Raw genomic sequence first — 61,273 nt, 5'->3', positions numbered from 1 at the left:
TGCTAAACGCACTTCCCTGTAAATTTTATATCTAAAACTAAAATTTTATTTTTAAATTGTGTCGTCTTTTTTGTTTCATATCATGGAAATTAATTTTAAAATGGTAAGAAAAGAATTTTTCTTTTATAGAAAATACTATACAAAACTTTTATAAAACACAATATTACGGGAAGCACATCCTAGTATGTGAAAGAGATAAAAACGATTTTGGGAGAATTTTTTAAACTGCTTATTTTATATTTTGTAAAGTGGTTCTTAATATTTTTCATGTTCAGGAAAAACAACTTCAAAATGCTAATAAAATCGTCTTTTAGAAACTACCTTCCGAAATATATTATTGTTTTCTTAACATTCTATAATGTTCTTAAAAGTATTTTCTCAGATATTGAGAAAAAAATGTGTGTAATAGAAAATGTTTTCCGTTGTGAAGAACGCATTCTGAAAAAAATATTCTTTGTTTTCTTTTTTACATTTTAGAATATACGTTTTGAACACGTGTTCGTTTTCTTAATATTTCAAATATCACATGAACTTTAATTATCTTACGTAAAATAGTTTTCAAGTTGCAAGAAATACAAATAAATGTGTTTTTCTTCAAAATATTTTCAACCAAGGTTTTTGCTGAAAAAATAAATACGGTTTAAGGAGTGAAAGTTATTTTTATTTAATCGGAGAGACTATTGTTGTAATGTTGGAGACTGAAAACAAAAACAAAAAAAAAACTGTGTAATACATGATTTTTAAATGAAAAGGGGTGTAGATAGCATAAGAAACATGAAGACCTTTTTGTTGGCCTCAGCCCAGATATATTTTCCTTCCCAGAATCTTCTTCTTTTTTTCTGACTTTCAATCGATTTTGATTTATACAATTTTTTTTTACTTTTCTTACCTCCATCCTTATGCTTTTATTTTCTTTATCAAAATTCAGAAAGGGGGTAGGCTGAAATTAGACGAATGAAAAATAATATTCTTTTTAATGTGTTAGTAAAAAATTATTTTCTGATACTTATGTTTATTTTTTTTTCATTATATATACATATATATAAAATGTGAAACTGTAAGTATCAATCTTTCATTTGGCACATAAAATTAATAAGTTGTCTTCTTAACTTAACCACACATTACTATTTATATCATTCAATTCCTATAAGAGAATGATTCATAGTTCTTATATTTGCCTGGTGGATTTTTTTAATATAAGAAACAACTTTATAACTCAACCATCACTGAACAGAAGGAATCTAAAGAATAATCCACTTGTCATCTTCACCGTTTTGAAGTTAAATAAAGTCCGTTTTTTTGAAGATCTTCGGTGCTTCGGCTTTTCTTCTGTATAAGTTCTTATTCGCCATTCCAAAATTCGCTGATCAATGGAAGCAGTGTTGCTGACCCTTTGAGAATTCTTGATTTCACTAATTGTTGAAAATATCTTTTTGATTTGAGATATAAATTTAGGGACTATTTATAATTCGATTTGTACGGAGTTATCTAAAATTTCTTACACTAATATTTGTTAGTTGTAAAATATGTTGATGCCGTGGAATAATTTATTAATGTTTAGTTTTACATTCAAGATATATATATTTTTGATGTAGATGTTTAGAAAATTTTATTAAAAATCTAAAATAAAGATGATTTATCATATACAGATGTAAATCTTATTTTACAAATTGATTTTACAAAATTAAGTTAAACTTAAGATTCACATTTCTTAGTATGGTTTTAGAAACATGAGTTATAACTCTCACATTAATTATAAATAAGACACATTTATAGTATAAAAATAACATAAACTAAAACATTTTATAAAATTAAATTAAACTTAGATCCATTCCTGAACTGATACAAAAATCATTAATCAGTATTTATTTTAACAAAATTTGTTTTAGACAGAGTACAAATATGATTTTATAATATTTAATTAGATTTTATTTCTCAATACTAATAAAAGGATCAAACTTTTGGTGCGCCATAAGTAGATTCTACAGTTCGAAATAAAATAAGAACTCCAATCAATGATGTGGATGAATGGGTTATGAAGTATTCCACATTATAGCAATATTGGAGATAAATCTTAAACATTAGTCCCCACAGCATAAAGATAGAAATGGATGCTAAAAGTGATAATATGATCCTTAATTGGTTTTACTAGTCAAATGCGTATCCATATAAATGATTCCACTTATTAATATTATTATCAGTCTATGTTACGGTGATGAGGAACCAAAAAGGAAGACATCAGAGTGATATATTGTTTTTTTATTGTAATTATTAGCCATGATAAGTTATGTTTGGTGTTGATAAAAAACAAAAACAGTTGTATTGGTATGCATGGTGAGTCGCAATTACGGGGACACCTAAAAGTGGCATGGAATGAAGTGTTGTATTCAGCTTTAGTGTATATTTTGTGTTGTGAGAGAGATGGGTGATGGCCAAAACCTAAATTCTATTAACGTCCATTTCATTTTTTTGAAGCAAGTGGGAAAGAGGAATAGTAAAGGGAGAGGAAGATGAAGATGAATATATATATAAAGTTTTATAAATTACCTAATAAATTATAAATGCTTCGGTAATTTAAATAAGGATGAAGCGAAAATGTAAAATATTCATCCTGTCACTATGCACACCTAAAAAAAACTAAATATTATCTATATTTATACACGTATCCAATGTAGAATTTTTCATCAAAATATAAACGAACTTAATATATATCTAAAATGACAAGTTTATTTAATATCCCTCGTGGTGCTACACATCTCTCCTAAAAATTCCTTTATATTTAGGTTAGTTTTTTTATGTTTTGGTTAATTTTTAAGTTGTTAATATTATTATTTCATTGTAATTTTGAATGTTAGGATTTAAATAGTTATAACAGGAGTTGCCCAGTCATTGTTTGCACGCTATTTTAAGTAACTCTCACTTTAAAACTTGGTTTGTATATTATAGTTAATTCTGGTAGCTATTAAGGATGTTAATTGATATTTTATATACACACACTGACGAAAGGTGAATTCTCATTAGACAGATATTAGAAAAGATTTAAGTTCCCATAATTAGTTAGTGGATTTTCCAATGTTAAGTTTTTTTTTCGTGAGTATAAAGAGTTTTGAATGAAAGTTCGCCTAAAAAATATTCTTTGATGTTCAAGTGAAAACTTTTGAATAATAAGTAAGAGTGAAAAAGGTTTTGTGTGTATCTTCTTTAGTAGTAATTAGTGTTATATAATAAAAATAATAAATTATTATTATTTTATTATTATAAAATATTTTTTATAACTTTATTGTAAATAATTTTTCTTTATTTTATAGATAGTTTAATAATTAAAAAATTGTTAATTATTTAAGAATGTTTAAATTGAAAAACAAAATACGGTTAAATTTTAAAAAAACGACAAAATTAATAAATTATTTATTTTAATTTAAAAAAATTATTTCAAGATAAATTTGAAAAACAAACGTCGTGAACACGAAAAGAGATAACTCTCTTTATATATATGTATTTATAATATTTAATTTAAGATTGAAGAGAATAAAGTTGAATAATACAAAAATATATTCAATTGGATTATTTGTCATTTGGAGTAATAAATATTGGATTATCAAATTTGTATTTTAAGGTTAATCTCAATCACAATGTTATTTATACTACTAAATAAGCTAGTAAAACATCACTACAAATAATTAGTAAAAACACGTGTGTTTATATTTTTTTTATGATAATAAAAATAATAAAATTATTATTATTTTTATTATCATAATTATAAAATTAAATATAAATTTTTTTATAATTTTATTTTAAAAATTTATTTATTTATTTTTTATGTAGTTTTATAATTTAAAAAATGGTTAAATTTTAAAAAATTATCAAATTGAAAAAAAAAGATCAAATTTAGAAAAACGGTAAAATTAATAAAATAAATATTTTTTTTAACTTGTATTTAAAGAATAAATTTAAAAAATAAATGTGGACAGTTAAAAGAGAAATCTCCTTTATATATAAAAATAGATAATTATTGATAATTTTTATATTGTTTCTATGGATACTTTATGAAAAAATAGTAAGTAAAAAGTAATACATATTTAATATTTTCCCATAAAAAATTTATTTTTATTAATTTCACTTAATAACAAAGATAATTAATGAAATATAGATTTCATAGAAAGATATAACATTAGTCCTGAATGCATAGTGATATTTAATGAAAATATATATGTACGTAACATTTTTCTTTTACGTTGGTATTTTTAATAGTAAGAAAAATGAATGAACTTATTTTTAAACTAAATTTGCTTTAATGATAGAAACTCTCTTGTATAAAATGTTTAATTATAAATTTTTTAATTTAAATATAAAATAATTTAACCTATACATAATTAAAAAAAAAAGTGTTTGTGAATATACGAATAACAATTGGGACTTATTAATGATATAAGTGTATACCAACACAGTGAATTTGATTCTCATTCACAGAACATGTACCTCAAAATTACGCCTAAAGGAAAAATGCTGAAAAAAATTCAACTATTAGGGATTATACAGTTGTAGGTTTATTTATATACGTGAAAATCAAACATAATCTGACAAGACACGACATGATTAACAAACCATTGTGTCTTGTTTATCAGATTTCAAATAACTTGGAAGAAAGTGTTTTGGTCTATTTAATTTGAATGACGTGTGAATTGATTCTTTTAGATTTTTTAGATGATACATGATTTTATTTTATTTTGTGAATTAATTAAATTTGTATTTGTATTGATTTATTTTGCCTGAAATGAACACATTTTAATATTTTCCTTCCTTACTTTTTATTTTGTCAGCGGAAAATAATTATGATATAGAAAGCACAAGGGGGATCTCTTCCTAACTTAAATCATTGAAATGATTCTTTACTAAAACTTATCGAATTAAAATGTTATACTTCACTTAATTAGTTCTGTATTCTTTAATTAATTCACAGACCGTTCAAAAGTATGAAAAATGTAGTTTGCAAGTTTTGTTCTATAACAACAAAAAAAATAAAAAGTATATATATTTATATATAGAGAGACACACACACGCTATTAACTAAATCTACATTATATAATATACTTTTCACATTACTTCTGGAGCACATATTTCCGGATAATACAAGTGTTGAAGCTAATATAAGTTATAGAATGTTACAATAAGGGTTGATATATTGTTATACGATGGATTAACCAAATTTTAAAGGATAATAATGCTTTGACAATATTTGTTTGACAACATTTTAATAACATTACGTGTATTTTGTGATTGGTCCATATTGGTGTTTATGATTATTATTATTGATTGTAGAGTATTTTTGAATCAATCACAGAATGACACGTAGATGATGTTAAAATGTTGTTAAAGTATCATTATCCAATTTTAAAATGTCACCTTTATGATTAAAAAGACCCGATCCTAAGTCATAATCAAGTCAGATTATACTAAATAATTAAACCATAGTATGAAAATTTGGCTACTATACTCTAACATGGCATAAGTTTTAACTGAATAAACACTAATTAGTGTCCAAAATTTCTATGTTAAGATCCCATAATTGTGCAGTAAAAACATAACTTGGTACAGAATAAAAAAAATTTAATTTGATAATAACCATAAAAGTTTAGAAAATTCCTTGAACACAATATTGATGATTGTTTTGACCTCATTGTTCAGGTATTTAAATCTTCAAAAAAGAATTCACTCTTTTTTTATTTATGTTGAAACTTTATTTTCCTATATTCAAATCAAGCTGTAAGTCTCTATTTGTTTTTATCTATTTAGTATAAGAGAGAATAGAAATGTAGGTGACTGTTATACTTGAATAAGCTAATACGAGAAGATTTGCAAAAATGAATTTGAAAAAATTGAAGTGATAGTCATTCCATTTGTTAGAAAGAGAAGATTTGAGTGGAAAGTGAATTCATTTCCAACATAATTATAATTTTTTTAATGCTTTTTAAATTTTCCATTGTGTATGTTTTTTTAGCTTTTCCACTGTGCATGACATGCATACGCTTTTCCATAATTCATTTAAACTTTTTTCATCAATATATATATATATATATAACAAAATTACTCCCATTTAATTTATATTAATTTTAAACAACCACATATCAATTTAAAATAATTTCATAAAATCAAATTATTACTTAATTTTATTTAAATTAATCCTTAACATTTTATTTCATCTTAATTTATAAAAACTATCTTTTAATTTAATATATTTTTATTTTTTCATTTTAAATAATCACTACCATTCATTATAACATCATTTACAATTTAATTTAAATTATTTTTATATACAAAAATAAAACACTAAATTTTTATTAATTAAAATCTTTTTTTAATCTATTATATCTATCACATTACTTACTAATTTTCATAAACTTTTTCCATATTTTCCTACATTTCTCATCTTTCTTTTTCTTAATCTAAACTATCCCAACTTTAAGCTCTATTTCCCCTTAAAATCTAGTCATTCAAATCCCTCCAAAACAATCACAAGCTATACTTTAGGGCCAGAGGTGGAAAATGAATTAGATGATAAGAGGGAGGAGGTCCTACATCATGTGCCAGCATGCTCCTTACTCTATCTCCAAATCATTGCACGCCACGTGTCCTTCACATATCTACATAAACGCGTTTAAATAGATCGCATAATCGCATTTGTCCTCTTTCTCACACAACCAACCAACTTTTTGTTTCCTTTTTCTTTGTTATGTATTAATAAATTGTTTCCAGATATAATTGAATATTAAATATAAGTATTTTTAAATGGAATTCAATGTTGATTTGCTCTATTGTAAATAATTAATCTTTTTTTTTACTAATTCACTGTATGCTTATTTAGATTGAAGTTTTGATTAATTAGACTTAAATTTAAAAATCAAAACCATAATTTAAACTTTATATTAAAAATATATAAATTTATTTATTTATTTATTTGGATTAACCTCGATCAGTGGAACCGGAATTGATACTAATGTTTCAATTAAGTGCTGTTGAAAATCCTTTTTGTAAATTTAGTATATTCCTTTTCTGGTAAATTAACTCGTGTTTGTCAAGCGAGTCTATGTAAGTTGATTGAGTGGTGAAGCTAAGTTCCATACAATACAACCAACAAAGGATATATATTCATTAAGTCGATCACCCACCATTCCAAATCATCACATATTTTTATTTGAATATTATAAAAAAGGTAAACACAAATATATTTCCCCCCTTTTTTTTATCAGAAACCAAATACTTGTTTATAATTGTTTGATGAATTATAGTTATAATCTTTGATCAATAATTGGAATCAATTATCACAAAGAAAAAATAATAACAGTTATAGTTAATGATTTAAAATTTAGTACTTGTAAGTATTTTTTTCTCTTTAATTTTTTTTCATACACAAAATTTTTGTAGATATAATTCCTTATAAATATTAGATACCAACACTGATAATAATAATGGAAACCTTTATTCATAAAATAAATAGGAAGATATTCTCCTCAACTAACCCTATTGTTGTTTAAAATTTTCTTTAATTATATATATATATATATATATATATATATATATATATATATATATCGTATAATTGTTTTGTCAATTAGACCTTCATTCGTTGTTAATCACAAATCCACTATAAAATCTATAAGTTTAAGTTTGAGATAAAGATATATGTTATTGTATTTGTTATACTATTAATATATAAATTGTCAAACATTAAATTGACACTAACAATCACAAAAAAATTTAAAGTATTAAAACAACACACACTGTTTTTCAATAACAAATATTTATAGTTATATATTATTTTATAGATATAAGATATTAGCACGTGCTGACTGAAAATATTTATATACAAAAGAAACACTCCAAATGAGAGAAAAAAAAATACTAAAAGATAGATAATATTCTTTATGAAATTTAAAATAATATAACTATGCTTCCTAATTAATGCACCATAACTTGAAGCATGGATGGGATAACATAACGAAGCATAAAAAAAAAAGTAAAAAACGAGTATGTTATTTTGTTGGGTGGGTGGTGCTTGGTAGTTTCTCACAAATGACTGAGAAAGAAACCCGAGAAAGAAAAGACGAAGGAGATGGAACCTTATCCAGAATGTAACGCGCCATTTCTCTTTATTGTTACTAACTCCACACGAGACAACAAGAATAACAGGATTTATATACCGGTTTCTAATTTCTCTCTCTTTCCTTATTCTTATCCAAAAATAATAATGAAAATTGAGATTTAGTTTGCAACACCTGTTCTTAAAGAAAAGGGAAGTAGATAGCAACAAACCCTTTATAAAAGCACATCAAGCGAACCATAATAAACAACAACATTGGAGGAAGAGAAAAAAAAAAAAAAAACAAGCAACAACAAAAACAACAGAACCTTCTTCCACAGTTCCATTCACTCACGTAACAAAAACAAAACCAACAACGTTATAAAAGCACCGCGACCTCTGCATGTAAACAATGGCGAGCAGAAAGAACTACTTCACTTCACGAAGCCACCGTTTTCTCCCCGTCGCTTCCAACAGAGACTCTCTATCGCTAACCATGGATTCCGAATCCGCCTTCGAATTCGACGAGTCCGAGATTTACAACTCGGGCCGGGCTAACTCGTTCGAGTTCAGCAGATCGCTTCACGGCCGCGGCTCCGCCAAGAAAAACCCCACTTCCTCCACCACCGCCGCCGCGGCGTCAGTGCCCATCAACATCCCCGACTGGTCCAAGATCCTCGGCAACGAGTACGCGAAAAGAAACAACAACAACCACGACGACGACGAGGACAACGAGTACGACGACGATCACAACGAGGGTTATGATGAATTTGAACGGAGCGGGAGAGTGCCACCGCACGAGTTTCTGGCGAGAACTAGGGTTGCTTCTTTCTCCGTGCATGAAGGTTTAGGGAGAACCCTGAAGGGAAGGGATCTGAGTACGCTCCGAAACGCCATTTGGGCCAAAACCGGTTTCCAAGACTGAGAAAACAGAAGACAGAATCTTCATCGTCTTTTTCCTGTTCTACTTTCGTCACTGTAATTGACAGTTTTTTTTGTGTTAATTCTGGTGGTTAAGTTCACGTGTACGAGGTGATTGATTATAAGAGGTTTCTGATATTCTTAATTCGAAACCTGAGTTTTTAACTTGTGTAAAATTACACGTACCCTTAAGAAATATATAAATGTTCTTGTTCATTTGATCATGATTCATGGTGGTGTGATAATTAGGTTGAGTTTTTGTTTCTGGGTGATCGTTAATGGGTGCGATTGATGGACGGTGTTGTGTTGATGAAAAATCTAAATGGGTGAGTGGGAGTTGGAGGTGGTGGAGCCATGATAGGAGCTGAAAAGGAAAGTAGGGTAAGCTTGTTGGGTGATTGGTGTTGGGATTAGGGTTTTGAAATGGCTTGTTTTAGCCGTTTAGGGTTGGGACCATTGGACCAACGCTCTATTATTCTACACCACAAACTTAGTGGGGACTAATCATCAAATATCCCTTCATAGCTACCGCTTTCAACTTTACTTCAAGAAATAAAAAAGTGACTGATTGTGAAAAATTGAAGTTTCAAACAAAAAACCCTAAACATTGGTGTTAATTAAAATATCTATTCATTAAAATATTTTTCATTCACATAATACATGGATGGTAGAATGACTTTTTTTTTTCCGACTATAATTATTAGAATAATTGAAATAACGCTGATAAATTCACTTGACAAATATCAATACATAAGGCGAGGGTGATAGCTACCCTACAATTGTGATTAGAAAGAGAAATGCGAAAAGTAGCCCCAAAAATAATTCCGAAAGATGGAGGTCCTTTTATGGTTTTAATTCACTAAAATGTCCAAACGTGGAACGATCTCTCCTTCACGATTCTCTTTACCAAATAATATTGAAGAAAAGTAGGTGTGATTTGAATGCAACAAAACAAATGAATTTAATCAATCCAACTCCATCAAGACAAAACAATACAAATTGATTTAACATTATTAAACAATATAATTAATGCAAAAATGTAATTCCATCATTATTGAACTAGACATCCAAATGTGCTCTTGTCAAGCTTATACTATAATAGCCCCGATTATTAACTTCATTTTCTTTTTGCTATTCTTTGTTTCTTTTCACTTTCGTTAAGCTTTTTTATAATTGTATTTCGATTCCAAAATTGAAAACCTTTCTTGTTAGAATTTTATATTCTCAATTTAATGATAACTTTTACTAGTAAAACTTTTTTTTTTAATCTTGAATTTTAGTCATGATATTATTATATATAGGATTCAAATGTTTCATTATTATGTCGAATTAAATTTAATGAAATAAACAAACTTTATTGTATGATATACACTATGGACCAGTTCAGTCCATCAGGATCGTTTGGTCTATCCGTCACACCAACAATGTTAGGTCCAAATTGGGTCAACTTTCAAGTTATTATTGGACCAATGGTCCAACAGACGATAAAATAATCAAAGATATCTCATTAGAGATATTGATAAGTCGTTTACGAGTAACTAACCGAATCTCAATTTGTTTTTATTTGGTCTATGAAAAAATTATAAATACAATGACAGTACCAAAATTCAGGTACGTTCAACTCACACTCTATAAGACTCAAATACTCAACTGTAATCTCCGCTCGGTTGTATTCTTGACCGGGGAGGTACCTACAAAAGACACTCTGCTCAAGTTAGAAACAGTTTAATGAACTCTATCACAATTGAATATTTGAGTCTTGTAGAGTGTGTATACACTGCCTTTGACATTGTCATTGTATTTATAAGTATTTCATAGACCAAACAAAACAAATTTACCTGGCGATTCAGTTAGTTACTCATAAACGGTTTTATTAATATCTCTAATCAAATATATTTGATTATTTTATGGTCTACTAGACTATTGGCTCAATAATAATTTGAACGTTGGTTCATTTAGAATTCAACATTGTTGAAGTAGCGGATAACCATCCTGAATGGATGGACCGTTCATATGGACTCTAAGATGACAAATATTTTTATTTTACTATTTTTTTTTCTTTTCTGTGTATTTTTAGTATATTTTTAAAATAAATTCTAAACATAAATAGACTTGATGCTCCGATCGAAATAAACGTGCTTCATCGGTTTCAGGCTTTAACCACCCGATGGTAAGTATGGAAAGTTACCGAGGGAAATAATTGGGCCTCCGAGGCAATACTTTTTACTTCTTCAACGCCAATTATTGCTAACTTTACCCTCATACAAATACTCAACTGTATCTACTGTACCCGTACATGTATTCTATTTTATAAATTTAAATAATAATATTTTTACTGTTAAACCATATTTAATCTATTTATATATTCTCTTAATAAAATATACTTTATTATATAATTGTTTCAAATATTATATATGATAATTTAGTCAATTAAAATAAAGAATTATAATTCAAATAAAATAATTGCTAATAATTTTACATGTTATAAAAACAAATAATTAAAAACTCTATTCCAACGAATAAAAATAAATAACTTTTACAAATTTAAAATAAATTAAAACGTTTTATAATTACAATTATTGAATGACTTTAATTATAACATTTTTATTTGTTATTGATGAAAAAATACACTTAAATTGTAATTGAATATTTAATATTTTATTTAATAGTAAAAACCTATTCAACACTACATTTCATAATAGATATTCAATATTGGATTATATATAATATCATTATAGTTATCCAAAAGGAATAATAATATATTAATATATTACATATATAAGGAAATATTATATTATATATAATATCAGTATAGTTATCCAAAAGGAATAATACTATATTAACTTATTAATATTATATTTTCATTAAAAATTTACCTAACAAAACAATCACAAAACAAAGAGGATGTTTAGTGTTTAAGGTGCAGAGTCAAGATCAATTATTTAACATTTTAGGTTACAAAGGGGTCTAAGTATTAAGTTTAATTGTTTGTCTCTATGTTTATGTTTGTTTGGGTCGTGTCTGTTATGTTTGGAGATTACCTGTAGAATGTACTCATGTCAAAAGTTACTAGAGATTCAAGAGCTTAAGCATCAGTGATGCAGTAAATACAAAATCACATACCTCTTATCTTTACTTGTATTATAGATTTTAGTGCGAATCCTTGATTAGTAACGACTTAATATAGTCCAATTGAAAGTAATCACGCTTTTATTTTAAGTTGTTATGTCATACTTGTTCCATTTTCATGATCACTCAACCACAAGTAGCTCACTTGATTTCATGTGACTTAATGGTTAAATGTCCAAACAGTTTCACAGTTACTCTAATACAAACAAATTACATTCATAAAAAAATATATATAAAAGACCATTCAAAAAACAAATTAATAATCATATAACAATATAAAAATAACATTTATGGATGTAACAACTTCAAACGGTTTAAAATTTATTTTTAATTTTTAGATTATACATTTAGAAAGCCATTTCTAACTTTTGAATTAACATAAATAAAAAAAAACTTTTGTACAATCTAAAAAGGATAAAATGGATTAAAACAATGTAAAGGTCATACAAAACAATTAACATGATAACAACAAAACACATTTATGGAAAACATTATATAAAAAATAATTCATAAAACAAATTAATTGATCACGTAACATAATGACATTTATGGACGTAGCAACTTCAAAAAGTTTAAAATTTATTTTTAATTTCTAGATTATACAATTAAAAAGCGATTTTTAACTTCTGGATTAACATAAAAAAAAAAAAAAAACTTTTGTACAATCTGAAAATGATAAAATGGAGAAAAACACTATACCTTGGCAGAGGTAGAATGTTATGGAGTTTCTTGAAGAAACTGCCGAAATCGTTTTGTAAGCATATGGTGCCCAAAAAGCATTGGGCCTGAGTGAGAAAGTGTGTTATCCCAGCCCGGCCCGCCAATCTGAGCTGGTGAGTCGTGGTGGTCGCGAACGTCCGCTGACTGCACCCAGCTACCTGTCAGACCCAGCCGAGACAAGCAGCGACTGGCAGCGCAACAACATTTTGCTTCAAAACCCCAACCCTCTCTCTCTATGTCTTCGCCAACAGACACACACTCTCTCTCTAAAATCATAACTATGAACGACAACGAAACAGAGTCCGATGGAGAGATTAGGGCTTCCGTCGAACCCGCTTCGGAGGATGCTCCATCCAGCCCCGGTAGCAGCGGGTACGTCGGCGAAGGAGGCAGCACCAGCGCAACCACCGGTTCGCAATTCGAAATTGAGCACGAAGAAATAGAAGAGGACACGACGATTCATATGGACAGAATCTCGATTTCCGATTCCCACGCCTCGTGGATTCCCGGCAAACGGCACTTCGATGAGGTATGTGCGTTGGTTTTGGTTCGCGCACTAACTCTCTGATGATCGATACCTATAAGTGCCGTGTTCTGTCTGCTTATTGATTATAGTGCAGGATGATGGCTCTATATCATGGAGGAAGAGGAAGAAACATTTTTTCGTTCTCAGTCATTCCGGCAAACCTATATATTCCAGGTTAGTGTTTGTTCTACTTTTTCCGGGCCTCAATTTGCATTGGTATTTTCAAGGCAAGGTAGAACATTCATTTTGTACGCTGGTCAGGTTGATCCTTTGAATTTAAGTTACAAAAAGTGAGTTTAGTGTATGATTTTGGGTCTGCCTGGAGAGAACTTTTTCATGAACAGAGAAAAGTTTCCCCATGAGCTAAAGTTAAGTTAAACAATGTATTTTAGAGAACTTGTTTGGAAACAACTCCTATAAATCTGTTCATGTATAGGTTAGAACAGAGAAATTGTCTTCAAGTTTTCCTTCTTATTTTTTTCTCCCATAGGTGCATATGGAATTTTTTTTTCTAAGTGGACCCTATCTATCAATTTAGCCGTTTGACATTGTGAAAACTGATCGAGTTCTTCGTTCACTTTATTAATTGTCTATTGATTTAATTTTGACAACTATTTGTCAATTTAGTCTTCCATTGGCGGAGAAACTACGAGGTTGTATCATACTATTACGTGTCCATTATCCTAAAAAATTTCTGCGTACATGTATTTGTGTCATATTGATATTAGTAGAGACCTTAATGGTCTGGAACCACTAATAGTTTCTCTCGTTTGTGTGCATAAGTTAATTTGATCTTTAACGTTAGGGACCACAATAACTTCTGGTTATGAAATTTGGGATTTTGCAGACCAGTTTTGGTAATTTCTGAAACCAAACTATTAATGATCGCAGATAAAATTGATTGATGTTGTCGAAGTCATTGAATGAATTTGCTGTTTTGATAGATGTTACAAACCAAATTGACTTTCTAGTCTTACTCTTGTGCTGTTCTTGTTTTTACACTTATTACTACTTTACTTCTAGGTATGGAGATGAACACAGACTTGCAGGGTTTTCAGCAACTTTGCAGGCAATCATTTCCTTTGTTGAGAACGGGTATTGTGAATGATTCTGTTTTCAGTTAATTAGAAGTATTCCTTTGATGTGTTTTCCTTTGTTGAGTACGGGTATTGCGACTGTTTCTGGTTTTAGTTAACTACATGTATTCCTTTAATGTGTTTGACAAACTGGATATTTGAATATAATTTCCAATGAACCCTTCGATTTCTGTTTTTAGGGGCGACTCTGTCAAATTGGTGAGGGCTGGAAGGCATCAGGTGCGATCATGCTTTTTTATCTTTTCATATTTTTGTGCTTGAATGGTATGTTTCATCTGAGGATTAACCAATGGGAAACCAGCTCCTTGTCCTTGACCCCTAACAAAGAACATGTTAAGCAAAATCATATTGTAAGTGTTTGGTTCTTGCCCTCAATCCAACAAACTTATTAATTGGTATCAAAGCTAGTTGTCGGTGTCTCGAAAAGAGCTATTCGTATGGTTGTCAGTAGCACAGGAGCAATGCTATGATAGGAACTTGGGTAGTATGGTTGTCATATCGTTGTCCTTGTGTAGCTTTAAAATGTCTCCTTTTGTGAGTGAGCTGCCCATCTTTTATATAAATAGTGTTTATATAAGAATCTTGTTTTTCTGTTATGTCTCTTGCAGGAATTTTGCCATTATTCCGTGATGTAAATCTCTACTTTGAAATCATGGTGTAGGTGATTTTTCTAGTGAAAGGACCAATTTACTTAGTCTGCATCAGCTCCACAGAAGAACCTTACGCTTCATTAAGGGGGCAGTTAGAGCTAATTTATGGCCAGGTATATAATCAAGTTGGACTGTAAAAGTTTCCGGATCCATTTGCTTGCTCATTATGCATGTTTCTATGTTTCTCAAATTTCTATTACATTTTTTGAACATTCAAGTGAACACCTTGTGTTGTGACGTTATATGATACTTCCCTGTTTTTCATATATGTGCAGATGCTTGTTATACTAACAAAATCAATAAATAGATGTTTTGAGAAGAACCCAAAGTTTGATATGACACCCTTGCTTGGTGGAACAGAAATTGTCTTCTCTTCTCTAATACACTCTTTCAGCTGGTTTGTTTTTCTGTTGTTGGCATGCTCAGTTTTCCAATTTTTTATTCTGTATTTTTGTAGTAAATGTTTTTATTTGTCTGGTCATTTAGGAACCCAGCTACATTTCTTCATGCCTATACTTGTCTCCCTCTTGCATATGCAACAAGGCAAGCTGCAGGAGCTATTTTGCAAGATGTTGCTGATTCGGGTGTTCTGTTTGCAATACTGATGTGCAGGCACAAGGTTTGACTGTATGCTTGATTTTGTCTATTTCACACTGACTTAAAAATAATAATTTTAAGGTTGAATGCAGGTAATCAGTCTCGTTGGTGCTCAGAAAGCTTCCCTTCATCCGGATGATATACTGCTTTTGGCCAACTTTGTCATGTCATCTGAATCCTTCAGGCAAGTGGAATTGTCCTGGAAACAGATTTATTTATCAAATGCTTTAATTCTCAGAGATGGTTTGATTGTATAATTTACTCTTATTAATTAGAGCTTTAACTAATTGTTCATTTTGGTGATAGAAGTTGTAAACATTCTGATGTTTCCCTTTAGAGATAATTATAGGTGAATTATGTTTTATGAAAGCCACTCTAATGGTGATAAATAAGGATGTTCAAAGAGTATCAAATGTGGTATTTATTAACCACATACTGATGTAATTAACCAATTAAGTTAGATATGTTTTAGCATGGAGTTCCTGGACCTTCGAGAAATTTACTTAAATTTACATGTAGAGTTCGTCCTATAGAATCTGAAACTAAGGAATTTTGAATATTGTTGTGTTATACAATGAACTCGCATTTTAGATGAAGTGAAAATGTCATGGCACTTCAAGCTTCATTCTAAGTTATTTTATTTATAGCATTGTCAAAACATCCATTCCTTGTAATTCTATTTCTGGGGATTAAATTTTGCAGGACATCAGAATCATTTTCTCCAATTTGCTTGCCAAGATATAACCCTTCAGCATTTTTGTATTCATATATCCATTACTTCGATGTGAGTCCGATTGTAATACATTATTGGAACATTTAATGGCCCCGTTTGATTTGAGAAAATATGTTTTTTTTTTGTTTTCACTTTTAACTACATAAAATAGTGCCATTGTTTTATTTTATTATATGTTTTCAAAGATTTGTTTAAGAAACATGAAAGACAATTGCTTTCTCCATTTCCTATACAAACTTTTGGAAACAAGAAACAAAGTGAAAACAAGGTGGTACTTTGTAATTAAAAGTGAAAATTAAAATCATTTTCTCAAACCATAGACCCCTTATATTTTGGAAATGGAACATTTGTCACCGAGCTTTATATTTATGTGACAGGCTGACACGTACTTGGTGTTACTATCCACTAATTCTGATGCATTTTATCATCTTAAGGATTGCAGGTAAATAATGGTTTAGACTTTAAAAGCAATCATGTTTCATGGTAGTTATCTTTTGCATGGTTCAGAAATTTACCTTCCATCTCTGTAGGATTCGTGTTGAAAATGTTCTTTTGAAGTCATGCGTCCTTAGTGAAGTTCAGAGATCCTTGTTAAACGGGGGAATGCATGTTGAAGATCTTCCACCTATATCTCATTCTGGATCATCTCATTTGGGCCAGCACATGCTTCCATCAGATTCTCCTGACAGATTTAGGGAAGCTAATTCTGGCATTGGGGGTCCTGCTGGGTTGTGGCATTTCATATACCGCAGTATATATCTTGACCAGTATGTCTCCTCGGAGTTCCCACCATCAATCAATACGCCTCAGCTGCAAAAAAGGTATGAAATGTTAAAGCCACCTATTCACTTCCCATGCCTTTCATTTCTATGGATTTTTTGCTTTATTTTTTTTTTCATTTTCTTTATGAATATCTATTCTTGTTAGAAGGATAACTTGTCTTCTTCATTGATGCAGACTGTATAGAGCTTACGAGAAACTTTTTGCATCCATGCATGATAAAGGAATTGGGCCGCACAAAACTCAATTCAGAAGAGATGAAAACTACGGTAATAAATCACACCCTATAGTGTGTTTGGTTTTTTGCCTGAAATGTTTAGTATTTCTATTATGCAGTCATGAGTTGATGTAACTTTTTTTAAATGAAATTTGTGATTGGTCGTGCATGAAACCATGGAGAAATTGGGGGGGGGGGGGGGGGGGGGGGGGGTGTGGACGGTACAAATTCATGTTTTGTGGCTTTTCTCAACGATAAGCTTTGAAGGTCTGGTACTTTTAGAAAGAATTTTATCATATATGGAAATGTTCACTATGAGGTGGTACTTTAGATTTGTGTAAATTATTTAATGAATCTGTGTTGGAAAAAAAAATGTTTAAGATTGTTAGTTTTCTTCTTTATGACTCATGCTAATTAAAGACAGAATGAAACTCATTTTTGTTTTTGTGGCAGTTCTTCTCTGTTGGGTGACACAGGATTTTGAGCTCTATGCTGCCTTTGATCCCCTTGCAGACAAGGTACATTTTTTGTTTGTTTCTGATATCTTGATTGGCTTTTAATCATTGTGAATGTCCCATCTCCTATGTTATCTTTAAGTGCCTAGGTATAGATTCGTAATTGACTTCCAATGAAGACTTGACGCAAAATATTTCATGTTTGGAATCTAGCACTACGTATATGGGTCTTGTTAATGAAGGAATCAATAAATGAAGTTTTTTATTGAAATTTTCTTTCGGGGATGCATTGGAAATCATAGTGAAAATGCTTTAATAAAACTTTTTAATAAATTTTTTTTTAATTCCTTAATTAGTTTTCTTATGGCACTAGATAGCTTTTTACCAGTTACTGTCATGTCTACTTGGTCTTTGCTTTAATAGTTGGGATTTTTATATTTTTTCTTCAAGTTATTTGGTTCATTGTTTGGGGAAAGAGTAAAAAGAGCAGGCGAAGGGGGAAGAAATATTTTTTTGTGAAAGCTGGACCTATGACTTGGAAAAAGCATTTTCTGTACTTTATGTTCAACAGAAAGAGAAACAAGCAGTCAACAATTATCAAATGTTACAAATTGCATTTATTTTTGTGCCGCTCTGGATGGCTTGATTTTCATTTTTTTTTGTTCTCTATATGATTATTTATGTAGGCCTTGGCAATCAAGACGTGCAACCATGTTTGTCAGTGGATAAAAGATGTGGAAAATGAAATATTTTTGCTAGGAGCTAGCCCCTTTTCATGGTGATTTCCTTGCAAATGCTGTAAACATGTACGGTAAATTTTATTCAATAAAATTCCTGCAGTTTATTCTTTTTAATATTCCTTTTGCTTAATTATTTCTTATAGAACAATAGAAAAAGAGATGGTCTGTGCACAATCATTATATTAAGAATTTGCGGAGTGTAGCCCTAAAGTCTTCGTTCTTTTCTCAGTCTTTTCTTAGAGTTGATACCTTACATCTATAAAAAACGTTTAACTGATTTTTGCGCTTCTAGTAATGTGAATGAAGTATTTGGTGGAGGCAGCCGATAGAACAGATACCATAAAAGGTTCTGCAATTGCAAGCTTTCCTTTTGGACGTTTCTATATTTAATTTGGATTTGTTTTAATCTTGTATCGAAACAATCTTGCTTGTGATTTAGTTTGAAACAACAAAAAGAATGGAAGTCGGACTCAGCTTGAACGTTCGGAGTATTCATTTTAATGTGCATGTATGGACTCCGAACTCAAGAAAGAGGTTTCTGTCTTGTTAATTTTTTGGTTTAAACCCTCATTTGGTCTTCGTATTTGTGTGTCAATCTCAAGTGGGTCATCGTTTTTTTTTTCCGGTTTCAATCGGGTTCATAAACTTGTAAAAATGAGTTAATTAAGTCCTATTCGTTAAGTTATCACTGACACTGTCTATTTGTGCTGAGCTGTATTTTTTTATATGGCATGACATTGTATATTAAATTGAATGAGTGATGTGTTGTACGATCAACAATTCCACGTGTGTTAAATTTTTATACTTTTTCTACTACCACTGGAAACCCTCCCAGAATCGTCCCACAGGCCGCGACGACCTCTTCTCCACCTGCCACCCACCACCGTCGCTGCACAATCTTCAATAATAACCCATTTTTCATAATGTTTCTTTCACTAAGGAAAACCCTTTGTCCTTATTTCTTCAAAGCAAATTCACTCTCTTTTGGTCCTCAAATAATATTTTCGTATCTCTTTCTGTCTCTCTCATTGTTGCTGGGAAGAACACACATCCCTTTCTTCCATTGTGAAGAAATCTCTCGCAACCACTTTCCCTTGTGACTTCTTCTTTTGCCTTATAATTTCAGCTCCCTTTCTTTGCAGTTGCAGATACCACCATGTTAATCAGATCAAGGAGTATTTGGGTGACAAAAAAAGAAAAAAGAATGGATTTTTGGAAAGTGGGGTTCCTTTGCTTTCTTTGGGCTTCTTCTGTTCTTGCCATTGGGGCTGTGGAGCTCGGTCGACATCAACCTACTAAGAATTTCAGGTGGGGTTCTTCAAGTGTGTGTGTTCTTGCCATTTGTCCTGAGATACATCGATCATTTTGCACGTTTCGTGTCCTTGCTTGGTTCTGGGCGAATTGATATGCGAATTGAAGATCGCAACTTAGGGTTTTTGATTTGGGACTTTTCCTGGATCTTTTGTGTTGTCTTGGTTGTAGGTTTGAATGGAGGCAGCACGTAGAGATTGGAGAGGTTGGGGTTTTAGGGTTCTTCGTGATTTTGGGTTGGTGATGAAGGCGCAACGTGATGGTGAAGAAGATGATTTCGCCGCTTTGATTTAGGTTGCAGGTGAACTGTACGAGGAGGTAATGTTTGTGCGAGGTGATGGCGGCACTATGCTAGGGTTTGGTGGCGACGAGGCTATGGTGATGGCAGCGCTCGTGGTTCATGGTGGAGTGATGAGGTTGCTTGCGATTTTGGGTGTTTATGGTGGATATTGTGTCGCTCGCGGCATTGACGACAAGAGAAGGATACGCACTGGCGTGATTAATTGTGTGGGTGGTGGTGCGTGATGGAAGATGGTTGTCCAATGAGATTAGCATGGTGGTTGGTCGTGGCGGCGAGGATGGTGGGGAATGACACTGTTGCGGCGGCTAGCTTCACCTAAAAAATTCCACGTAATATAATACCGACACATCATCATTTTAAGTGTGCATCACGTCATCACAATTAGATGGCGTCAGTGATAACTTAACGGAGAGAGCTTAATTGACTCATTTTTACAAGTTTATGGATCTGATTGAGACCGAAAAAAATACAAGGATCCATTTGAGATTGACACACAAATACGAGGACAAAAATGAGGGTTTAAACCTAATTCTTTTAATCTTATTTTAGTATTCTATTATGATTTTTAAGTTTAATTGGTCAACTTTCTAAAGTCAAGGTCCAGAAGTGATTATAATAATGAAAGTGTTTTTCCAACTTAAGAAAAAAAAATGTCACTGGGTTAAAGGTTGAGCCATCGTTAGATTCTTCCTGCACTTTTCTAGCTTTCTTCCTGCATTCCATATTTTTTTTCCCATTATCCCTTTTTGGATAGTACAACCTATACAAGTTTTTTTTTCCCACTTTGGCAGTGTGTAATCGGAAAACTAAAAGAACTAATAGTGATTTGTAGATTGTGTAATTAGAAAACCAATTTTTCATTTTGAAGAATTTTTTTTAGATTGTATAATTTGAAAATTAAAAATAATTATTGGATTCCATACTTCGGAAGTCAAATAATTACTTCTAGACTGTAATTTGGAAGTTAGTTTTTTAAGAAAAATAATTTAATTTGGGGGACATTTTTTTAATTTAGAATGGTATAATTTCAAAGTTATTTTTTCACTGAGATTTGCATCTCAGAAGTATTTCTTTTAGAAAAAAAGTTACTTTTGAATTGTAAATTCTGAAAGTCTAAAATTATTTTTAAATTTACTATTTGAAAAAAACGAAATGGAAAAGAGTACGAAGACCCAGGAAGAAACTGCCTAGGTGGCGTGAGTTTGGTTGGTTTGTCCATTCTGTTTATGGGTATGGAAAGTATTAACTATTTTTTTTTCACATTCTTTATTATTGATTATAAGTGACAAACTTTGATCTAGTTTTTAATTGAATAAACCTTTTTATAATTTAACCTTTTTAATAAATTTTAAATAATTATATATTGATGAATATATATATATATATATAAGAAGAAAAAACAAAATCAAATAACCAAAGGTCCAATTTATAAAGGGTATCCTTAAAGCCCAGGACGAAGATTGTTGGATATAGAGGCATACCTTCTTATATCTGGAATGTATTTTTGTATACCTCTCCCCATCATAGGAGTTTATTTCACGAAATCTCTTTGCATTTTAATGGGATTTTTTTTATACTGTTTTTACGAAATTTGTGAGTAGTATCTGAACTGGAACCAGAGATCAACAATGTCTGGATTTTTGGTTCAGAGTAGTGTTAGAGAGATCACCTGTAAAAACTAATGTGATAATAGTAAATAATGTTGAGTAAAAAGTGAAGGTGAAAGTATTTATAGAATTTTTTGGTTCTAAGAAGAATATATCAATAGATTATGGTGATATCTTGTTAAATAATAATTGAAATATACATATTTCTTAAGTAACAACATTATCTCTCATTTTAAAAATACTTATAACAGTGAGTGTAATGAATTAATAATAAATAGTATTAAGTAAAAAGTGAAGATGAAATTAAGTATTTATACACTTTTTTTTTGACAGATTCTGTTGATGTACGATTAATTAAAATATACATATTTCTTAAATAACAACATCGTCAAGATACTTATGATTAATTTATTTTAAAACTTTTGTTATAAGTTCCATTTTTATTTTGATTTGGTTAAAAAGTTATAGGTATTTTTGAGGGTATGTATTATTGGTGAGTGTGGGTTTAAGTTGTAATAGAGAGTGAGTGTATAAATAAGGGTGGATGCAAAGGCATGTGTACCAAAATATGATGCCCCATTAAATGCATGGATGTGAATGATGATAAGGTGCGTTCAATATAGTTGGGTGGGGAAAATATAATAAATAAGAAGAAACTTTTTGCTCCCAACCCTCTTTCATCATTTACGTTCCCCATCTCCATTTTGTCAAACCCACTATTCACCAATTTTCGATATCAGAAAAAAGCTATGTTCCCCACTTAACTCCACCACCCTTTACCATTATCACCCTAACACAAATCACTCATCTCTATTAACCAAAGTGCATCTTCCATTATTCACACCATTACCATAAAGTAACTCAATTTTCCCAATAACCCCATCAACTTTATTAATTCATACTGCCCACTATTTTCGTGCCTGGATCCCACTACAAAACAAACCTTAAAAACGCTTTTCAATTCAATTACGCGTTTCATTAATTGTCTCTCGCCCTCAAACCATGCGTTTCCTTCAACACAGGTCCAAATTACAAATAACAACACAACTTCTGGGAGTTACTTCATTAAGCTAATTAAACACCGGATTAATAATAATAATAATAATAATAGCATTAAAAAAATCATCTCGGGAAAGATGAAATCCATGCAACGTTTCCAGTTGACTCCCAGCACCACGGCAATAAATAACACCTTGCAAATTTTTCAATATAATAACTATATTTTTTGTTATTATTAATATTAATATCAGTGCGATTTAATTTACTAATATAATAATCACGAACATAAATGTACTTGTGTTGTGAGAGCTATCTTTCTTTTCTTTCTTTTCTTTTCTTCTAGCTAACTCTTCATCTTCTTCTCGTTCTTCTTCGTTTTCTCTCTCTTCTCTGGTTTTTGTGCCTGTGCTGTTACGGCACTGTCTTCTTCTCATTTGCCGAGGTCCGAGGCCTCACCGGAGAGAGGGGTTGGATTTGGCCGGAGTGGAATCTCCGGCGAGAATTAGCGGCCGAGGGGATCGGATCAGTTCTTGAGAGAGAAACTGTGGTGAGGTTAGCGAGGGAGAGAGTGTGAGGGGGGGAAAATGTACAAAAACCAGCTTCAGGAGCTGGCACAGCGAAGCTGCTTCAACCTGCCTTCCTACACGTGCATTCGGGAAGGTCCTGATCACGCGCCGCGTTTCAAGGCCACGGTTAACTTCAACGGCGAGATCTTCGAGAGTCCTCAATACTGCTCCACGCTCCGTCAGGCGGAGCACTCCGCCGCCGAGGTCGCGCTCAATTCGCTCTCCAACCGTGCTCCCTCTCACTCCCTCGCCGCCAGGATCCTCGTGAGTTTCTCTCTCCATAGCTTCTTTTTTCTTGTGTGTGAAATTACCGAACTATCCTTGCTCTGTGAACTTTGCCGTTGCGTCTTCGTTTGTTATGCAATGCCGTTTCGCCTTCGTTTGGTTTTTGAATTTAAGGTTATTGGTGAATTTTGAAGCTAATTTGAGTAATTGTTATTATTGGAAATCGATTCTGTGAATGAGATCGTGAGATTCGTTTCTTAAAAAGTGCTTCAGCTTTTTACTCCTCTGTTGTGAATTTTCTTAATTTTATGCTGATGCTCTTCCTTTTTCTTGTGTTAACTTGAGAATAATTGTAAGCATTGTTTGTTTGCTTCACCGAGAACTCTCGCTCTCTTCTTTCCGCTGCGCGAATATTTTATGCACGTTTAAGAGTGTTTTATTCGAAATTTATGTTTAAAAGCTTCGTTTTCACTGTATTTGTGAAGATATTATTGATGGTTTTTTGGTTTGTGTTCTTATTATACTTTTCGGGTTGATGTGCTTACTGGATGTAAATTGTTAGGATGAAACGGGAGTGTACAAGAACCTTCTGCAGGAAATTGCTCAGAGGGTAGCGGCGCCATTGCCGCAGTACTTTACGTTCAGGTCAGGATTAGGACATCTTCCTGTGTTTACTGGGACAGTGGAGTTAGCTGGAATTATGTTTACTGGTGAACCTGCTAAGAACAAGAAACAAGCGGAGAAAAATGCAGCTATGGCGGCTTGGTCTTCTCTAAAGCAATGTAAGTGACTGGCTAGCTTTTGTCTGAATGTTTTTCTTTCATGTGAAAAGATATGGAACTTTTACATCAGTTTGTCGTATGAATATTGCTTCAAGATGCCATAAAAGGGAACAGTGGCGATTCCCGGCCCACCACTGTATTCCTAATTCGTGTAACTAATTTTGCAATTAACCATGAGGAAATTTTCATATTATGGGATTGCTGAGGCAGTGTACTCGCTGTTCCTACCCAATATGCTCTCTTGTAGTTTCCTCTTATCCGTGGTAGAGGCCAAAAGCATCTTTGAAGATTCATCCTTGCCCCTTTCGACTTTCCTTTGAGAAACATTATATTATGTGCCAGATGGTTTTACCTGCTTACGTGCCTTTCTAAACTACCTTCAATCCACTCCTTTTTGTATTCTAGTGAGTTTTAAGTGGGCTTCCTAATAGCAGCAAATCACACTGCTAAAGTGGCAATGCAGGGTGGGGTGGTTCATGGCTGCTGTAAATTATTCTCTATCTTAATGCCCTTGAGCAAGTTGTAGTTGATATTAATTGGGGCAAAACTACACCTTTAGCACTGTAAACTCTAGGGGTGTAATGCCTGTTTTATGGTAAGATCCGCATGTCTGTCCCAGCTTAAATCCAGTGAAGAAATCTTTTATTTATCAACTCTGGAAGTTTACAAAATATGTAATCGTGTTTCCTAATTAAGGTGAACTGATTAGAAAAAGGCCACACCTGTTTAGCCTTAAGTTTTCTTCCAATTTGCTTTACAACTAAATTCTGGAAATTCAAGCATTCTCCCGTCAGAACTACCTTCTTTGGGGCAGACCAGTCTATGCATGTTATCCGGTCTTTGCTCTGTCACTACTGTTTCCTACAACTTTATAGATACAGTATGACCTTTCTATCTGATTACACCTGTTACTTAACTGACTAATTATTTTTTTCGTTTGGTGCACAGACCAGCGTTCAAAATTGTTTGGCAATAGTAGTCCCCAGCTACTGTTCTAGTTCCAGCCATTCAAACTTTTCTGCTTCCAAATTCCTGTGCTTGATATACTGACTTGTTTATTGCCTAAGTTGAGTATAGTTCAAACTAGTTTGACAATAGTAGTCCCCAGCCACTGTTCTAGTTTCAGCCATTCCAACTTTGCTGCTTCCATTTTTCTGTGTTTGATATGCTAACTTGTTTATTTCCTTAGGTTGAGTATGATTGTGCCGCCTAGACTAATAATGTAGTCTTCAATTTTGATAGCTTTTAGTTTTTTGAGTGTTTGTTCATGTGTAGTATAAATTTCCTGTCTCCATAACGTTTAAATACACTGGCAATTTTTGGGTTTGCGGGTCAGACTGCTATCTGCTATTATCTGTCACTAACAACTGTGGCCCTTAAGATATGTATAGCTGATGAAGTATGAATTAACAATAATTTTCTTTCTTGACAGTGGCAAAAGAAACTGCAAGGTCTTCAACTGAACCTGAGAACAACGACGAACTGGAACAGATCACTATAGCACGGGCTTTGCGAAACTACCGTCTGAAGGAAAAGATTTCAATGTCAAATCCAAATGCGCCTATTCCATTTCCAAAGAAGTTTCAAATTCAAAATCCCAGACCAACCAGTCCTCAGCCTCCTCCTGCTGCTACATCAAAGATTCTTCCCTTAATATGCCAAAAGGCAGCTTCTCGAAGCAGGCATCCTGTCGCAGCATCGCCAGCACCAGCAGTCAGTGACAATTCTGCTATGCCACAACTCTCTGCCACATCAGATAGCCGAAGAATTCGTCGCCCTAAGTTCCCTGCTGCTGGAGCAGCACCTTATGTTCCCATTAGACAGATGAGACCACCTTGCCAGGGAATGGCACCTCCGGTGACGATAAGGACTTCTATACCTGTATTCTCTCCACCACCGCCAACAGCCGCCACAATGTCTCTTCCAGTACTACGAGCTCCTCCTGTACGAGTTGCTCCTCCTGTTACTATTAGGCAAGCTGTTCCAGTATTTGCGGCTCCACCTGTAAGAATAGACGAACCTGTTCCCAGCCTTACCAGCCTAGAACCCGTTCCTGCCCCAAAAGACGATGCTCCAACTATTAGTTCCCCCAGCCTGGAAGACAAACTACCAGTTAAAACTCCAGAGACAGAGATGAAGACTGAGAAAATTTCAGCTGAATCTGAGACAGTGCAGAGCTTGGCACAGCTGAAAATTTGATGCTTCATTGGAGTTGAGGTCTGAATCCATGAGACTGTGGTCATGGTTCTATGACGATGTGGAGTTTGCTTCTCATGTTATAATGAGTGATGTAATATCATCCCTTCCTTTTGTCCTGTTAAAATCCGACAGTTGGTGCCGGATAGCATCAGCGGTCCAAATATCTGTGAAATTCAAGAGCGGTTTACCATATAATTTGCCCTTTTTATGTTTATTTTTTTATGTAGTTAGTCATTTACTATTTATTATGCAGATTCATGCGCCATCACTCTTATTTGAGCAGGCAATTGGGGCTGATTTGAGTTTTGTCTTTTGTTTTGAAATGTTAGCTCGTTCACAAAGAAGCCTCAGACACAGGAATTGCATTGGACGCAGTTCTATATACATCCTAGCTCACTGTTCTTGACATATCAATGCACCTATCTGACCACTATCAGATTCTCCAACTTCATAAACTTTTTCATCCAAAGTTGTTTATAGTCGTTTTGGATGGAAAATCGTAAATATAATAATAAATTTATCTCAAATGAATTAAATGTGTATTGGTATAGAAAAAATTTATTCAACATAAATACGGGGTTGTTTGTGTCATTATACATAACTGAGGGATAGTTAAAACAATGTTTTCATAATGTAGGTCATGTGTATCTGTATATGATGCAAGTACAAGATTTTGTTGACGTAATTTTAATTACTGAAGATATTTTTCTTTAGTTTCTCAAATATTTAATATTTAATTATTCATTCAATATTAATAGAAACATAAGAGTTATTATGAATAATGTTTCTATAAATGTGTCAGGAAAATATGCAATAACTAAATAAAATAGAAGCGATAAGTTTTACTTTGTTTAATATATTTTATTTTTATTTAAATATTTTAAAATTTTCTCGGTCGATTATTGGTTAAAATAATTATATACATTAAAAAAATATATGTATAATTTTAAGACTTAGATTTATAATTCTTATTGATTACTGTTAGAAAAAAAAATTACTTAATATGTTCCGTATAATAAGATTTAATGTTAATTACATTTTTTTTTAATTTTAATCTTTCAAGCAAAACTTTAACATGACTTAACCTTGTCAAATCCTTAATTATTTTAGGCTCAATTTAACTCTTTGAGTTTGACCTAGCCTAAACATTTATTTAAGGATTTCTTTTAGGTTATGTATAAATTAGCCAACAAAGTTTTGGCCCAAATAAGCTAAACGGCTATTAGTATAAAAAAAAGCGTATATTTAGATTTAAGTAATTCATTAAAAGGTCAAATACGGTTTTTTAGTCCTTCTAAAATCGGTAATTTGCTTTTAATGTGTTAAAGATTTTTCGTAAGCTTTTTGTTTTTACAAAATTAAAACGTATCGAATTTTATTTTCGTTAGGTGATCTCCAATATGAATTCTTTTTAAATTCTTTTGATTTATTTTTAGCAGGTCTTTTAGTTCCCACACTATAACATTATTTTAAAATTTGATACAGCACTATTCAACAATAAATCACTGTGCATATTTCTACAAAGAGAACTCCACAACCAATAAAAAAAATCTTTGTTGCAATCACAAATTTGAATATGGTCATTACTCCTATGTTAGGTCTCTTGTTTTTAAGACAATCAGAACAACACATTCAATTATGCTTCCGATCTTCATTAATATTCTGACATTTTTTCTTTACAAAGCCAGAGAAGAGTAATATTTTTAAAATATGTATGTGTCTTCAACAATCAGAAACTCCAGATTTTAGTAATGAAAAGTGAATTATTCATATTTTACATGTTTCATTATACTTCTCACACATCACTCAAAACTAAATGTCACAATACCTTTTAGTTTTATAGACATAAAAATATTTCTTTTTTAAGAAACTAAAATAAATAACCAAAATTATAAAAGAAATATACAATCATATTTTATTTTATTCGTTTATGTATCTATTATTTTTGTCCTTTTCTTTGTAGAGAAGAGTCATGATAATATAATTTTGAAGGTATAAGAGTTACCTCTTTTGAAGGCGGTGTTCACATCAACTTGACTGGCTGTCAAATTCAAAACCTAATAGTTCCAGCCTTTGATGTAGGCTTTTTAGGTTGAAATAATTTTGTTTTTCCTGTTGTTATTAAATAAGGAAATTGTTTCCATGCGTTTTATAATTATTGTGAAATTACTATTTTTAAAAAGAATGTAAAATTTAACGACGTAATGTTGAATTTGTAGTTATATTTCTATTGTTCATATTTTTGAAAATTAAACAATAATAAAAAATTGATCAAATTAGTCACATTTATTTAAAAATATGTACATTCATCTTGTTGTATATCGATATCATACGAAATTATTTTATATTTATATACAATTTTGCGAATGTAATTTGTCCAGAAGAAATTTCAATCTATGAGTTTTGATAAAAAGTTATTTAACTAATAATTATCGAATGGTATAATAATTTATTTTAAGATATTAATAATAATAATAATATTATTATTATTAATTAGGTTCTTTTAATAAATGCCTAAACTATATTTATTTGTGAACTAATAAATATTCTTCTTTTCATTAAAAGCTATGGCTAGGCTGTATTAATAACTTTAAATATCATATTTCTCTATGCAAAAAATCTTTATGAGTTTTTATTTCATCTCTTTGTAAGGTATATGTTAAAATTATTATACAGTACTTTCTGATAATTTCTTCAACAATTGCCCATAAAATAATTTTGATCAAGTATAAATCTTTCTATTCTCCATGCATGAAAATTAATATCTCTAACATTATATTGAAAAAGAAAATATTTTAACACAAATTTTTTTAAAGCATTTTGTCACAACATATATATTAACTCTTTATTTATTTATTAATGTGTTGATATATATTCTAAATCTAATAAAAAAATAAAAAATAATATATATATTACGTCAAAATGATATACTAAACCTAATAAAAAACAAAAAATAATACATATATCACGTTATGTGGAAATGTTATAAAAGAATCTTTGCTAACGTATCGTAATCGTATTATATATATATATATATATATATATATATATATCTAACGTAAAACCTTTGTGGCTCTGATCATCCACCCACCGTACCTTTTACCGAGAAAATTTCATTGCCATTAATTCTTAGTTCTGTAATTTGTCTTTGGCACGTTGTTCTGAGAGAGTTGAAAACACTGACTCTCGAGAGTGGTTCAAATGTGAAATCACGTTAAACCAGATGAAATGCAATCCTAATCGTCAAGTCATTTTCATGCTGTGTAGTCCTGATGAAATCACTGTTCATAGAGACTTAAATTTCAGTTTGCAAATAATGTAAATCTCAGAATGGTGACAAGAGAAGAAGAAGATGATGAAGAAGAAGGGTTAACTGAAGCTTCCATAATTAAAGCAGCAGAACTTACACTAATCATCTGCAACCTTTCTGTGTCTCAGTCTTAAATGGAAGTGCAGAAGGACTGATGGGGTGGTAGTTGCTCTTTGTTTAATGCTTCTTTGAATTCGACACAATTTTAAGCTGACCATCATTCTTCCCAATTTAATAATTATTATCAGACAGCTCCTCTTTTCTATAAACATTACAATCACAAACTGCAACTATGTGCCATAATTGACTTCAGAGATTCCCAAAACGTATAACTGCTTATTCCCATTCATTTATTGCCTTTCAGCCTTGTCTTATTTCTCTCTCTCTTGAAATCTCTTCCTAATCATACACTTATTATTATATATTCTGCATCATATTATTCCATTGTTTTGCTTCCTATATGATCTTATCTACAAAATTAGAACTACGTTACATTCTTATCTTTGGACTCTCTTTAAGTGGGGTACCTCAGAATAACATAAAGCCAACAAAGATCAAACCTTGATGCAGACGCATCAAACCCAAATTCATCTGTTGCCTATAACCAACACAACATTGTGTTGACTAACCTTGTTCACAAGTTATAAACTTCCATTGTTTTGTGTTTTTTTTCACTTTTTTGGCTACTGCCTTCCTACCAAATTCATAGTAGAGGGAATTTTCTTTCTGCAAGTTGATTATGAAAAAGAAGGTCGTTAAGTGGCCTGTACGATGTTATCGATATCCCACTTTGCATATTTAACAAGTTCATAGATAATGATGTATTGTGTTACTTTACAGGAGAGAAAAAAGATTACTACAAGGGAAGATAGAAAGAGTGATGAGAAAGGATTTTACATGGTGAATTGTCTGAAAACTTCATGATAATGAGTAATAGGTAAAACTGTAGATGGGTCCCTCGCATATCACAGATACGATTCTTGAAAATTTAATTCATTCCAGTTTGTTTGGACCTTGAATGGTAATCTTTTATTGGTGGGACATTACTACTTAAGAACAACAAATTCAATATGATTCCACATTAGAGTGTATATATACCAACAGGTTTTCAAATGTTAAGAGTGCAAAAAAGATAAAAGGACAAACACATTATTCCTTACCACCAACAATATTACTGCAATCTGTACATTTTATATCAGTTAAAAAGAATGTTCTGTATCCATTTTACTGCACTAAAATGCTTTTTATTCTATATATATCAGAGATGCCATGTCGTCTCATTTTTCATGATAACAAGAAACAAACATCATCGGAGTAATTAATATAAGAAGATGCCCTTTATAGTTCAAAGCTCTGGTTATTTGAAAAACCATGTAGCATGTAATGCATCAATTCTTCATATAACCAACCTAAGTTTAATGGTAATTGATGCAGTTATCACATTTGTGTGCTGCTCCAATATTGTTGAGGTTTCATTTCTTGCAAACACTAGTGGTGAGTGATCACATATAGTGACTAATGGGTCCCTTTCTTCCTTTAAATTTGGCCTAATTATAATGCTCTTTATGGAAGGTTAGGAGCACAAATCAGGTAGTTATAGAATGTCAATTAATTTGCTTGTCTTCTTGTTGAAAAATCATTGTATGGTTCTGGTAAGGTAATGTATCCAATTTCAATAAAAAACTTAACACAATTAAATGAAAATGATTATATCTATTTGGTTTTAAAGTTGAAAAACTAAAATATATGATATTCTAGAAATTAAAAAGATAAGCCTTATAGCCGAAAGTAAGGTTTTAAGAATTGGTATTGTGTAAAAAATGTTGTGTTGGTAGTAAGTTTGACAGTGTTTGGTGTAAGAAAGATTTGTATGTCAGAAGATAAGATAGGTTAGTATTGGGAGTGATAAGAAAATGGGAGATGGATGAAACGAAGTACATAGTTTTGCTTAGGCAACACCCTTAACCACCAAGAGCCTGCAATGGCATCTTTATCCAAATGTGGGTTAAAGCTTTATGGTGAAAGGAACAGAGCATGGGAGGGTGAAATGATGTGAGAAAACAATGAGAGAGAGAGAGGGTACGAAAATGACAATAATAAGTGTGCCACTGAAGCAAAGGTCAGTGAGTGAGAGAGAGATTTTGAGTGTGTCAAAGTGGCTGACTTGTGTGGGACCAAGTCTCCACTTCAACGACACCAACCCCTCAAAGCAAGGCCACCTCAGCATTCTATTGATTTACGCAACAAACCAATTTTTGTAAAAGGAAAATTGAATGGAGCCGGCCCAGACAGGAGGGCCCACATGATTGGACCTGAAATGGGGCCCAAAAGATGTGTTTTGAGAGAGAGAGAAAAGAAAAGCAGATGGGAACCCTCCACCCATTGAGAAGAAAGAAGAAGGAAAAGAAAGAGAAGAAGGAAGGATAACATCAATTAAATCATAAAGAAAACATAAAAGATGGAACAATCACAGAAGGAGAGGGAGACAAAGTGGAAGGATGTTAATCCCATCATTGTAAAGTTTAGAAAAGAAAATATTCCCATTTGACTTTCTTATATCTCATCATACACCATTCATTGTACTGCATATTTAGCCAAAACTAAATTATATTCACACACCTTTCTCTTCTTCTTATGTCTCTCTCTTGCTTCTTCTTCTTCTTCTTCACCTAAGCAAAACAACAAACACCTTCTGTTCAATGTTCAATAAAACTCATCTTCTTCTTCTTCTTCTCTCTGAAATTATTGGTGTTGGAAATAAAATGAGAAAGAATAAAACGATAGATAATTATTGCACGGGCAAAGTTGTTAGAAAACAGAGGAAAAGACGTTGTGAATTGATATGTTGGTGATGAAATGGGTATGGTATTGTGGTTGGAGGAGAAAAGGGGTTTGAGGAGTGATAATGAAAATTGGTGTGGTTGAATAGTGGTGAGGGCATGAGACATGCACATCATGTCATGAGGCACAAAGTGTTGTCCATACATTAACCATTCTTTTTCAATTTTCACTTTAACACAGGAAAATGGCAAACCTGTGAGAGATTGAGTGAGTGATTGTTGTCTGATATGAACTGATTGCACCCAAATAATGCCGACAACACCATGGAACCATGAAACCCTTTTTTCCCATTGTTGCAAGTCAATTTCTTCCAACTTTTCCTTCCTATTTTCCACATGGCCTTTTCCCATTCGCATCCTTCCAATTGCATTAAGATCGGAAAATCTTCTCTTTTTTCAAACTTGGATGTTCAAACCAAACGAATCCTCATTTTCTTTTCTTTTTTTTCTCTCCTTTTAACTATCTTCATATGTCAATATTTCTCTGTTTCTGTCATTTTCTGCATTTTCAAACCCCCTTTAGCCTCCATTTTTGTTCTTTTCTGCTCCTCATCTAAAATATGGTGTCAATTCACTCACCACCAAATATTCTTTTTCTTTCTCTTCTCAAATTTAAACCTTTGACTTCTAAATTCTACTCTTAACATTTCCCTATCTTAAGGTTAATATTCTGTACTATAACAAAAATTTTATGTTATCTACGATGTTGCTTCTGATGCAATAATACAAAAGTTGGATTAATTATTGAGTATAATGAGGAAACAACAAATAATAACTAGGGTTAATCTACGATACCTATTTATATATTTATATATTTAAATAAAGAATTAATTAAAATATATAGTATATGATGTATCTCGGTGTTGAATTTATGGGAAGCACGTGACACTACTTTTCGCGCATGCCAAAAGCACGCACAACATATAAATGACACGTCATAAATTGTTTTTCTATTTCCTTTTTACATATAATAATGCATACACACACCCACCTACTTTTATTGGTGGAAATATCAATCTATCTTATTTTATTTTATTTTAAAAAATAAAAAGCCCACCGGTCATAACTAACGTGCGCCGGTGGTGTGGTCGGCGTCGGAAGATTTTTATATCAATAGTATCGTGCCCAACTTCATTTAAAAAATAAACACAAAAATAAAAAATACTCCTTTTCAGTAAGGTTGATCATGTAAAGGCTTAATTTTCGGTCACATTTTTTTTGCTAGTTTTACAATTCTTACACTTTTATTATCTACTGATAATAAAATAATATTGTCATACAACGATATAATAATAAAATAATATTGTGATACAACGATATAATAATAAAATAATAATAGTTGGAAGATAAAATAGGTGATTCATAAAAAAAAAAAAAAGTTTTAAAAGTTTATAGTGTGTTATTATTGTATGGTATTCTTGGAAGTGGAAGAATGGTCCCTCATATTTTGTATCATAAATTTGTCCTTACCTTAACTGAAGAATCTCCACATTGCCATTTTCATTAACTCTTAATAACTTTTTATTCTTCCGTTTTCATTCCAAGTAACGAGTAAAAATAGCTTTGCTTCATATACATGTTAATTTAATTAACTGCAAAGTTCAAAGATTGATCACGATTTGGATAGTGGTAAGGATAAATTTACATTAACTGATCCCTTGTTCGTTGAAAAATTACTCTATTTGTTTCAGTTTAGTGGTTGATTTCTGAACGGAATTTTGTTTGTTTTTTTTGTCCTTTTTAAAATTTTAAAATTACATTTTTTACAGTTATATTTTAAATTTAGTTAAAAAATATAATTAATTACAATAATAGAGAAATAAAATACAATTTGAAGGATAAATTTTATAATTGTTTTGACGTGGTCATCTCGATGCTTATTTTTAATAATTTTTTATGTAATAATAAATTATTGAAAAAATTTAGTGTATCACTATAAATAAGATGTTAAAGTTCATGAAAATATATAATATAATCTTATTTGAAAATAAAATGCAATGATATATGTATACTAATATTATATAAAACTAGAAAAAAAAATGTGCATGTTGCTTAAAATTGTATTAAAATAGTAAAACTAAATGATTTTCTCAAAATTTGAGTGTAAAAACCCTCTATTACTCCATGTGTTCTTATCTACTTCGTAATAGTAAATTTTTTTTGAACGAAATTTGCTCATTTTAATTTATTATTTTTAAAATTTCAATGTGATATAACTTTTTGCTTTCAATGATCTTCTCATTTCTACTATGTACATTGAAAATTGAGAGAGAGAAAAACTAAAAATATATAATAGGTAACTTACGTTAAAATTGTATTGTAAAATAGATGAAAATCAGTATTATTTTTAATTTGTGTGAAACACTATTGAGATAGTGTTGATTGATTAAACACGTGAAAAGTGTCGTTTGAGATAGAGTGTTGATTGATTAACAAGCTAGTGTTAACTTAGAGGAGTGTAACACTACGATAGACAAGCAACTAAAGTAAGTTTGGAACAAGATTTAAGTATGAGAGCGACAAAATTGATCAAATAAAATAGTTATAATGTTTAATGAATTAAACGCACAAACTATAATGTAAAATAGTTAATATATGATACGATACTCATGGTCTTAGATTCATCATTGTCATCAATGGACAATTGGCAATAGAATACAATCTCAGTTTATGAAGTTTGTCATTCTTGTCAACACTGTCCAGAATTACTTCAATTGATTGTCTTTCTCTATAAGGAATCTCTCTTAAAATAAAAACACTATAACAATAGCTTTACATGTTTTTTTAACAAAAGAAAAATATGTATTATTAGTTCAATGTTTGACGAACTTGAAAAGAATATTGGTATAGTTGGGAATTTGAGTGTCAACGTCTTTCTTAAGAGATGCAACAACCCAGAGAAATATAAGAATTAAGAACAATGAAGGTCTAAAAACAGAGACAGAGGGATAAAGTTAGGTGTACCTGTTCGTTGTGACCCTAAGGGAAGTAGATAACATGTGTGGTAGAAGGAGGAAGATTAACCAAAGGCCTTGCACAAGTTTGCCACAACTTCGAGTTTATGCTCTTGTTTTTTGCAACCAAACTTTTTGTTATTAGGAAGAAAACAAAGTTTTTCTACCTTATCTTGCTTTGTTATAGAAATAGATAGAGAGAAGGAGACCTTAATAGGGATTGGGAGAGGTGGGGCCATCCTTAGGCTACGGAAGATGCTAATGATGGCGGTTGAGTGTGCAATGTTTGATAAAGTGAGCGACGAACTTCAGCATAGGGATACATCAATTGGCGCTTAGGTTTTTGAATTTGGATAAAAAGTTTTAGTAAGTGTAAAATTTTGAGGGAACAAATTAAAAAAAAGGGAAAAGAAAAAGGTAAAGGTGGAAAATGTATTATAATTTGTGTGGGTCATAAACATGTTTAATAAAGAATTAAAACCTCCACTATTATTATCTTTTAGACAACCCATAATAACCATCCTAAATCATGTTAATTAGGGGTAAGAGTTTATAACTTCCTCAAAATAACCTTTACCAAAATCATTTTTTTAGTAGTGAGTTATGTTAGTCAGAAAGAATTCAATTATAACTTTTTTTCGTCATGGGAACCTTTATCAACTTTTGTTAACTAGATATCTTACTTCATGTGAGTTAAGACTAAATTGAAATAAAAACAATGTGACGCTTAACATTAACACATGACCCACGTTACATTGCCACATAGCACGGATAGTGTCATGTGTCACATCATAAACTTAACATGTGACAACAATTTTTTTACAAAAATAATATTTTTTAAATTAAAATAAATTTAAAGATCACATATTGACACATTACTCATCATAATTTTTTTTCCAAAAAAAACCTAATTAAGATACTTTTTCATGAGTTAGAACTTAACTTTTTTAAAAGGAAGGACCAACTTGACATATTGTCATGGAAACTATTTCATTAATTAAACCTGTGAAATTATAACTTTTAGAAAAAAGAAAGAGAAACAAAGTGTTATTTCTTTTAATGATTTTATATATACTAAAGTTTTTTTAACAAAAATAACTCGATGTACTTTATAAAAGTTAAGATCTTTTAAAGGAATTTCTAGAATTTTACCGTACATAATTTCAAAAAGATTTTAAAATATTATTTGTAATTAATAAGTGGTTTAAAATTTAAATAAATGCATTTTAGGTTTCTTAATACATTAATTGAGTCAATCCAACTAATGAAGAAAATAATAAATGTTAGTTTAAGTTATAATACATGGTTAAAAATTAGTGCAATTATTTAATTTTATTCTAAAAATTAACTATACAATGTGTTATTTAACAACATTGCATTCATAAACAATTAGAACTTCGATAGAGAATGAATCACCTTTTAAGATTTTAATGTGTTTGACTAAAAACAACTTAACGTTGTGATGAAAAACAATTTAAATGCACATCAATGAGATTTATTTTGATATACATTGCTATATTCAAAGTATAAATACAATTTCATTATAAATTTTATATTCATAAATACTTAATTTTCTATAAGTTTAGAAACATTTATATCATTATATATAAAACAATTATCTTTTAATATATATATATATATATATATATATATATATATATATATATATTTCAATTTTATCCTTTAGATAATCACTTCTTGAAACTAAAATAATACTTTTTAAGTGATTTTTTAATTTATTTTTTTATTTGATTGATTTTTAAATTAAAATAATCATCTATAATAAAAAAGTAATTACAAAATAAATAAAAACTATTTATTATAAATATATCACATGTTATTTTAATAACCGTACTAAAACCACAAAGATGAGAAGAATATTGTTTTTTCTTTTTACAGAATAATTATGAAAGAAGAAAATAAAATAAAAACATGTATGACTTCTAGATAATTAAAAATACTTTAACCCGCATAAATTATATGAATAAATATTTATTTTATGTGCACTTGTTTCAGTCTCTCGAAAGAAACAGTAAACAGATATAAATACGTGATTTTATACCATTAATAACAATTAAACACTAGCATGCAAATGGTTGTTAAAATATAAATATAAAAAGTAAATTAATTGCAATCTTTATTTAAATGAATAATGAATTAAAAAAGCCAAAAAGTAGAAGTGAATCAGAACAGAAATAAAAAATATTATTTAAATGGATAAATTTCTCTGAATTTGTATGAGTGCGTAAAAAGAATTAAAAAAATAAGAAAGTGTTTCCTTAAGTTAACTTTTTATTCTTTTAATTATATTAGCAATTCTTTAGACTACAACATTATTTTTTAGTTCTTAAAGTCTAACAGGTTTACATTTTTCTGGGAAGAAAATGATTAAATAATGATTTTTTTTACTTCATTTGTTTCACATTTCCTAATTTAGTACGACCAAACAAAAGTTATCTTTTCAATTTTAGTACAACTAAACAAAAACTAACAAGTTCTTATTTATTTAATTGAAAATAGATTGGTGAAATTAATAAATAGAAAACTAGTTTTTAAAATATCACTTGTGTTAATTGCTCTCACTTAAATTAAATCAAGAACTACCATATTTAAATATAACTAAAGAAGTTGCTTTAACGGGTTTTAACAAAAAAATATCATATATTTTCTATTTCTAACATATAAAATAATAATGTTTTAAAATAAAATTATAAAGGTATTGTTTCATAATTGAATCTAATACATTTCTTAAATGGAGCGACAAGAAAGAAAAGATAAAAAATAAAATGAAGTTCATTAAAATGAATAAATAATCTAAATTCTTTGTGTAAATTATCAAAATGAATCTATAATCTAAATGCATTTCTCTCCTCTACTTTATTTTATTTTTTATCTTTTTTTTCTTATCACTCCATTTAAGAAATGTATTAGATTCAATTATGAAACAATACCTTTTATAATTTTAGTTTAAAACATTTTTATTTTATATGTTAGAAATAGAAAATATATGATAAATTTTGTTAAAACCCGTTAAAGTTTGAGGACAACTTCTTATTTATTTAATTAAAAAAAATACTGGTGAAAATAATAAATAAATAAGAAGTTTTGAAAATTTATTATTAAAATTGAATTAGATAAAATAATAAATATATAGAGATATTTATTTTAAAAATAACATATAACATTGTCATTATAACATTACATTATACTGAATTTGTCACATTACATACTGTTCATTGGATACGTGATAATTTTTCTTTTTAAAACATTAAAAAAAAAGTGAAAAAGATCATGAATAAACTCGTAACATATAAGTTAACATAGTTAATACAATAAAAAAATTGCATAACGTTTTAAAAATAAAAATCCAATTAAAGTTAACCAAAATCTTAATCAGACCTGGAATTTTAAACTTTTTTATTTTAGCATAACAAAAAAAAAAAGAGATTCTCAATTTTTAGGACAACTTCGTATTTATTTAGTTAAAAAATATATCGGTGAAAATAATAAATAACAAAAAAGTTCTTAAAATACTTTTCAATTTAACATGCTCTCACCTAGATCAAGGGAAACATTAATTAGTTTATTTTTCTTCTTTAAAATCTTTTAAAATCATTTTAATTTTCTTCAAGTATTTAACGTTTAAACAATTTTCAACACAAATAGAAAATAAGCAAAGATATAACTAAAACAAAGATGTTATCTTATAGTTTTAAAAAATGAAAATAAACAATATTTCATCAAAAGAACACAACAACTATAAATAAACAGAAGAACCACAACCAAAAGATGATAGCATATTCAAAATCTCATTCAAACGCTTTATTTATATAAATTATTTAACAGAACATTTAATAAATAAAATATTATTCTAATACAGATTTCATTAGCTAAACTTTTTTATAATTCAGCAGAAGTCAATTTTAATAAATTCATGCTTATAGAACTTTTTTCATTAATAACTGGTAGGAAATTTTGATAAGAGATAACCTTAATTTTTATCTTTGTTATATTTAAATTTAGAAAATTTATCACGATCACTATTATTACAGGTTACTAAAAGAGGTGCAATTAAAAGTAACTTATAAATTTATCACAAAGCCCTAAAAAATAAAGAAAAATATATATATAAGTTATTGTAATAAATAATATGTTATGGGATCCGAATCCCTATCCGAATCCATGTCCCATGGATATTGAACTCCGGTTCGGAATTGACACTGAGAAAAGAGTTGGTGAGGACTCACTGCAGGGTGGGTCCTACATGTCAAATCAAAGCAACAACACCAACAGGGACAACCACGTAAATGCGCCGAAAATTATAAAAAAAAAAAACAGAACATAGCCTCCCATGTTTCTCGATCTTCGTGCTCTTCTGTTCTCTCCTCAGACTCCAACTCTCTTCTCTCTTCTCTCTTCTCACTTCTCACTCACTTTATTCCTTCACTCCCTCACCCCTCTCCAACACCAACACCAACATGTTTATGCTTCTTAGGGTTTCTTTACATTCTACATTTTAACCTTCCTTATCTATTTCTATTCCTTCCTTCTACTTCAAGCTCTTTCACTCTTTCTCTTTCTTTTTCCAACTTCCTTCTATTTTTCTCTCTTTTTTTTTTGTTTTTTCCAGATTCTTCTCACCTTTCAAAGAAACAATAAAGAGAGAGGGGACAGTGAGTGGGGTGTGCGGGGTTTGGTTCTATCTTAGCTGGTAGAACAAACGAGCGTTTCCTGTTAACAATTTGGAGCCATTCGCTGCAATTTCAATGAAAGAGAGTTTCTTTCTTTCTCTCTCTCTGTCTCTCTCTCTTCGCTTTTATTTTTTATTGTCTGAGCTGGTTCCACGGTAGGGGAACTTGAGAGACTGGAAGGAACCAATTACGGTGGTTGCACTAATTTACACACTCCTTCGTTGTCTCTATTCGTTTCTTTCCCCTTTAACGTTACCCGCTTTGAGTTTTCTTATGTCAAGTTACCGCCTTTACTAGTACCAACATCAACCACACTCCCCTTTTCATTTCATTTTCATTTTCATTTTCTTTTTCTCCTTATCGTTGAGAGTGACCGAGTGTGTGCTGTGGGAAGAGGGAAACATGGCTATGGTTGTGGCTCAACACAGGGAGAGTAGCAGCAGTGGGAGCATTGACAAACACCTAGATGCTGGCAAGTATGTCAGGTACACTGCTGAGCAAGTCGAGGCTCTTGAAAGGGTCTACGCTGAATGCCCTAAGCCTAGTTCTCTCAGGAGACAACAATTGATCAGAGAGTGCCCCATTCTCTCCAACATCGAGCCTAAGCAAATCAAGGTTTGGTTCCAGAACCGAAGGTATGCCAATTCAACTCTTTTTTAATCCATCTCTTCATAGTTTTGAAAGTGGGTCTTAGATGTGGGTTTGGATGGTGTGCAGGTGTAGGGAGAAGCAGAGAAAGGAGGCTTCTCGGCTTCAGACTGTGAACCGCAAACTCACTGCAATGAACAAGTTGTTGATGGAGGAGAATGATCGGTTGCAGAAGCAGGTGTCACAGCTGGTGTGTGAGAATGGGTATATGAGGCAGCAGTTGCATACTGTAAGTGTGTGTCTTCTGTCTGATTGTCAATTCTTCACCTTTTGGGGTCTTGAGCAGAAAATTTGGTGAAAATAATGTACTTAAATGTGAAGAAGTTGAGAGAAGAACCGATCTGTTTTTGCTTTTCTTGCATGCTGGTCTTGAGTTTATGTTAGTGGCTATTGTTGCTTTACTGTAAGAACTACTTGTTATGGTTGTTTTAGCTGTTATTCACGCTATTCCTGTTCCTGCAGACGTCAGCAGCAACTACTGATGCTAGTTGTGATTCGGTGGTTACCACTCCTCAGCATACCATGAGAGATGCTAATAACCCTGCTGGGTAATTCGAGCTTCATGTATTGAAGTTTATGCTTTTGTGAAATGAAGGTTTACTCAATTGGTTTATCTATTGTGATCTTTGCAGACTCCTATCAATTGCGGAGGAGACCTTGACAGAGTTCCTTTCAAAGGCTACGGGAACTGCTGTAGATTGGGTCCAGATGCCTGGGATGAAGGTTTATTTTTTCTATTGCTTGCAATAAATCAGTTCATAAATTAATGACCTATGGCATCCGTGGGATAGTTATTGTGACACCATGCTAATTTGAGTTTAGTAAACTCTACAATTACATCTGCATCTAAAAAAGTTCTTTTTGCCAGCCTGGTCCGGATTCGGTTGGGATCTTTGCCATTTCGCAAAGTTGCAGTGGAGTGGCAGCTCGAGCCTGTGGTCTTGTTAGTTTAGAACCTACAAAGGTAAATTCAACTTCTTAAAATATGGTTTGGATATTTTTGTCATTTCTTGGTAGGACAGCCAATATGTGCAAGCTGTTTAGGATTTGAATTTCTGAACGTCCAATTTTCAATAGATTGCAGAGATCCTTAAAGATCGTCCATCTTGGTTCCGGGACTGTCGGAGCCTAGAAGTTTTTACTATGTTTCCTGCTGGAAGTGGAGGAACCATTGAACTTGTTTACACACAGGTGAGCATCAAATTTAACACTTATTTCTCTTTATTTTTTGTTTTTTTTTTCATTTGAGATTATACTTCAAAATTGCTACAGACATATGCCCCAACAACACTGGCTCCTGCCCGGGATTTCTGGACTCTGAGATATACCACAAGTTTGGAAAATGGCAGTCTTGTGGTGAGTTACGTTGTATTTGAGGCATTATATAAACTCTGTTACGTAGTGTTTTCTTTAAACTCTTCTTTGAAGGTAGAAAATTTAGTATTACTTTTTATGTGCCTTCTTATTCCCCTTTTGAAGGTCTGTGAAAGGTCCCTGTCTGGTTCTGGCTCGGGCCCTAATCCAGCTGCTGCTGCTCAGTTTGTAAGGGCTGAAACGCTCCCTAGTGGCTACTTGATTCGACCATGTGAGGGTGGAGGATCAATCATTCACATAGTAGACCACCTAAATCTTGAGGTTTTGCTTCTTAAAACTGGGCTAATGCATTTCATTTGTTTCCTTATCGACATTAATTTGGTTATTATTGTCTTAGGCATGGAGCGTCCCTGAAGTGTTAAGGCCACTTTATGAATCATCAAAGGTGGTGGCTCAAAAAATGACAATTGCGGTAAGTTCATTATTGTTAATATATAATATAGGAATTTATATCCCAATTTGTATGGGCTGGTAGTGTATGGGCTGGTAGTGTTATTGTGAACAATGTGCAAGCTGAACAACATTCTTGAGCGTATTGAACACTATGCCATTTACTGTTTTAGTAATTAGTAGCCAACTGTGTTAGACTAAGTAGTTGATTCTTCACTAGAAATTGGCCATAAGGTTCCGGATGCTGACACTATTTTGATTAGATATGCACATTCCCCCTTCTGTCTTTTCATTCTTCATTTGAAGTTCCACAAATTCCTATGTATTTTTTCTAGATCTATGCCTATTTCATTTGTTTCACATGTTCTGTTCCTTTCTTTAATAGATAGGTGATAATTTGATGGCTTTTGTGATAGGCACTTCGCTATATCAGGCAAATAGCTCAGGAAACAAGTGGTGAAGTGGTTTATGGGTTGGGCAGGCAGCCTGCTGTCCTACGAACTTTCAGCCAGAGATTGAGCAGGTAGCCACATGAAATAATGTCTGATTCAGGCTGCAGTACTAGAATACTGATTTTTGTGGCATAATCTCTGATTCATTGAGTTTTCTGTGGAAAATTAATGCATTTGACTTGCAGAGGCTTTAATGATGCTGTAAATGGATTCAATGATGATGGATGGACTGTATTGAACTGTGATGGTGCTGAGGATGTAATTATTGCAGTTAATTCAACGAAGAATTTGAGTGGAACTTCTAATCCAGCAAGTTCCCTTACATTCCTTGGAGGAATTCTCTGTGCAAAAGCTTCTATGTTGCTTCAAGTGAGTCTTGAGAACCCAATGTCATGATATTTTTAAGTACTAGTTTTCGAATGCGGATACATCACCCAAATACCTTTGTTGCTGCTTAATAGACCGCTGCTTTTAATTTTTGCATCTAGCATTTTTCACCTTACATGGTATGGTGAATGAGTACAATTGGCCATTGACAAATTTGATCCCCCTAAATTTTTTCGCGATAGAGACCTTGATGTTTATATATATGGAACTTGATTCTAGCTTTAAACGTATAGATGATTCTTTAATTTAAAACTATAGATGGTTATGATTTGTCATTGTTAATGTTATGTAACAAGTTATGGTTGATAATTATGTGCAGAATGTCCCCCCTGCACTTTTGGTTCGTTTTCTGAGGGAGCACCGCTCAGAGTGGGCTGATTTCAATGTTGATGCTTATTCTGCTGCATCACTGAAAGCTGGAACCTATGCATATCCGGGGATGAGGCCTACAAGATTCACTGGCAGTCAAATAATAATGCCTCTTGGTCATACTATTGAACATGAAGAGGTAGGTTTGGATTCCCATATAAAGTGGACGGACGATGCATATATGCTTTGGTCGATTTGTTTCACACAAGAAAAAATTTAGTTTCGTTTTATTTTTTGGACATTTCTACTTGCAAGCAACATTCCTAATTGAGTTTGTTATTGCTACAGATGCTTGAAGTTATTAGGCTTGAAGGCCACTCTCTTGCTCAAGAAGATGCTTTTGTTTCTAGGGATATTCATCTCTTACAGGTGATGCCTCGTCCTTTGTTATAGTGATGAACATTATCTGTATATCTGGATTTATTTTTATTTTTTGCATAAGCTGAGAAAGATCAATTGTCAATCTGTCGTCTTTGGTGAAAAATTGCTATTTTGTATTAGAGATGCAATGATAGTTGGCATATCTTGCAAAACTTCAATGAATAACACAAAAAGTTCTCTTTTAAATTAAGATTTTCACATTATAGCTTCATTTTAGTTTTTAAGCGTTAACTGAAATCTTTGCTTGGTAAATATAGGTGTGTCTGCCCGCATTCTTAGCATCCATTTCATTTATGTTTCTTTTCTGTGCAGTTAAATTATCTATGCGTGAATGATATAATCAATACAGATAGATTCTAAGGTGCACTTTCTGTTGTCCGTCTTGCAGATATGTAGTGGAATTGATGAGAATGCTGTGGGGGCTTGTTCTGAGCTCGTATTTGCTCCAATTGATGAAATGTTCCCTGATGATGCTCCTTTAGTTCCTTCTGGCTTCCGCATTATTCCATTAGATTCGAAACCAGTTGAGTATTATGTGTATTTTACGTTTAACAGTCTCTTACTACACTCACTTTCTCAGCTCTTAATCTTCACTCCTCCTGTGAGCATATGTAATAAACTTAAAAGTGCATATTACTGAATTTTGTGTGCTTAGCCTCTTCCTCAAAATAAATACAAGATGTCATTTTCTATTTTGTATTCAAACAGTGACTGAAAATTTACTGTGGTTGTTAGAATGGATCTACTATTGCTGTTGTCCATGTGTATCCCTTCTGTAACATAATTATATTCTTGTGTTGTAGGGTGACAAAAAGGATATAGTTGCTACAAATCGGACCTTGGATTTGACTTCAGGTTTTGAAGTTGGCCCAGCAACAACTACTGGTGCAGATGCATCATCAAGTCAGAACACTCGTTCTGTGTTGACTATTGCCTTCCAGTTCCCGTTTGACAGCAGTTTGCAAGATAATGTTGCAGTCATGGCACGACAATATGTCCGCAGCGTGATTTCCTCAGTGCAGAGGGTTGCCATGGCTATATCTCCCTCAGGTATAAGCCCAGCTGTTGGAGCAAAACTTTCTCCTGGTTCTCCAGAGGCTGTTACGCTGGCTCACTGGATCTGCCAAAGTTATAGGCAAGTATTATAGTTCATATTAGTCCATTGTAGTTCATATTTATTTTCAAAAGGAAATGTCTAACATATTTTTCCCTATGTTTATGCAAATCAGTTACTATCTAGGGTCTGATTTACTGAGATCAGATTCTCTTGTTGGTGACACGATGCTGAAACATCTGTGGCATCATCAGGATGCTATTCTATGCTGTTCACTGAAGGTAAACTCTACTTTCTATTCGTTCCATTTCAAACTGTGACTGATCCTTTCTTTTTTTCCTATAACGACTGATTCTTCAATTCTTGTCAAGTGAGATTAATATGATTCTTCTCCATTTGATATTGCAGTCATTACCAGTGTTCATATTTGCAAATCAAGCAGGCCTTGACATGTTGGAAACAACTCTAGTGGCCTTACAAGACATCACATTGGATAAAATATTTGATGAGTCTGGACGCAAGGCATTGTATACAGACTTTGCCAAGTTAATGGAGCAGGTGATGTCTGATTATTACAAAATTTTCAAGTTACAACTAAAGTTTCATTTGGAAAAATGACTTAAATTCTGGTCTGTATGTCTGTTCTGCCTTCAGGGTTTTGCATATCTACCGGCTGGAATCTGCATGTCGACGATGGGGCGGCATGTATCCTATGATCAAGCCATTGCATGGAAAGTACTCACCGGAGAAGACAACACTGTTCACTGCTTGGCTTTCTCTTTCATAAATTGGTCATTTGTATGAAAAACCAGTTAATGTGCCCTGCTTTTTCCCACTTGAACATAACAAACGAAAGGGTCAGAAGGGAAACAAACAGACAAATTTGGAGGGAAAAAGAAATCCTAAATTTTTGTATAACACAGGATCAGGCTTGCATTTAATTCGATTTAATTTATTTCTTATTTAGTGCAGAGACCAAATTAAATTAATCTTGTAAATTATTTAGTGCTAGATTGAAGTTGAGACGTACTCTGTTTTTGTCTTTAGTACTATTTGGTCTCCAAAAACAGAGGACCTGTGTCATGTTTCTTACACAATCACTGTTCTGACTTGTGTCACCAACATAGTACTACACATCCTTATTCACGACGTACTTTGTTTTATCACGATAATCATCTAAATTCGACGTGAAATTGATAAGTTGAAAAAAAAATAGGTCTTTTGAAAATTCAGTGATTATATCAATCTCCAAATTAAAAGGAAAAATGATCTAATTGGGAAATAAATTAGTAATTTCTTTTAAGAACAATACCACTTGCGACAAGCACTAACAAAAGAATTGCATATGCATAAAAGTTAGGTAAAAGATATATAAGGACACCAATAAAGTGCGTTTGAAAATTATTTTAAACAAGCGTTTTATAAGAACGCATGTTATTTTAATCTTATATATTAAACCATTACTCAGTGAAACCACAATCCTGTTATCTTTATCTCTATTTTATTTTTCAATTTATATATTTTACCTCTTTATTCCTTACTTAAATTTCAATATTCTTTTACAAAATAAATTATCAGTAATTAAAAAATAACTTGTACTACAGCATAAATGTGTATGATAAACCCAAAACATAATTTATATGTTCATGAATATTTATTTATCGAAATATTTAACTCAAAATGCTTATTATTGTAAACAACATTATTTTTAAATGTTATTCCTACAAAATAAAATACATGTCTTGTCCTAATCCTACATAATTAAACACCTTTTCTCTTTCCTGTTTACTTTCACATTAAATTTCAATTAAATTTCTTAATTTTAATTTAAAATTTATGACTCTTTAAATAATTATAAAAATGTAGTGTATACGTGTGTCGATATATATACATATATTATTTTGTAGTTTAATAATGATTATAATATTTATAAACATATATTTATATTGCCCGATTTTATTAAAACATTTAATTTTACTTGAAACATCAAAAAATCAATATATCTTATTTACTCTTCTCTCTGTTATTACAGCATGAAAATATGATATAAATATGTGTTCAAGTGAATATTTCTAATATATATATATATATATATATATATATATATATACATATATATATATATACATATATATATATATATACACACATATATATATATATATATACACATATATATATATATATACACATATATATATATATATATATTTATTTATTTATTTATTTCTATATAGTTCAGAAAACTGTGCTCTTTCTCCACCAACAAAACGACGTAGTTTTCCGTTCACCTGAACAACCGTCTAGGTCGGTGTTTGCTTTGACCCACGTAATCTCGTCCCGAAAACGCGATCCCGCACCCTCCACCAACGAGACGACGCAGTTCTCCCTTCACGTGAAAATCCGTCACAGACGCTTTGATTCGACCGAATCTATTGTATGTAATTTTTAGTATTTTGTGGTGCGATTCAAATTTGACTGGGTAATGTGCATTATAATTTTTATGTGATTTTGAGCTTGCGGGATTCTTGTTGCAGTGTGGAACACTTTATTATACCTGGAGAAAAGAAAAAATGGGGTTAAGCCTTTCAAAGCTCGCGATGATTATATTGTTAATATTTCTCAGCTTCTCTGTTGCATACTCATCTACTGCAATGCACACTAATAATTGGGCTGTTTTGGTCTGCACTTCTCGCTTTTGGTACATCGAGATTTTGTTTTTAATTGCTTTGTTTTGTTGAGTATCCATGGCTTACCTTGAGGGTTGACATACTAAATGTGCTGCTTTCGTTGTTCAGGTTTAACTATCGGCACATGGCCAATACTCTGTCCTTGTATAGGTAGGGATACAATTTAGCCTTATTTTTAGTTGTTTTGTTTAAACTATGCTTGACAATGATCTAAAGGTCTTTAAATTCCTTCTCAATCAGAACAGTTAAGCGACTAGGAATACCCGATGAGAGGATTATACTCATGCTAGCAGATGACATGGCATGTAATGCAAGAAACAAGTACCCTGCCCAGGTTTTTAATAATGAAAACCATAGACTTAATCTGTATGGGGATAATGTGGAGGTGAGTTTTTACTTTTTCAGGTGTGCATTATTATGTCTGAATCTTTTGTGTAGTATAGAGAAGATCTTTATTGTTAGCTTTATTTCTGGCTCGAGGCTGTCAATGCAAACCTAGCATATTTTATTCTCTAATCTCGAAAGCTAAATTATCCCGAAGTTATCTCTTGCATGTGTTTGTGGTTTTCTGTTAGCACTGAAAGTCCTTTGGAAATGTAATGCACCGTAGTGATTTTGTAAGTGTATTTATGAGGTGCAAGACAGGTCGACACTTCCTCCTTTTTAAGTGTTCTTTTGTGTGTGTGTGCGTGTGTAGTCAGTGTTTGTAAGCTGCTTATTAATAGCTTTATCTTTAACTAGATTCATTATCTAAACCATTTTGGCTTTTTGGCTAATTTGTGTCATATAGTACATTAGTTTAGTTGTAGCAGAGGCTTCTCAAGGTTTGCTTCATTGATAGTATATGTGTGCTTGTGATATAAAATTATCTAAATGAGCTTTGAGATTCATTTAAATTAATTTATGAATAGACTGAGCTACCCATGTACTGGACAACAGACAATTGAATTTGGACTTTGCATCACATGACTCTAACTGAGCTAAGCTGTGTTTGGTGGAGAATCTTTTGAGTAAGGTTTGAATCTACCTTAAAGTAGTTTAGCTCATCTATTCGGCAGTTGCACATTAATAGATTATTTATCAGAGGTATATTTTCGTAGAGATCAAACTGGATTACCTACTTTTAGGTTTGCTTTATTTCTTATCATGAGTTTTGGCCTAGTCCTCTCATGAAGTCTGTATCCCTTTTCTCCTTTATATTTTAATGTGGCGTGTTGCCAAGAAAAACCCCTATAAGCCCATAACTTCTCTGACAGTTACCCAAGTTAGTCTCATCCTAAAAATTGGCTTACAAACTAAAACTATCTTTTGTTTTCATCTTTATTCTAAGTGTCATGCTCTCTAGTGGAGGAGTTACTAGTTCTGTAATGTTCAATGGCTATAACTTGATAAAGCCCCATGTTTATTTTCTTCTTTTGTTTAATCGTATCATTTTCGTGTAGTATTTAGAAGATAGAATATTTATCTCTTTCTACTTTTCTAGGGCTCTTGATATGTAGTATAATTTAGAAGATGATCATTTTCCTGCAATCACTCAGGTAGACTATCGTGGCTATGAGGTGACAGTGGAAAACTTCTTACGGGTACTTACAGGACGTCATGAGACTGCTGTTCCGAGGTCTAAGCGACTTCTTAGTGATGAAGGAAGTCATATTCTTCTGTATATGACAGGGCATGGAGGTGATGAGTTTTTGAAGTTTCAGGACTCAGAAGAGCTTCAAAGTCATGATTTAGCTGATGCTGTGAAGCAAATGAAAGAGAAACGCAGGTATTGTTTCACATAACTGTTTATGTGTGATCTATGAATTGTAATTTGATTACATGCAGTGAAATAGAATGTATCATAATGAAGCATAGTTTATTGGTGGCAATGATTTTGGCTTACATAGGGAGGAGAGGATAGTGAGTTCTCCTTAACAAAAGTATAAAACAGAAGACAATAAAGATGAATAATAATTAAAGAAAAGCTACCCATGTTCTGGACAACAGAAAATTGAATTAAGAATCCAATTTTGCGTGCTTATCAGTGTTGGACTATAATCTCTTTTGTTTACTCATTAATAACTGGATTTGTTAGGTTCAAGGAGCTTCTGATAATGGTGGACACCTGCCAAGCCTCTACTCTGTTCTCCCAGGTCTCATTTTTTTTTATTTTAATCATTCTTGCGAGCTCCTATGCCAATTCTTATGAAATAATAGTATGTGGTTTTTAATACTCATTGTGCATAATTAATCATCACTCGTCATTTTAGTACATAATGTTAGCTTTAGAGTTGATATCTGTCCAAGTCTAATGCATGCCTCGTGTTCATTATTAGATGTATTTTGTTGAATGATGTTGTTGCCGTTAGTGCATGGGTTGGGGTATAAAGAAGTCTGAAACTCAGTTACTCATATTTCTTTGCTGTTAGACTGTTTAGCTGCTGTTAAAAGGACCTATATGTCGATGATTAACAATGCTCAAGTACATGTAAAGAGATTATGTTCTAAATAGTTTTCCTTCTTTATAAATAGTTACTTTGCTTTCAGTCTTGAGCATCTCTGTGGCAATCACATAATTTTAATGAAAGGAGATTAGCAACTTTCCTATACCGAGGGATTTGGTTTTAACTAATTGTTACATTTTTTCCCACTTCAACATCATGTCATTGAACTACAAAGAATATGAATTTAACACTTTTCTGTTTTTCTTACTTGTCTAGGTTTTATCTTTCTGGATTAAATCAATACTTTTAGTACTGTCTGTGTCTATTCATTATTGAAATGTCTAGGTGATCCCAAGCTAGTCTACTTGTCCCCCTCGAATTTATAGTTGTTTATTATGTGATAATAAGAACTTTTTTCTGTCTGGCTGATTATTCTTCCCAAAGTTTTGTTGCTGACTGTGCTTTTTATGGGCATGGCAGCTTCATTCACCAGGTGTTTTGGCAATTGGAAGTAGTATGAAAGGAGAAAATTCATATTCGCATCATTTGGACTCAGATGTATGTATGAAAATCTAATAGTCGTTCTTTCAAGGATTTGATTTACTCTGCTACAGTTTATCTATTGATTTTCTTGTTCATTACATACAGATTGGTGTTTCAGTCGTTGATCGTTTTACATTTTACACCCTTGCTTTCTTTGAGAGGCTGAATATGTATGACAATGCTTCGTTAAGCAGGTACATTTAAACTTTTTATATGCCTTTCTCATGTTAAGTATTTTATTCTTACTATATTTCAAGTGTATTTACTCTAGAGAGCATGTTTGTTTTTTTATTTCATGTTCTTTTAGCTGAATTTTACTTTTCATTCATTTTGTTCCGGTTCTGTTTTTTAATCATTGTTTGAAACAATTATCTTTGAAAATCCTATTGGGAATTAAAACTTAATTGACCCCTTTTTGGTAAAATAAGTTTAATGTTTTCTATCATTTGAAAATGAACAAAATCATCATCCTCTCTTACTTGTTGAGCAAGTCCAGAGTTAAGAGCAGCTGAAATGCATAACACTAAAATATGTTTAAATCATGGCAATGATGGCTAAATTGTTTACACTTTTTTGGGCTTGTTTTGCAGTCTTTTCAAGTCATTTAATCCAAATTTGTTGATGTCAACTGCGTATTATAGAATGGATCTATACCAACGCCATTTAGAGGAGGTAACGAAATTTTGGTCATATGTTTATTATTTTGCTTCTGTATTATTTTGCGTAAATTTGTATTCTTTATGTGGAGAGGAATCAAGTTTTCCAAGGTTATCTTTTAGCTCAATTTTTTAGATTAAATGGAACAGTTTATTGATTTAGTTTGATTGACATTATCTGCCACTTCTTTTATGCTTTGTTTGATTGAATTGATGAGTTCGTTATTGTCACTTCTTTCCAGGTCCCTGTGACAAACTTCTTTGGTTCTGTAATGAAAACTATACATACAGATTCAGCCTATAGATCCCTGTCTAATAAAAAAATTGGGACAGATAAAACGAGAATCTCTTTGGAACAATCAATCTCTGACAATGACAGAATGATTTTTATAAACTCAGATGCGGAGGATCAATATAATAATTTAACTGCGGAGGTGATTCTAATATATGACTTATCAAGATTAGTTTTGCAATTTAAGTTGTTTCATGATCTTTTAAGTCATGTTCACTGGATTTGCTGTGCAGGAACATTTCCGAGATGAAGTTAGACAAATATGGAGATCTATTCTTGGCAATACTTCTGAAAGCATCGACACTTTTGTGTGCTATGGATTGATTTTAATGCTTCCTTTGTTGATATTTTCCACGTGGTTGTCAAAGTAAATGATTGCAGCAATGTTCTTGAAGTTCGTTTGCAAAGTGGAGAGAGATACTATATGTCACTAGTGCTTGAATTGTAGTCTCACTTGAAGAAGATATTCTGGGGACTGTATATAGTAAGGGGGCGCAGACTACAGAGAGAGAAGCTTTGCCTATCAGCTGTGTTATTCGGTTAGCCATTGCTTTTTGCCTTGGTGTTGTGATGTTGTTGTCATGTTTAACTTTTTATGATTGTAGACTGTAAAATTTTGTAAAACCTTGCACTAGTTTGTGTCCAACATTAGAATATGGCTCTTTTGAATAACTCGGAAATAAAAAATGCTTGACATATATATATATATATATATATATATCAACCTTTTCTTCAATTTCTGCTTCACTTGTGGATGCTTGTCGTTCACAGTTCCATATATACTTTCCCTATATATGATCAAAGGAAGAAATAAATTAGAACATTTTTTTACACTATATTTATTATTGCTAGACTGATACAGTGGTTGTATTTATCGATCTTGAGCCAAAACAATAGTGTACAATAGTAGCGTGCACTTTCTAGGGAAACGAATGATAGTCAATCTGGAAAAAATATAGCTAAAATTGATTATTATACACAGTTAACAGAACAAAACTGTGCTAATGACTAAACGCATTTCCACATACAGTAACACCAAATTTGAATCGAATATGTTTCTTTACAGCAAGCATTACATCGTATGTATGCACTAATCACATAGACTCCACCACCAAATATGACTGAGTCAGCAGTAATCACCACTTTACAAAACCCTATATTAGATGTCTGGTTTGATGGAGGAGGATAGTTCATGCATGCAACCGTTCGGTACTAACACAGTAACACATGACATGAAACTTTAAAATCTTTGACGAGTGCCAGACAAAACAACCAAATCCCTGACTTCAACATTTTCTTCATAAGCTATCCCAGTTTCTGCGAGTTACTGTTTTTATTTACCGCCAAGCTATAGACCAGAAGTTCAGGAGAAACGATGGAACTGTGGTGAACCAACAAATGAAGGCCATGCCTGTAGCTGTTTCAAATTGCACAGTGTTTTTTGGAACAACTTCCAAGATCATTATCAATGAGCACAGTCACGCCTGCTGATGCACAGGCTGCTGCAAATGTAAGGGTAGATGTGACCTGCATGGAAGACACAGGTCTTCTGAAATTTACACAACAGCTCTTTCAGAGGGGAAAAAAGTAACACAGGTTACAGCTACACGTGTCTACACTATAAAGAAGTTGATAATGAAGACAACATCAGCATACACTTTCCACTGCAGTTATAGTGTGTTATATACAGGTCCAAGTGATTCTTCTGTGAAACTGTGTGTTAGTGCGTATCAGGTTATTGTTTAAGATTGATAAAAGTATTTGCGATGAGTCTGTATCAGTTTTTGAAAATTGTGTTACACATAGCTGTTAAAAAAGTGCAGAATTGTAAAAAGATTATGGAGTCTTATACTGTAAATCTTACACCATCACCGATTGTAAACAAAGTGAAAATTCTATAGTTCTGCAAGGAACGCTTTACTAAGGGGGCATACACATCAGTAAATAGCCAATGAAAAGCTCCACAAGTCTGCAAACCGGCAACAGCAACAAAGTAGCTGATAAACACTGATACGAATATTTTATGTAATGTCATGGCATTTTTGCCAAACAAAAGGGAAAAACTGAAAAGAATGAAAGCCAAAAAGTTAATGCATTAATGACATGTTTCAACTAGACAGTGCAGACAAGTCAGCTTATGGCACAGGGTGCCACTGTCAAAAAACAGGTACAATAAGATCATAACAGATCTATCCAACACCAGTACCACAGTATTTTTTCAAGATTCTTTAATTTTTTTACCTAAAAAATTCTTTAAATTAAAGTTCAAATAAGGGCTTCGAAAGTACATTAGAAGTTATTCGCTAATTTTAGTGTTTCCATGAGCATTTATAAAATTAATTTTGAATGAACTTGATTTTACTATTTGGAAGTTTTTATCCTGAAAGCTATATTGTTACAAAACAATTACAACAACATAGTTGTATCCCTCTAGATAACATCGGTTACATGAATCACAACGCCAATTAGCATGGCTCAAAGCCAAACTTCACTATAAAACACAATGTAAATTTTCAACCCAGTGTGGAAAACTACTGTTCATCATTTCCAAAAACAGTGGTTCTGATGCAAAATCAAATTTTCCTGTATATAGCAAAACGTCTATATATTTTTGAAAGTTCGGTTGTAGTCAACACGCTCTGAATTTCTTTTCCATGTTGAAAGTGATGTCTAAAAGAAAACTGAGAGGAGTCAACTTATCTCCAAAAGCTCCACCACCTTGTTTTTTATTTTCCTTTTTCTTCGATAAGGATCAAACTATTTGGAGGATACATGGAATATCCATTGATGGTATGAAATGTTTCAAAACTATCATTCAACCAAGATTATCCATGTATGGTAATTTGTTAAATTTTTATGTTAATTACTTTAAAAGCCATTGCTATCGATTCTATTTGGTTGATGTGTAAAGTATTTTACACTAATAATGGATAAAACTTAATTATATATTTAGTTTTCGTATTTGTTTCGGTGGTTCAATTTTGTTTTTTATTTTTTTTTAATCTTCCTATTTTTTAAAATAGTCTATTTTGGTCATTAACGTTAATGTCTCGTTTATACATGTTCTATGTTAATTCATGAAATTTTTAATTTTTATTTATTTATTTTTTTAATTAAAACAAACATAAATCGTTACGTGTTAGGATTATGTCACAAAAATGATCAAATTGGACTATTTTAAAAAATAAAATGACTAAATTAATTGCATCTTGTTTCATTTTTCCTTGTGTGGTCTTCATTTTTATCTTTTGTTGGACTTCATGTTAAACTTAACCATTAGAGGGCCTTGGAACCAATATCCCTAGCCTTCGAAGAATAAACCCAAGGAAGAGGACATGTGGGAAGCCTTTAACGTATTCAACTAAAATTGTGATGGCTTAATCACTGTCAACAAGCTTCACGCGTAGCGGAGTAATTTTTGCAATCGACGAGTTCTAACATGGCTAAGGCTTTTTTGACCGGTGTGGCACAAATATGTGTGGTACATTTTCATGATCGGTGTGGCGTATTTTTAAGATCGATAAACAACCAATGTCATGTTTATAGCTCATAATGAATTGACTTTGAATTTAGGTTTTGGACAAGGAGCAGAGCAATTTGTTCAGGGAAAAACACTTTATGATGTGGTGGAAAAAAAGTCAAGAAGGAGGTGTCGACGAGCAGGGAGAAGTGTTACTTGTGTTTCAAATTGTATATGGAATGTAAAAAGAAAATATATTTCTTAATGTATAATTTGAAAGATAATTTTTCATTCTAGAATGTATAATCTTGAATGTATTGTAAAATTTATATTTTGAAATGTATAATTCATCATATAAAATTTTACATTTTGGATTATATAATTGGAATAAAAAAATATAAGATTTTTCATTTTAGATTGTGTAATCCTGAAGATCTACAAATTACACAATCCAAGACCTAAAATGAAAATTGGAAAACAACTTATAATAGGTATTTTAAAAACTATGACATACACTAATAAAACATGGGTCTGACTACACGAAGGGTCTACAACAACAGTGGCAGTTGTTTTAGCGGCTTTTAATTGTTATGTTTATCTGGTGAGCATAAGTTATCTTCATGCTTTGTTGTTACATACATTGACCATTCTCCTCATGACCTGCACTGGTTCGTTAAACTTAAAGGGAGATTGAGGTCTACGAGTCATTTATAGTGCAACACAAAAAGGAAAGGCTCAACAAAGGATTTTAAACCATCAAACAACTCATCACCAAACTAGACACACAATCACAAGATAAACATAACATCCCACTTCCCACATATCACCCAAAGTAAGTTCAACCATGGTCTGATAGAGAAAATGTAACACTCTATATTAGTATGATTACACTACTAATTAAAGTATTAAATTGTAGTATTAAGCATAAACAAACACATAAATTATGCATTGTATTTACAGTTCTCCAAAATTTTCAAAATATATTATAAATAATATTTTAAAATATAAAATTAGTTCGACATTTAGATTATTGTACGAACACAACTTCAAAGACAAAGGTAGTTATTGTTAAATTGAAAGACAATATATCTCAACCCAAGAAGGAAGGTTAATTGGTTTAAAAATACTTCTTAAAGTTCTTCAAAAAATTTGAGATGTATAAGACTATTTTCAATGAATCTTTTAACACTTCAAAGATTTAACAAAGATAATAGGCAAAGTCAATGAAAAAACACAATACAAGATTTATATTGATTCAACTCTTTAAGAGTTTACATCCAATCTTTTATCAACAAACTAAGTTAGAAGAATATTCACTAATACCAAATGTTAAGATTTACAAAATACAAGATCCACTTTATGTACTATCACTCCCTTAAACACAACAAAATACAAACCTAAAAAAGAGGCTATACACACTCCCTTTAGGAGTCTTGCCTACACAGCTAAGGCATAACCAATACACAAAGAATGTACAAAAGATAAAGCTTGATGCACCACAAGTGCATGTATTACAAAGAAAATAGATGTAGATCCTTACGTGATCTTCCTCTCATTCTTGGAACCTTAGAATCTTTGAATTTTCTCAATCAATTGTTGATGCCTCCAAGAATGCTCCACGACCAATCAAGACAACGTTCTTGCTTCATAGTTTGATAGCTCTCAGAATGTTTTCGTACCTATAGAATAACTGAAACACACACACACACACACACACACACACACACACACACACACACACACACACACACACACACACACACACACACATATATATATATATATATATAACAAAGATACAAATTGACAATTGTAATCAATTACGTTATTTACTTAATCGATTAAAATTTACATATTTTTTTAATCAATTAGGTATTTTTATTAATCGATTAAAATAGAGACCAATCTACCTAGTGTGTATCAGACCATTTTAATCGATTAGATTATTTCCTAATCGATTAAAATTTACACACAATTTTAATCTATTAGCTGTTTTACTTAATCGCACAATGAGTGAAGTCCATATTTTTACAGATTTTAACACTTAGCACAAATGAACATTTAATCAACTATATACTTGTTTCACATGGAATATAACCTATTTTTACAACCTATTTATCAAAAAAAGGAACATTAAGCATCATCACCAAAAACACTTTGATTTACTTGGTTTGAAAAACTTGAAGAACTCCCCTTTTCAACAATCTCCCATTTTTTTTATGATGACAAACCCCATGTTCTTCATGTTCCTGGAACATTAATCAACAACTTTCTCCCCCTTTAAGCATTAACAAAAAAAAAACATAACAACAGAAGCATATAATATGCATAATATGTACTACAATTAGTTATATTCTAAGCATATTAACATGGTATTAGCAGAGTATTAGGAAACAATGGTCTAATACAATTATCCAAAAGAAAATATAAGAAATAGTTCAATATGCATTAAGAACATATGCATTGAGAACAATAGTAGATATTAAATGGGAATTAAATTAATTGTCAGAGTCCTCTTCTTCTTATGCATTTTGATCTTCATCGGATACACTTTCCTCAATATTTTGACTCTTCAACTGCATCTACAAGGCAGCAATCTCTTTGTCTAGTGCATCAAAGCGAGTCATGTAGGTAGAATGATTGGACACCAATGTCTGTCTTTAATTGCTTGAGCATACATTTCTCAAAATCATTTTTCGGCCGAACAACAGGTGCAACAGTAGACATATCAACATTCACAAAATCAACATCCTAACCCCCATCCATTTGTGGCTCATCCTTAAAGGTCCAACCATCATCCATTTTTCTGAGACCCATGTGGTGCAATGCAGTCTTAGCAAATTTATTTGAGTTTGAGAATCCCATGGTCACTTCATCCTACAAGTCAACCTGGAAAAATTCAAAAACTTTTGACAATAATACAACATAAGGCAAATTAGCCATAGGGAGTCGTGCGACTTTGATTATGTTGTCGCTAATTGTATTTGCTTAATCAGTTTGAATGCGTCCTTTTAGCACATGAATGAGATAGATATCTTTAGTAGTGAGTTGAGCGTGATTACTCCTCCTCCTCAGAAGAATCCATGTAAGGACAAAAGCACACACATTCTATAATCTCTTCTCATCCCTTGATATTATAGTCCCTAGGCTCATCGGAGTACCTTAAACATGCTTGATATAAGGACAATATGGTGAGACTTTACTCCACCAGGGCAAAAACCTGAAATGAAGGATCATATGTTTTTTAGCTAATCGAATGTTCACCCCCTTTCACTCTAGATGCAATTGTACATCTACCACCTTCATGTTAGCATAAAAGACCTTGATTAAATCTAGATATCATAACTCAGTCATTTCAACAAACCTGTCAAGATATTAATGACAGATCCAATCTTGAAATATAAACCCTAGTGGTAAAAAAATTGGATATTTAAGAATTTGTGTGTCACTATGTTTTTTAAGACATTTAAAACATTTAATGTCATAATTAAAAAAATGTTGTTTTGCTTGTATGATTTTCTATAATTTTTTTCAAAATAAACCGGTAATGACTCCAAACCTTTGCTTTTAAATTTATTAATTTTTGGGTTCGCCGTCGAGTTTCACACACATTATACTAACGTCACCTAACATGAAAATTGTAGATATGAATTTGTTTCCTATTAATTTTTGGTTTAATGTCTCCGTAAGTCCCTATTTTCGGCGTGAATTTCAAATAGGTCCCTTTTTTTTTCGGCGTCTCAATTGGGTTCTTTTTTGTGTAAAATTGGAGCAATTAGGGGTCTGCCGTCAAATTACACAAACGGCCGTTTAAGTTTGCCTACGTGTTATTAAAAATGATTTTGAATTAATTTTTGTATTAAAAAATGGATTTGTTCTTCAAGGACAAAAAAGGCAACTTCAACACAGAACCTCATTCTCCAGAGAAACTATTCCTCCAGCACGCGCATCACAGAACCTCATTCTCCCACCCAACTTCAACTTCATCTTCCAACTATCAAAAACCCCAAAGCCATCTTCGTTTTTTTCCACACAGAGACAGAAAAATATTGGATAATCATCTTTCACACTGTTTCCTCTCTATTCTCACAACAGCCATTTCTCACCCGCACAGAAAAACACCTCCCTCAGTATCAATTCATCTTTCATTCTCTCCTCCATCATGTTCAACACCTGAAAAACATAGAGGAACTCACTCGGTTCCTGACCTCAACCATGTTTCCCATCACATACATTCATCCCAACACCCCCAACACCCAAAACAGAAAATAGATATGGGAACAATTGTCGACAGCAAATTCTAGCGAAGGAGGGCAATTGTCGGAGCTAGATTAATGGCAGTGTCGTGTGAAAAATGAAGGGGAAAGGGAGTTCCTCCTTGCCAGCAAAGAAGAGAACGTCGGAGAGAGAGGAGTGCACCGTCGACGACGGTGGCTGAGAATTGCATCACTGGCACGACCTTGGCTCACGGCTCGCGGTGGATGGCCTCATCGAGGGCGGCATCGGCGTGGCACAGGGAGGGATCGGAGAAAGCGCTGGCGGACTCTGCTCGGGCTGACGAGGGCTCCGGCGGCACAAGCGGTGGTCGGTCTGGCAGAAGCGGCAGTGTGCGCGCAGTGGTGGCTGGAAGCAGTGGTGATGGCCTCCAGGACGCGGCGGCCTGTGTGCGTGAGCCGGCGGACGGGACGAACCCCTCCCTGGGGTTGCCGATTTCAAAGGGAGACGGGAGATAGGGAAGGTGGTGGCGCGGTGGCCGGTTTCGCGACACGCAGGGAAGACGCCCCTTCATCGGAGTTCTGGGCTGGGAGAGGAGTCAAGAGATGGCGTGGTGGCTGGATTCGAAGAAAAGAAGAACCGCGCTTCCAATCGAAGAAGAAAAGAAGAAAAGGGTTTTCCCCAGTTTGCCTTTTTTGCCCTTGAAGAACAAATCCATTTTTTAATACAAAAATTAATTCAAAATCATTTTTAATAACACGTAGGCAAACTTAAACGGCCGTTTGTGTAATTTGACGGCAGACCCCTAATTGCTCCAATTTTACACAAAAAAGAACCCAATTGAGACGCCGAAAAGAAAAGGGACCTGTTTGAAATTCACGCCGAAAATAAGGACTTACGGAGACATTAAACCTTAATTTTTTAAAAGTTGTACATACATCTATAATATACAATAATATGCAATGATTGAAATATTTAAGATGTACATAATTATATTCAATAATTCATTATATGTTCCGTCACTTTCTTTTCGCTTAAAAACGAAAGTTATGTTTTTAATATGAAGATTGTTACTGGTAAGTTCTGTTGTAGGAAACACTTTTGAATTTTGATTTGAATATGATGATAATTGTATGGTGGAATATGGATGGATGCATGTATGTAGCTATGTTCCATGCACGACTGCCATGATGACGAGAATTTGCAAAGTCCCCGCACGTGACTGTGATCGAAAGCAAAGGAAGAAGGATCTCTCTGTGCATCACATGACACGTGTTTCCTAGGTTGACGCGCGACAAGAAAAATCACGTGGTGCACTTGTGGGTGAGGTTTGTGCACTTGTGGTTTGTGTAAGATTTGGTTCATCCTAATTCATTTTCTTTAACTTCTACAAATTAATTCAACATTTTAACATTATCATATTTCTATTTAACATGATAAATAATGATGTATTTGTATATTAAGAAAAATATCTTATAATTTGTGTATTGTATGATCATTTGATCATCT

General features: G+C 32.1%; 4 protein-coding genes, 1 long non-coding RNA gene and 2 pseudogenes across 7 annotated transcripts; 5 read left to right on the top strand and 2 right to left on the bottom strand.

Moving 5' to 3' along the window:
* The first annotated feature begins 8,284 nt into the window (after positions 1 to 8,284).
* Positions 8,285 to 9,222, top strand: LOC124830541 (protein S40-4 pseudogene; annotated as a pseudogene).
* Positions 9,223 to 12,812: 3,590 nt separating this feature from the next.
* Positions 12,813 to 20,873, top strand: LOC124830538 (vacuolar fusion protein MON1 homolog). Of its 2 annotated transcripts, XM_088108667.1 has the most exons (15): positions 12,813 to 13,376; positions 13,468 to 13,547; positions 14,397 to 14,468; positions 14,650 to 14,689; positions 15,132 to 15,233; positions 15,396 to 15,517; positions 15,607 to 15,739; positions 15,810 to 15,901; positions 16,420 to 16,501; positions 16,828 to 16,892; positions 16,981 to 17,271; positions 17,408 to 17,499; positions 17,901 to 17,965; positions 18,589 to 18,708; positions 19,785 to 20,873. In XM_088108667.1, exons 1-14 carry the CDS (start codon positions 13,083 to 13,085, stop codon positions 18,682 to 18,684), a joined length of 1,626 nt encoding a protein of 541 aa, XP_087964793.1. In that variant the 5' UTR covers positions 12,813 to 13,082; the 3' UTR covers positions 18,685 to 18,708; positions 19,785 to 20,873. The 2 variants fall into 2 exon arrangements, with proteins under 2 accessions (XP_087964793.1, XP_047160251.1); XM_047304295.2 differs by lacking the exon at positions 19,785 to 20,873 and having other exon boundaries at positions 12,815 to 13,376; positions 18,589 to 18,870.
* A 2,263-nt stretch (positions 20,874 to 23,136) lies between these two features.
* LOC124830540 (double-stranded RNA-binding protein 2) lies at positions 23,137 to 26,929 on the top strand. Its single transcript, XM_047304296.2, has 3 exons — positions 23,137 to 23,690; positions 24,214 to 24,433; positions 25,866 to 26,929. The coding sequence occupies exons 1-3, from the start codon at positions 23,445 to 23,447 to the stop codon at positions 26,630 to 26,632; spliced, it is 1,233 nt and encodes a 410-aa protein (XP_047160252.1). The 5' UTR covers positions 23,137 to 23,444; the 3' UTR covers positions 26,633 to 26,929.
* A 5,451-nt stretch (positions 26,930 to 32,380) lies between these two features.
* LOC148201730 (uncharacterized) lies at positions 32,381 to 33,363 on the bottom strand. Its single transcript, XR_015784771.1, has 2 exons — positions 32,977 to 33,363; positions 32,381 to 32,678 (listed from the first exon to the last, which is right to left on the bottom strand). It is a non-coding gene; the product is annotated as an uncharacterized LOC148201730 (long non-coding RNA).
* Positions 33,364 to 40,086: 6,723 nt separating this feature from the next.
* Positions 40,087 to 46,528, top strand: REV (Homeobox-leucine zipper family protein / lipid-binding START domain-containing protein). Its single transcript, XM_047315151.2, has 18 exons — positions 40,087 to 41,062; positions 41,145 to 41,304; positions 41,538 to 41,623; positions 41,708 to 41,798; positions 41,944 to 42,039; positions 42,153 to 42,266; positions 42,348 to 42,431; positions 42,555 to 42,710; positions 42,787 to 42,861; positions 43,256 to 43,362; positions 43,477 to 43,660; positions 43,998 to 44,186; positions 44,336 to 44,416; positions 44,817 to 44,951; positions 45,232 to 45,563; positions 45,658 to 45,763; positions 45,891 to 46,040; positions 46,137 to 46,528. Exons 1-18 carry the CDS (start codon positions 40,830 to 40,832, stop codon positions 46,284 to 46,286), a joined length of 2,529 nt encoding a protein of 842 aa, XP_047171107.1. The 5' UTR covers positions 40,087 to 40,829; the 3' UTR covers positions 46,287 to 46,528.
* A 1,196-nt stretch (positions 46,529 to 47,724) lies between these two features.
* LOC124839369 (Peptidase C13 family) lies at positions 47,725 to 52,825 on the top strand. Of its 2 annotated transcripts, XM_047315162.2 has the most exons (11): positions 47,725 to 47,919; positions 48,020 to 48,183; positions 48,281 to 48,322; positions 48,413 to 48,557; positions 49,711 to 49,940; positions 50,250 to 50,307; positions 51,079 to 51,156; positions 51,247 to 51,335; positions 51,732 to 51,813; positions 52,040 to 52,231; positions 52,323 to 52,825. In XM_047315162.2, the coding sequence occupies exons 2-11, from the start codon at positions 48,056 to 48,058 to the stop codon at positions 52,458 to 52,460; spliced, it is 1,182 nt and encodes a 393-aa protein (XP_047171118.1). In that variant the 5' UTR covers positions 47,725 to 47,919; positions 48,020 to 48,055; the 3' UTR covers positions 52,461 to 52,825. The 2 variants fall into 2 exon arrangements, with proteins under 2 accessions (XP_047171118.1, XP_047171126.1); XM_047315170.2 differs by lacking the exon at positions 47,725 to 47,919 and having other exon boundaries at positions 48,084 to 48,183; positions 48,418 to 48,557.
* Positions 52,826 to 52,924: 99 nt separating this feature from the next.
* LOC124839347 (CASP-like protein 5A2) lies at positions 52,925 to 54,159 on the bottom strand (annotated as a pseudogene).
* Between the last annotated feature and the right edge of the window lie 7,114 nt (positions 54,160 to 61,273).

Source organism: Vigna umbellata, chromosome 3, assembly GCF_029865625.1.
Source record: "Vigna umbellata cultivar VRB3 chromosome 3, Vumbellata_1.0, whole genome shotgun sequence".
Classification (NCBI taxonomy): domain Eukaryota; kingdom Viridiplantae; phylum Streptophyta; class Magnoliopsida; order Fabales; family Fabaceae; genus Vigna; species Vigna umbellata.
The sequence above is the reverse complement of the archived record's forward strand: the minus strand, read 5'-3'. Positions and strand labels throughout refer to the sequence as shown.

What these genes read in the sequence shown, in the direction of transcription:
- LOC124830538 (XM_088108667.1), top strand. Translation starts at nt 13,083, where the DNA reads ATGTCTTCGCCAACAGACACACACTCTCTCTCTAAAATCATAACTATG. An exon ending in ATTTCCTTTGTTGAGAACGG is followed by an intron (nt 14,469 to 14,649) that starts GTATTGTGAATG and finishes TTCTGTTTTTAG; the next exon opens with GGGCGACTCTGTCAAATTGG. An exon ending in TATCATCTTAAGGATTGCAG is followed by an intron (nt 16,893 to 16,980) that starts GTAAATAATGGT and finishes CCATCTCTGTAG; the next exon opens with GATTCGTGTTGAAAATGTTC.
- LOC124830540 (XM_047304296.2), top strand. Translation starts at nt 23,445, where the DNA reads ATGTACAAAAACCAGCTTCAGGAGCTGGCACAGCGAAGCTGCTTCAAC. An exon ending in CCCTCGCCGCCAGGATCCTC is followed by an intron (nt 23,691 to 24,213) that starts GTGAGTTTCTCT and finishes GTAAATTGTTAG; the next exon opens with GATGAAACGGGAGTGTACAA. An exon ending in TTGGTCTTCTCTAAAGCAAT is followed by an intron (nt 24,434 to 25,865) that starts GTAAGTGACTGG and finishes CTTTCTTGACAG; the next exon opens with TGGCAAAAGAAACTGCAAGG.
- REV (XM_047315151.2), top strand. Translation starts at nt 40,830, where the DNA reads ATGGCTATGGTTGTGGCTCAACACAGGGAGAGTAGCAGCAGTGGGAGC. An exon ending in TCCAGATGCCTGGGATGAAG is followed by an intron (nt 41,799 to 41,943) that starts GTTTATTTTTTC and finishes TCTTTTTGCCAG; the next exon opens with CCTGGTCCGGATTCGGTTGG. An exon ending in TTCCATTAGATTCGAAACCA is followed by an intron (nt 44,952 to 45,231) that starts GTTGAGTATTAT and finishes CTTGTGTTGTAG; the next exon opens with GGTGACAAAAAGGATATAGT.
- LOC124839369 (XM_047315162.2), top strand. Translation starts at nt 48,056, where the DNA reads ATGGGGTTAAGCCTTTCAAAGCTCGCGATGATTATATTGTTAATATTT. An exon ending in CAAATGAAAGAGAAACGCAG is followed by an intron (nt 49,941 to 50,249) that starts GTATTGTTTCAC and finishes TGGATTTGTTAG; the next exon opens with GTTCAAGGAGCTTCTGATAA. An exon ending in CCTCTACTCTGTTCTCCCAG is followed by an intron (nt 50,308 to 51,078) that starts GTCTCATTTTTT and finishes TGGGCATGGCAG; the next exon opens with CTTCATTCACCAGGTGTTTT.